Source organism: Mesoplodon densirostris, chromosome 6 (assembly GCF_025265405.1).
Source record: "Mesoplodon densirostris isolate mMesDen1 chromosome 6, mMesDen1 primary haplotype, whole genome shotgun sequence".
NCBI classification, from domain to species: Eukaryota; Metazoa; Chordata; class Mammalia; order Artiodactyla; family Ziphiidae; genus Mesoplodon; species Mesoplodon densirostris.
In genome coordinates this window covers 56,740,801-56,807,870 of record NC_082666.1, presented here as the reverse complement: position 1 = coordinate 56,807,870, position 67,070 = coordinate 56,740,801, and the positions used below count along the sequence as shown (strand labels likewise).

Here is a 67,070-nt window from a genome sequence, read left to right as displayed (position 1 = left end):
TCAGACTCCCTCCCTAACCTTCCTCTGCCTCAAACACACAAGCTCTCAATCAGAACGGAAGAACCTCTTCTTTTCTCTAACCCCAGTTCCCGGACTACTGCATCCTTCCCCCAAATGCAGCAGAGACAAAAGAAAACACTCTTTTTTAGAAGAAACAATTTACTTGTGAAGAATGAACTTTGCTGTTTTTGAGAGAGACCATTTTGTTTTCAGAAGATGCCTGACCCCAAGTCTTCCTTCCATATTCTGTTCCCAGTGGGACTCCCTCGTGTCAACCTCTTGCTGGACTAGGACCCTGGAATTCCACAGGGCCAGCTAGCAAGAGGGATGCCTGAGATGACAGAAGATATGAATCACCTTTCTGAAGAGAGGGTGGGGCTGGTGTCACATGAGTGCCTTTCAGGTGAGCTCTGCAAACCAAAAATAGGAGCCTGGGTGTGTCTAGCGAGAGTGGAAGCAAAGAGAGAGTGGAACACGCTGAGTAGACTGTTCCACTGGGAAGAGATTTTTTCAAGATTAATGCCCAGGGGGGCTTCCCTGGTGGCGCAGTGGTTGAGAGTCCGCCTGCCGATGCAGGGGACATGGGTTCGTGCCCCGGTCCGGGAGGATCCCACATGCTGCAGAGCGGCTGGGCCCGTGAGCCACGGCCGCTGAGCCTGCGCGTCCAGAGCCTGTGCTCCTCAACAGGAGAAGCCACAACAGTGAGAGGCCTGCGTACTGCAAAAAAAGAGAAAAAAGAAAAAAAAATTAATTCCCAGGAACTAGAATTCGAGGTCAGAGTTTCAATGACACTAATAGTAAGGTCCATGTGTGTAGAGCGGTGTCATTTTAAAGCTCTTTCACACACATTGCCCCAGGCAATCATCACGACAATCCTGGGACTCTCCCAGACACAGACTATGAAACTTACGGAACTTAAGTTGTCTGAGTCATTACCCCAAATTTTGCCACCAAAACAGTCATGGTTCCACCACGTCTCACACTGTCACTTGATGGGTAAGTGCCATGGCCCAGCTTTCACATGGACGAGCAGAGCGTGGTTTAGAAATGTCCCAGGTCCTGACTTCTTTGCTTTCTTGCTCTGAGTCTCTCATCTGGGGGGCCATTAGTTTCTGAGAGTACAGGCTCTAGGAGGTGACATTGCCAGCAATTATAGACCTGGGACTGTATGGAGAAGAGAACTAAGATCAAACCCGGGAGAGCCCAGGATTAGAGAGCAGAACCTTACCTTTCATAGCTCCTGCTTTTTTCTTCCTACTTCTGCGTTGCTGCCGACAGGCCAAAAAATGAAAGAGTTCAGAAGCTATTTTGTGCCTTTCTCATACTAAAGAAGCAACAAACATTATTAATGAAAAATGTTTGTGACTTTTTGCCTTATTTGAGGTCTCTGTTATTTCCATATTATTCATTTTGAAAGTAGATCCAAGTATTTTCTACTGATCCTTCTTTCTCAAAGAATTTTTACTAATTCCCGGAAAATCTTTCAGAAGTATAATACACAAGGACTTCCCTGGTGGCAGAGTGGTTAAGAATCTGCCTGCCAATGCAGGGGACACGGGTTCAAGCCCCGGTCCGGGAAGATCTCACATGCCGCGGAGCAACTAAGCCCATGTGCCACAACTACTGAGCCTGCACTCTAGAGCCCACGAGCCACAACTACTGAAGCCTGTGTCCCTAGAGTCCATGCTTCGTGACAAGAGAAGCCACTGCAATGAGAAGCCTGCACACCGCAAGGAAGAGTAGCCCCTGCTCGCCGCAACGAAGACCCAACGCAGCCAAAAAAAAAAAGTAAATAAATAAATAAATTTATTTTTTTTAAAAAGAAGTATAATACACAGAAATTGCAAGTATCTTCAACATACAGCACAGGGAAATTTCACACACTGAATACATTGTGAAGCTAGCACCCAAGTTAAAAGTAATAGATTTTGCCCAGGACCTAGCACGTTTCTTATGTTGCCTTCCAGTTGCTACCTCAGAGCAGCTCTCCTTCTCCTCCCTGACGGTAGCCACTCTGTGACTCTAACAGTCCTGATTATTTCTGACGGACTCACTTTTATGCCTCTTGTGTATATTTACTCATTGAATCCTGGGAATATCCTATGAAAAAATACTACTATTGTCCCCATATTAAAGATGAGGAAACTAGGGAGCTTAGTGTTTGTGTTATTTGTCAAGGTCACACCGCTATTAATAGCAGAGCTGGGATCCAGTGCCGTGAACCCTGGCTCCTTCTCAGAGGTTTTGAAAATCCTAGAACTCTCCTTTCACTTGTGCTCTCTTCCTGTGGCTTTCACTCTAACAGAAACCTTGAAGCTGGAAACCTGCACAGAACCAGAGCAGCTGTGTGGCTGGTCAGTGAGTTGGAGGGACTGAATGTATGCATAAGGGATGAATGGCTCAGTAAAGCAGGACCAGGGAGAAGGTGGGAGGAAGGTGCCAGGACCGGCCAGTCAACACCATATGTCACCAGCTTCCCTCGAGGAGCTGACTCCTTCCCACAGGTATTTGTACCGACCACTCTTCCTGGTGGTATAAATCAGTTACACCTATGACATCAGGACTAACCATTCTCCATAATTTCCAGGACTTCCCTCAGTTCCATGGAATTCCACCTTTTGACAAGCATTTCCTGAAAGGAAAGTGGTAGGACAGTTCCAGAGGACAAAATGGACAAATACTAGTCTGAAATAAATTTACATAAAAAAGTAAGAATGTAGGTTTCAGAACTTAAAAAACTCAAGAAGTTTTCTCTCATAAGAATTTAATAAATAAAACAAAATGCAAATTTAATGAAATGGAAAGGTGAATATTTTCTAAATTTTAATACAATGTAAGTATAAATATATTTATATGAAAAAATAAGATACAGAAATAAATAAATAAATAAACAGAATAAATAAATAACAGGGTAGTCATTACTTAGGGACTGATGCCCCTGAAGCTGAATAATATACTTGCTTATTACTACTGGCAAAGTATTAGCTGAATTAATACAATAAATTCTGTGATTAAAATTGAAATAAGAGCCTTCTGAAATGACTAAAGACATATGTGCAAGGGTGATAGGGCATCTGAGTCAATGAGAAACATTTCAAGGTGACCCCAGGTCTCCATCCATAATTCTTATCCTTTCTTGCAAGTTGGTTGATGAAAGCAAGGATCTCCTGATTTCCACTCTGACAATTTCCCAGGCACAGTCACTGTATTTCTTCTCTTGCAGGTAGAGATGGATTCCCTGGAAGTACCTCTTCACAGCCAATGTAGGGCCCGTCACTCCCAGGGAAGTTTCTTCATCTCCCATCGCCTGCACCAAGCAGGCATCCAGGTCATTCAGCTGCTGATGGAGTCCACTGCGGAGTTTGTCCATGAGGGAGGTGTCCCAGGCAGCAGAGGAGCGCTCTGTGTGGAAGAGGCGGAAGATCTGCTGGAGCATCTCGTGGAGGACAGAGGTGGCCTGGGCCTTCGGGAGCTGGCTGCCATCCACCGTGTCCTGGGGGAAACCGAAGTCTTTTCTGTCCTTCAGACAGAAGTGAGGGGAGATTCTCCTCATCTGGCCCAGAAGCCTGGAGTTGTTCCTGCTAATCTGCACGTGGTTCTGAGACAGGTCGCAGCCCAGAGATCCACCGGGGCCATAGCTGAACACCACCAGGGTGGTCAGTAGAGAGAGCACGAAGGCCATGGGGCAAATGAGGCTGTTGCTGGCCTGGCTGAGACGGGTGTCTGGGGGAACCTTGTGGGTAGGTTCTCGATGACATCCTTTCTAAGCAAGGCCATTAAATAGGGAGCACAGTAATTTTCATTTTCTAAACATTTCTATACACTTTTACTTCCTTTTTTGATTTTCACTTAGGTATTCTCAGTATGGTCTACGAAGATGTCATCATTCTAAGCTATTAATTTTGCAAGAAGTTTAATTTTTCCAGTAATTTCAGATGTGCCCATCCAAATGGATATTTATTAATCAAATGAGGAAGGTTTTTGTCTTCAAGTCAGAAGTGATGTAGGTCTGTAAATACATGCATTCTATATCTCTTTCATGCATAAATGTTGGTCTTCTCTGTTCCAGGAACACATTTTTAGCCCTGATCTTAGATTCCATTTTTACCTCTTACTTCACATAGGAAGGCAGGCTCTCTCAGACGTATGGTTTCTGTATTTGCTTAAGGATTTCCGAGATCACTCTGGCATAAGCTCTTTGAAACAAAACATGGGTTTTGTTTAGTGTTTGATTTAGAGAAGAGGCTGATTATTATGAGTCCATGAGCTTCTCCCATGTTGCCTTTCCTTCTAGAACATGTTCCTTCATGTCCATGTGGTCATGCTTCAGGTGACCACGAGGTGAGGACTATTACAGCTATTGTCCTTTCTTGCCACCATTTTCTTACTGGAGACCTATAGTCCTCCACAGGCTGGGCCAATACCCCCACCAGGAATCCTGGTTCTTTTGAGGAGAACATGGGTGTGGAGACCCTAAGTCCAAGAAAATTGTATTTCCCCAGCAGCACCTCACTCACAAGGGAGAGATCACATCTAGTCACACCCTCTCCTCTAGAGTGACAGAGTCCCCTTCCTAACCTGGACTCCCACCCTGAGGGCACGCTCACCACATCCCGAGGACTGTAAAATCTCTTTGCCGTGGAGGGGCTTGTTGATTTGTTGGGAAAATCATTCATCTTCCAGGACCCTCACCCTTGCCCTGGAGTGTCTGTGTGAAGGACCCTAGTCCTCAGTGGTGACTGCCTCCCCTCCTGACCCGTGTCCTCAGGTATCAGAAGTGCCAGCAGCCCTCAGATACTGAGAGCAAAAGTGTGTTTTCTCTAAGGTGGTGGAGGAGTTACCCAATTCTAATCATTTCACCCTGAGTAGACACATAATTTTTATTTGGCCAAATACCAATTTTATTATTCAACTCTTTTACTCAAGCTAGTCAACACTTGTTATGCTCAAAGTTTCTGAGCTGGGGGCAGAGAATTCAGCGTTGGTGTTGTCTCTCATTAAAGCTTATGTCACAGAAACCAGTGAGGTTCAGTTGTTCATTCAGTCAGTTGATGCCACTGGGCTTCTCCCTTCCTCTGTCTCTGTCTCCCTCTGAGAATGCAGGGCAGCGAGGCCCAGGATTAGGTCAGAGAGAAATCGCCTTCTTTCCTTTACTTGTGTGTAATTTTTCATTTAAAGTTTTTGTAACTTATATTCACTTAGTGACTTATTGGACAAGATTTGTCTCGCTGCTCCTGCATTAGTTCTAATTCATGAGGAGGTAAGAACAATAAAGGGAGGTAAAGAAAGGCAAAGGGGCTCCAGTCTCTATCATTTTCAAACTTTAGATTTTTTGTTTATCACTGCAACTGTCCTAGAAAGTAAAATTCGACAGCTGTCTTGTGGGCAAAAAGAAAACAAATGTGAGTCTGAGTGTCATGAATGTGAAAGAAGGGAAGTGATTTTCCCCTGACACAATGACAGATTCTAAGTTAGCAAACTTCAGTGCAGCACAGTTGGGGACGAGGCTATGTCAGAGGAGAAGGATGAGGCCATTGTGAAAAACAGAAAGACAGGAACGTGGTTGCTTCTGCCAGAAGCTCAGAAAAGACCAAGTCCTGGGTTAGTTGATGGCCTTCACCTTCACAAGACCAGCTTCCTCATTCTTCTTTCATTTAATCCATGTATGATCAGTTTTGAGGAGAAAAGGAAGAAGTCACACCCACCAGCTCACAAGTGACTAGCAACCAGAACCCCAGTTGCTAGAACACTAACCTTGTCTGGGAGGGTCAGCAAGATCAGTCTTGCTGAGCATCCGTCTAGGTGATAAATCCATTCAGGCAATGAGAAGGGTACTTTAAGAAAACTAGAATTAAAGGAAGGGAATTAGATGATTCCAAAAGATCCTGATCTTACCTGGTTAATAGTAATCATGATATTAAAAAGTAATAACTGGGGGCTTCCCTGGTGGCGCAGTGGTTGGGAGTCCGCCTGCCGATGCAGGGGACACGGTTTCCTGCCCCGGTCCGGGAAGATCCCACGTGACGCGGAGCGGCTGGGCCCATGGGCCATGGCCGCTGGGCCTGCGTGTCTGGAGCCTGTGCTCTGCAATGGGAGAGGCCACAGCAGTGAGAGGCCCACGTACTGCAAAAAAAAAAAAAAAAAGTAATAACTGAATTTTATTGCTTGCTACTAATGGACTAGCCACTTTCTAAGTTCTTTAAAATTTAGGGACTTCAGTAGTTAAGACACCGAGCTTCCACTTCAGGGGGCACGGGTTCAATCCCTGGTCGGGGAACTAAGATCTCGCATGCCCCATGGCTCAGCGAAAAAATAGAAAAAAAAATTAACCCTCTCAATAACCCTATTTGGATCAAACTCACTTATACAACTGGAGAGAAATATAAATCTGGACGAATGAACTGTTCCAAACGTACCAAAGATACAAGGGCAAACCTTAGGGTGTTTACAATGATTTGTCTGAAAGCGCCCTTTAAAGAAAGTGAAGGCTGCACATGAACATGATACTTAGGAACCAATGAAATAAGCAGACAGAGGACAGTGAGATGACAAAGGACCCTTATTCCACTTAAGATGCCAAAGGGTTACTGTCCATGGTTTTGTAGGGCTACATGGGGTGTGGTCTGAGTCAACTGAACTGACTTTAAGTTCTAATCAAAAGAGACAAAATCACTATTAAGTAGTTAGAAAGAAATAGATTTTTCTGCCTATTGAAAAAAAAAAAAAAAAAAAGGAAGTTTCCTACTGGCCTAGTGGTTACGATCCGGCACTCTCACTGCTGTGGCCCGGATTCAATACCCGGTGGGGGAACTGAGATCACACAAACCACGCAGCGCCAAGTCTAAGATTTCGTGAGTGATTTCTTCAATGAAATATAGTAAAATAACTTTATTAACCCTAGAAGAGCTGACCCCTGGAATCTATGTATTTTTAACACTTGAGTTTTCTTGTGAGTTTAAGAAAAAAAAAAAAAAGCACCTAACAATTTCTAGCCATGTGAGCTCTGACGTTTCTCCTTCAGGAGGACAACTAAAAAGTCACTCACCATCTGGTTCTACAAGAATAAAGTCATTAGCCACAGCAGTCCCTTACCCCAACACCCCTGACAGGACTTCAGGGTGGAGATCAGGAATGGGGCACTCTCTGCTCTGGGAAAACTGACAGAATAGGCCTGCAGATGGTTAGATAATTTCCTGAGAAAATTCTATGAATTCAATTTTTTGCAACTTCTCAGACTTAGAAAAGCACTAAAATCATTAATAGTGACAAATGCTCCTCATGACTAGCAGCAACCTTCTACCAAGATGTGTCCTTGATTGCACGTATCCCCTTCACCACAGTCACGTGTATACTGACCTCCCCCTTATGTCCTTGGGGCAGTTTGTCAGAGCTGAAAGGCTGTCCTCCGGGTTATGGTCCTCAGTAAGTCCTCCCAAAAAACTGAGGTCCCAGCTCTATGTTGTTGTTTGTTTCCAGTCAACAAGGACCTCACTGATTTCCCAGGAGACCTCCTCAGATCAGCCTGCTGTTCTCATTCTCAATGAAGACACCTCCATTTCTCACCTACAGTCCAGGCTGGACATCCATTTGTTTACTGAGAGAGTCTAAATAAGAATCTCTACTCTTTATTGTTCCAACTGTTGGTTAAGATGTGGGTACCCAAGAAGCCTTATGTGTGACCAAGACGGAAGAGCATACGTGCTTCTTAGACAGAAGGAGTGAAGGTTTCTAATGGGCTCCTTAGCAGGGAGAGTCTGGCTTGAACTTCAGAGTCACCCTCATGGCCTTGTAGAGTTGTCTTTATTTAAATTTTAGCCTCAGCCCATTAAAACATCATAATACTGAAGAATTGAAATAAAAATACTATTTAAAAAATCATTTGTTAATAAAATGATATTTTTAGCAGTAATATAGGAATGGTTTCTGCTTGTTTTAGGACCCTAATCCTTAGGAAGGTTTCCAAACCTCTAAATGTACTTTAAATGTCCTTCTGACTTTAAAAGTACCTACTCAGTGCTGTATGCACCAACTGGAAAGAACAGAGAGATGATCGATCCATCAGTGTCCTCTTTCCAAATTGCCTAAATTAAATAAATGAATTTCCACTTAGCTCTTTGTTGCTTTTAGAAACTGTGACCGTCTAGTGTGCATGTTACTGATACATGCCCTGCTGGAAAGGCTCTATCCCAGTTGTTGCTAAATATATTAAAATCCCTGCCTGTGTCCCTCCTATTCAAGCATGTTTTATTTTGTTTGCCTTTCAAAGGGGCAAAGACATCATGATGGAATGTAAGAAATTCCTTGGATTGCATTGTCCCCAGGAATATCCTTCCCTGCTCTGTGATAACTTGCTGGGTCCTAAGGACAAAACAGGTTTGCAGCTGGCACTGAGGTAACCCTCGTCCCTTCCAAGACTCCGCAGGCTGCTGTGGTATCAGTGCTGGGGACACTGCCAGTGGCCACGTCCTTCTGGGAGAACTCTGTGCTATCGCATGCACCTCAATCTTTTCTTCTCTGAAAAGGAATGTTCTGGAGAAACACTTGCCTCAATGCAGCTCATCTGTGTTCTTCCATGTCCTGAGGACCTGCCGCTGTTCCAGTGAATGCTTTAAACATCTCTGTTCTCCTTCCAAGTTCTCAAGCTGTTGCTGCCTTTCAACTCCATGTTTCCTGCGCTTTGGGCTTTTTGAGCAAATAAGAGTCCTGAACCAGGTGAGTTCCTCCTAGTGCAGTCAGCACGTGGAAGTGTGCAAACAGAGGCACAGGTGAGCTCCTGGGTTCTCCACCATTGTTCAGTGTTGGGCAGGGTGCCATCTATTTACTGTGTTTCTCTGGGAGTCTGGACAGTCTGGACCTGCAGTGCTTGGCAGGTGGAGAGGGTGGAGTCATATGAGAGTTTCTGCCAAACCTAGAACTTTCACTCATCTTCTGCTTTCCATTGGTGGCTTTGTAGTCTTAAGGGGAAATTGACAGCCAGAAACCCTAATGGAGAAGGAAAGAGCTGTATGAATGGGCAGTACAGCTTCATGCGGAGTGAATGGGGAAAGTACACTATGGATTTCTACCTTGGGAGGAACTGAATGATTGTGATATTTTAGTGAAAGAATGGGATCCAGGAAAACAGAGAGGAAGGGGATTTGTGCCATGTATCAGAATCAGCAGATGGATATATGGTATATTATATATGGTATATTTTATATGTAGCATATTTTATACTATGTATTCATATATATGTACCATATATGTATATTATTGTATATAAAATTACATACAATTGATGACACACTTTCTCCCAGTTCTGTTTTTTAGTCCGTCGTGGTTTTTCAGTCAGTGACAGAGAGAGGGGGAGGAGAATTCATTATTCCCATTTAGACCTATGTGAAAAATATAGGAAACAACACACTATCTGTTTAGCCCTCACTCTGTGGATGATACTCTGCTAAGTGTTCTTAAATATTCTGGTTGGTCTAATATCAATACAACTCGAGGAATATTTTCCCTACTTTATATTTGAGGAAACTGAGGCTCAGGGAAGTTAAGTGATTCCCCAGCATCACACATGTGTCCTGGCAGAATCTAGACTCAATGCAGAAACCCATATCACATATAAATAATTATTTAACTTCCATCCTCTGTAATTCTCAAGCCCTTTGTTTTCTTCTTTGGTGCTTTCTGAAGATCATTTTTCCCTGGTTGACTCCTAAGTGCACTGGCTACTCCACCTTTGTGCCCTCTTCAGACTCTCCTTCTCCTTCTCACTCTTAAAAGTTGAAGGTCCTCACGAGCTTTCGGTCATCATCTCGTTCCACACTCTACTCCTAAGGAACGACATCCACATATGCTGCTTCCAACGGGAAGTCTGTCTTTCGATGTGTCTTGGGCACTTTATAGAGTCCATCTGCTTTCTCTCCTTCTTGAGATGCCTCATTCCAGATTCTGGTGAGAGAATCCCCTTTTCCCTATCTCTCATTGTAATAGGAAACTTAATTGAAATAATTTAGCATGATTACTGTTTTTATATCTTTTATCTCTTCCAAACTGAACTCTCCAGAAGAATAGGTTTGGCATTTTCTTTTTTCACCTCTGTATTCTCAGAACTATCATATATCCAATATAGAAATATGAAGTTTTAAAATATAACCTGGGACTTCCCTGCTGGTGCAGTGGTTAAGAATCTGCCTGCCATTGCAGGGGACACGGGTTCGATCCCTGGTCCGGGAAGATCCCACATGCCATGGAGCAACTAAGCCCATGGGCCACAACTACTGAGCCTGCGCTCTAGAGCCCGCGAGCCACAACTACTGAGCCCGTGCGCCACAACTACTGAGCCCACGTGCCGCAGCTACTGAAACCCGTGAGCCTAGAGCACGTGCTCCACAACAAGAGAAGCCATCGCAATGAGAAGCCACAACAAAGAGTAGCCCCTGTTCGCCACAACTAGAGAAAGCCTGCGCACAGCAACAAAGACCCAGCATGGCAAAAAATAAATAAAAATTTAAAAAATAAAATAAAATATAAACCACTGAAATAAATGAATGATGAGTAGAATTTGTCATCCATGTTTCAGTATGCCTTGCAAATTAAAGCTACTTCTTTTTGTAAGAATAAAAAAATCCAAGATGTCGTCTGGGGGAGAGTTTCATAAATTAAACAAGAAAATAATTTGAAACAATATACAGGTAAGCATATTTTATTATACTGAATACACTATAAAGTTGAACATGATATTATATGAACAAAACTAGTTTAAATACCATACATAGTATGGCTGAGATACAGTAGAAGAATAAATAGATGACTATATTAAAGCCTTTTGCACTATAATTGCTATCATTTTGACTCCTGGTCTGATCATTTCTAAATCTCTACTGTATATGAGTCTAGTTCTGATACTTGCTCTGTCCCTTCAAACTGTGTTTTTCACCTTTTAGTATGGTAAGTTTCTGTTGAAAGTTGAACATGATGTATGGGGTAAAAGGACCTGAGGTAAATTGGCCTTTAGGGTGAGGATTTACATTTATCTTGCTAAGAGGTTGACTGTGCTTACTTCTAGTCCTGGACTCTGTTTCTGCCCTCTTTATTTTCCATATCAGCCAAGCTGGCTTATCCTTTGGGATTGGTCTCCTTGAAAATAGATTTATTAGACCTGTTTGACAAGTGACCACCATAGGTGACAGGTCTAATATCTTGTTCACCATTTTATGATTAGTACAGAGTTCATAATAATTATTCCACCTAATTATTAACAAAGAGTATTCTTAGATTTTCCATTAGACCTCCCATCAGAAGCTTCTCCTGACCTCGCATCAGAACCTTATATTGAAGTAATTATTAAGCATCATTAGATGACTCAGTACATTTCTACTGAGCCTCTTGGTTCATCATTCTCCATCTCACAGTGAAGACGTAGGGTGGTGAAAATGTAGGGCATAGGATGCTAGATAAAATTAGCCTTCTCTGCTTTCCTGGTGTCAGAGTCTTTGTAATGTTATACGTTCTTTTTCATTTAGTATTTTTCTGGGCAGGGTTGTCTTGCTACTACTGAATTACTTCCTTTATCCTCTTGAGTTGAGTAGCTTAAGAGGGAAGCAAAAATGGAAACATAAAGGGCCCATACCATGATTTTCCATAATGTTCAATACATCATTGATTTCCTTCTCCATTCAACTTTCTTGGAAAGCTGTCCTTGCATTTGATGTACTGAGGTAAAAGGAAAACAAATGCAAATCTGACTATGATGAGAGTGAAAGAAGTAAAGTGACTCCCCAGGTGAAATAATGACCATGGAAGTTCTTCTCTTGTTACCCTTCCACTTGCTCCAGTATGGGTTCTGCTGATTCATTTCAGCAAATCAGCTCTCACTATGGTCAGTTCTATCTGTTTCCCTTGTAGTGGATGGTTTCAAGCACAGAGCAGCTTACTGACACTCAACATCATATTCATCAAAATAATGATACATTATCACTGTAAGTGATTAAATGTCAGGATTTAAAGTAAATCAGATCTTGAACATTGATATGAGTTTTCAATACATCAAATCCATGAAATCTCCTCAGAAGCAAAAAATAGTTCAAAAAGGGAAAACAATGCAGAGAAAAAAATAATCCACATCCATTCTAGGTTCCACCCTATGTCTCTCCTCCAATTCAGATGGCAAACATCTCAAACCTATTTTCTGTATATATTGTCATTCCCTTCTCTTATTCATGCTTCCACCTTCTCCACTCTGGTTTCTGCAGATTAAGTCTACCAAACAAGCTCTCGCTAAGTGGCCAATGCCATCTCTTTTCCCAATGTAGGAGCACTTTCCATCTACGTTTTCATGAATGCATTGAATCTGCTAGGAGGTTTCAGTCTTTCAAACATGGTCTTCTCACCATTCTCTCGCGTCCTGTTAACATATGGTCTTTCCCCTTGCTTTCCTTTGTAGCGTTCCCTCCCTTTTAACGTTGAGGTCATAGGATTCAATTTTCAGTCCTTTTCTCATTTGATACTCTCCTCCTATTTGATCACTTCTTCTGTTCCATGCTTTACACTTCATGGAATTGCTTATAGATTGCCATCTCCAGTATCCAACGGACATTTGCACTGAAATGTCTACTAGTTAACTATAGGTAATATCTACTGCTTTAAGTTCTACATCCTCGCATGACATGATCCACCTTCTGCTGGGGAAATTCCATTTTCCCACCTTCTCACTGTAGCACTAAATTTTACTGATATTAATTTCTACTACAAATTAGTACTATTTTAAAAATAATTAAATTTAATTGTGAATTAACTGATTTTTAAAAAGTATTTCTGTATTTATTTGGCTGTGCCAGGTCTTAGTTGCGGCACACGGGATCTTCATTGCTGCGTCCAGGATCTTCATTGCGGCATTCGGGATCTTTGGTTGCAGCATTCAGGATCTTTTAGTTGCTTGCGGCATGTGGGCTCTTAGTTGCAGCATGCAGGATCTAGTTCCCTGACCAGGGATGGAATCCGGGCCCCCTGTATTGGCAGAGCAGAGTCTTAAACACTGGACCACCAAGGAAGTCCCTGTATTAACTGATTATTGTTTTTAGGTTACTTTCCTTTAAAAAAAAATCAAAGTTACCCAAAGCAGAATTGGATTAATTATGTTCACCTCTAGGTCCTGAGGGCAACACACAACCTGGCTAGAAGAAGTCTATTTTTATTTCTAACGTGAAAATCGTAATGATGGATCAAGGAATTGTAACATACATTCTTTAATCAGGTTGCACATTCAGGCTTGGTGTTTCTCTTTCAAAGAAAAAAACAAAACAGGAAGTTTTCTATAGTAAGAATTTAATGAACAAAGAAAACTCATAAACTGAGTTAATACAAAGTATATAGATTTTTCTCTTAACCACAATGTATACATGCACATAATATTATGTAAATAAAAATAATTTAAATCTTTATAAATAGTGAAATAAATATTAAAATAGATAAATAAATATTTAAGTAGATAAGTAAGTAGATAGATCAGCATGGGCTGATGTATCATGAGGGACTAGTGCCTGTAGAGTAGAACATCATGTTGCTTAATATTCCTGAAAACACTTGGCAAATTAATTCAGTTCAGGGCATGATGACAGTAGAAATGAGAGTCTTTGACATGGCAGCACAGGGGGAAGTGTGGTCTCGTTAGTGAGAATCACTTCCGTGTTGAAGCAGGTGTGTGTCATTCCTTCCTCCTGAGTCTTTCTTGCAAGTTTGTTGATGAAGAGAAGGATCTCATGAGTTCTGCTCTGACAATCTCCCAGGCACAAGGGCTGTATTTCTTCTCTTGCAGATAGACAGTGATTCTGTGGAAGTATTTCCTCACAGCCAGGATGGAGTCCTCCTTCAGCAGGGGAGTCCCTTCCAGCCCCGCCTCCTGCATCAGACAGGCTTGCAGGTCAGTGAGCTGCTGATAAAGTGCAGTGCAGAACCTGTCCAGGAGGGTCTCATCCCAATTGGCAGCTGAGCCCTCCGTTGTGAAGAGCTGGAAGGTCTGCTGGATCATCTCATGGACGACAGCGATGGCTTGAGCCTTCTGGAACTGGTTGCCTCCAAACGCCTCCTGGGGGAATCCAAAGTCATTTCTGTCCTTCAGGCAGGAGAAGGGGGAGATTCTCCTCATTTGTTGCAGGAGCATCAGGGCCCTCGTGTTAGCCAGGCTGTGGGTCTGAGGCAGGTCGCAGCCCAGAGAGCAGTTGGAGTTGCAGCTGAGCAGCACCAGGGCCAGGAGTAAGGACACAGTTGGGGCCATCGGGGACCTTGCAGATGCTGCTGGCCTGGCTGAGGTGGGTGATTCTGTGAACGCTGCTCTCTAGGTTCTCTGAAGACCTTCCTTCAGGCCTGGGTCTTAAATGGGAATGAATTGGTTTCCATTTTCTGAATGTTCCCTCTTACTTTCTACTTCTGTTTTTGCTTTTCATTTTGCACTCTCCAGATAGGTTAGGGCAGCGTTTCTCAACCACTGTTTTTCATCGTTGCCTCCCCTTCTCCTGCCCACAGAGCCTTTTTAGATATTTTCTTTCCATATGGCCCCCCTATGAAATTTTGATACACAGATATACTGTGTACATCGATATGTACTCCATGCATATCTCTACTTTATAAATAGAAAAAGAAAGTGAAAAGATTATTCTTTTTATTCGATGCAGGGGTGAGTATGACAAAAAGATTTAGGCTAAAAATTAACTGTAAAAGCTACTGCAAGTCATTTAACATTTTGGTTAAGTGTGCAGAATGACTTTTAATGTAATACATTTACTTAAAAAATAGGAATGCATCAAATTACATATTCAATAAAAATTTATACAAATACTTCATAAGAATACCAATGTATAGATATATTTAAAAATCTATCAAAACTGCTAAAAAAGTGCAATGACTATCTATATACTGAGATTCTTTGGAGACTCTTCACAAACATTGATGAACGATCATTTTCATCCTGTGTCTTCATTCCCTTCCAAGGGACGATGGGGTCCATTTCAGTTTGATTTCCAAATTTTGACACATAATAATTAAAGCATTACTGCAGGTTGAAAATGAAGAGTTTGGATTCTGAGTCCTCGGTCTGCTCTTTTGGCCTGATAAATGGCTCATTCTTCTTTATTTACATGAATATATTCTCTCTTCTGGATGCCAAGACATGTAGCCTTCAATGCCCTTTCTGGTCTGAATGTTTCTGTCCCCACAAAATTCTTATTTGGAAGGCCTAATCCCCAAAGTGATGGTATCAGGTGGTGGGCCCTTTGGGACTTGATTAGGGTGTGAAGATGGAGGCCTCACAAATGGAATTAGTGCTCTTATCAAAGAGGTCAGAGATAAATGCCTCCCTCTCCTGCTGTATGATGATACAAGGAGAACTCTGCAGTGTGAGACCTGAAGCAGGCTCTCACCAGAACTTGACCACGTGGACACCCAGATCTTGGATTTCCAGACTCTAGAACTGTGAGCAATACATTTCTGCTCTTTACAAACTACCCAGTCTATGCTCTTTTGTTGAAGAAGCCCAAATAGTAAGACCTGACCTGACCTATTATGTCCTCAGAATACCTCCCAGAAGTCTGTAAAATACCTAAAGCGAGAGGCACCATTTTACCCAACCCCGTTTCCTAGACAGCTAGTCCAGTCCCTATCATTTCTGGAGCTCAGTCCATACTCTTGAAGGGACCAGTGATGATAGTAATAGTAGAAGGAACTATACCAACATATATTAGATAGATGATATGAGAGGACGATAATCTACAGAGACTTTGGAAATTCTTCATGGTTCTACAAGGGAAGTGATAATGGAATATTGTGTGAGATATTTTTTTAAAGATCATTTGCAGGAATATTTTCTTCTTCAAGTTTGCATTTTCAATACTTAGAAGATCAGGATGCGAATCACGGGCCTGGACGCAAATGGAAGAGTCGCTCTCTATTTTTTCTTCAGTCATCCTCAAGTACTTGCAAGGAGCTGCCTGATCATAGTTTTCTCGTCTCCCTCAGGCAATTAGGAAACAACTTGTGTCTACATTTGTGGATATTTTCCTCCTAGGCTATGCCTTTGGGCATCAAGTTGAATGCTACTTTCCAACAGTCTATGATGCTGTGAACTCTGAGTGACATCCGTGTCATCTTCCCCAAGCTGAACTTGTGGAATAAGAATTTGGGTCTGATTGTGGGTTTGTTTTTTATAAAATTTTCTTTATTTCAGCAAATGAACAATAAAAATGCATGAAATCATAATACCACTGAGTCTGAGAATAAACATCCAAACTTGACTGTTTTCTTTCTTTTAAGGCAGAACTAGAGGATGAGATTTTTTTTAACTTTTTATTTTATACTGGAGTATATTTGATTAACAATGCTGTGATAGCCTCAGGTGTACAGCAAAGTGATTCAGCCACACTCATTCATGCATCCATTCTTTCTCAAACTCCCCTCCCATCTAGGTTGCCACATAATATTGAGCAGAGTTCCCTGTGCTACACAGTAGGTCCCTGTTGGCCATCCATCCCAAATATAGCAGTGTGTACATGGCAATCCCAAACTCCCCAACTATCCCTCCCCCACCCTTCTCCCTGGTAACCATAAGTTTCTTCTGTTAGTCTGTGGGTCCGTTTCTGTTTTGTAAATAAGTTCATTTGTATCATTTTTTTAAGATTCCACATATAAATGATATTTTTCTTTCTCTGTGGGTCTGATTGTTTTTTAATGAAGTGTGTGCAAGCAAGAACATTAGTTGTCCCCCTCCACCCCACCCAGAACTTCATTAGGACAACTAGTGTAAAGATGAAAAGTGGTCTTATGCACTGAACTTGTCTCCTCGTCCATTAACCATCCAATAATTTCCCAACTTCTTTGCAGTGAGATTTCCACGAGGATAAATCCAGGCCATGTAATGTGAGCAGAAGTGCTGTTGCCCTGTATAATCCTGGCCCTTGAAAACCTCCCATGTGATGCACCAGACTTTTTCCCTTTACCACTGAGTGGAATAGACTCAAATACTGCAGAAAAATTTGGAGTCACCTGTTGATGATGGAAAAATCCGCAAAACAGGGGCTACCCATGTCCCCGAATCACTCTTTGGAGAGCAACTTAGAACATCCATCTGATCATGTATGCCTGCCTTTTGTTCGTATACCAGGGAAAGATAAGATTCTATTATGATCAAATTCCTGACACCATTCTGTTTGCCTGTGACAGCAGTCAGCATTAAGTTAACTGACAAATGTCTCTAACACCACACTATCCAAAAAACCTTTCTATACTTCATATGTTGAAAATAGCAAATACCCCTCCCAACACTTAAAGTGATCTGTTAAATTACGTTATAAAATTATTTATACTAGAAAAGAGATTGTGTTCTGTGAAAACCTTTATTAAAATCATGATTTTCACGTCAGACATTTTTCAGCCTGTGAGAAAACGCAAGTGGAGATTGCTTTGGACTTGAACACTAATGTAATTGAATGAGAAGTGTCACGAGTATAAAAAATATTCTGTATTAGTTGACATTTCTTTGAGGATTCTTACATAAGGGAAAGGCACCTTTCAATTTCCACTCTGACAACCTCCCAGGCACAGGGGCTGTATTCCTTTGCCTTCAGGTAGGCATGGATTCCATGGAAATACTCCCGGGCAGCAAGTCCCAAATCTCGACAATCCAGATTGTCTTGTTTCATCTGCTCTAGTCGGTGCAGCCTCAGATGAAGGCTAGAGAGAAGTTTATGGAGGACGGTGTTGTTCCAGGCAGCATGGCTGTCCTCCGTGGTGAAGAGGTTGAAGATCTGCCGGAGCATCAGGTGGTGGTGACAGGTGCCTTGAGTCATCTGGATTGGGGTGATATTCTCTCTTTTCCAAGGAAATTTGAAGTCGGTTCTGTCCTTTAGGCACCACTGTGAGGGGATCCTTTGCATCTGTTGCAAATGTTGGAAGACGTCCTTGTTTTCCTGGCTATGGCTTCTAGGCAAGTTCCAGCCAAGAGAGCAAGCAGGGATGGAGCAGAGCATCAGTCCTGCCACTAGCAAATAGATCTGGGCCATTGAGAATGAGTGATTCACTAGATGGCCGCCAGGGGGCGCGCGGGCACCGCCAAACAATTAGGGGGAAGCTTCCTTCCCTGGAACTGTGGACAGAGTCCTTCCCTAGGCGGCCGATAGAGGGCGCAGGGTTTGTTTGGGAAACGCCCACTACTGAGTTTGCGGTCTGCCGCTGTCTCCTGAAGCTTGCGAGACAGAGCGAAACAGTCAACTGAGGCTGCTTTAATAGTCAACATAGTGCGCAAAAGACCTTCGTTTTCGCCGTGCTGAGTGTTGAAGAGGAAGCGTTGTCGCGGCCTCGCCAGAGACATTTTTGTCTGGCTGGGAGCCAGAACCTCGCATTTTCGGGGCTTCCCCTGAGTTTTGCGCTTTATTTTCTCACAGAAACTTGAGCGAGGCAATTTTTGAGAAAGAAGCCGTTTTCTGAGCGGCCTGAGGTGGGGAATCACAGCGATTCCCCGCCTCATAGAACGGGGAGCCGATTTTTCAGATTCGGGCTCGTTTCTGGCGCGAGACAGCGAAGGTTCAGAGAAGGGGGAACGCGGCGGCGACGATGGGACGACAGGACGGTGTTGGGGACGCCCTGGGAGGTGAGTCGGAGCGCGGCCACCACCGGGGCCGGGGACGCGGGAGGTGAGCGCCCCTGTAGATGCTCTGGGACTTCATGGTGTCTTTCAAGGATACAGCATTAAAGTGAGGGAGAAAGTATTGAATATCTGAAAAGTAGGAATATTAAAAAACTCACAGCATTTTATTTTTTACATTTTAAAATTAGTTTTATATTTAACTTAATTCATATCATTTGAAGTAAATATTTTAAATGTTTCATATTTTTATAAATTTATGTTAAAATATTTTCAATATTAAGCATAGAATATTAAAATATATTTTCATATTAAAATATAGCATTTTATTAAACTTTATTTAAACTGTATTGTCTTTATACTAAAGTAGTTAATATAATTAATTTTTTGTTTATTGATTTTAGGCTGGGTTTATTGATTTTAGGCTGGGTTCAGTCTTCGTTGCGGTGCGCAGGCTTCTCATTGTGGTGGCTTCTCTTGTTGAGGAGCACAGGCTCTAGGTGCGCAGGCTTCAGTAGTTGTGGCTCACGGGTTCCAGAGCACAGGCTCAGTAGTAGCAGCACATGGACTTAGTTGCTCCATGGCATGTGGGATCTTCCTAGACCAGCGCTCAAACCCGTGTCCCCTGAGTTGGCAGGTGGATTCTTAAACACTGCGCCACCAGGGAAGTCCCAAGTATTTAATACAGTTTTACTTTTCTATCTTTAACGGAAGCCAGCTCATTAATATTTTCAAGATTACTTTTTCACTTGTTTTTAATTGAGGGAATTACCGTGTTTGACAATTTCTAATGACCCCGTGATAGTCTTAACTGATTTTTAACTCATGTTCCTGAAATGTCTCTCCCAGGACCTCACCTTGACTATAAGGTTAGAAAGAAGAGTTGGTGTGTACAAGCAATTGAGGACATTTAGCAGGTCAGACTTTTTCATTTTTCTTTAGTAAGAATTTTATACACTGAGTGGAATTTGCCCAGATTTCATTTACATCATGAAGGCTTACTTTGTAAGACTGTCAGGGCCATGCAAATGGAGGTCAACTTCATTTCTTTACTTAAAATTTTTATATTTTGTTCCTCGTGCATATTTTGGTATTAATTTTCATTTTAAAATATTGCATTAAAACATCCTTTATCTTGATGACTTAGATTTGGTGCCTTCTTACCATTCGTGCTTAAGAGAAGTACTAGCTTAACGTCGCCCTAATGCTAACCCAGGAAATAGCTTTTGAATTAGAGTATTGTGCTGTTCCATGGCTGAAAACCTAGGAATGCTTTACTTCTCATCATCTCTCCCCCATATATATATTTCTAACCCTTTTTCCTGGTCTCTACAACATTATTTTAATGTCTTTTTTTTAAGGAAGAAAAAACCCTTTTGACTGCCTTCATCTGATTTTCTCAACTCACACCCCCTTGGCTATGGTAACCACAAATCGGATCTTTTTCTCTGAGGTTATGTGTTTGTTTTTAAAGTACAATTTAATCTGTGTCTTAAAAATTAACACCAGAGGTGGTCTGAAACAAAATAAGGTGAGGAAAAGGACCATTTCTCTCATTTGTACTAGTCACAGAGCTGCCTTTTTTTTTTTTTTTTTTTTTTTGTGGGGAGGAGGTCAAAACACTTTCTTAGATGCTGCAAAGAGCTTCAGATGCCGTAGGATTTCTCTCCTTAATGTACCGGGCACTGCTCTAAGGGTGGAGACTAGGTCTCTACTCCTTCGCAGGCCTACAGGCAATCCCTCTCCTAGAGTTTGCATTTGGGGGCCTCAACGTGCAGGCCCCTGAGTGTTAAGGGACCTGTAGTGAGAGCTTCTCTCGGCTGGGCTGAGGGTGGACTATACAGGTTACCATTTGTTATATTAATACAAAAGGCTGCCATCATTCACTCTGTTCAAATTCTCAGCCTGTACTTTGCAAACTTTATTTTATTTGATCTAGGCAATGTCCTGTGTGACCACAACTAAAGTTGTCTCCATTTTTTAAAAGGGGAAATGAAAATCTGATGTCATTTAAATTCAGGAGCCCCAGATTTTTGTCAGAGTGGAGGCTTCTGCTGCTCCCAGGCCCTCCTGTTCATCAGCTCTGAGCACTGGCCCTCAGCTGTACTGAGCACGTGGTGCTTCCTTCATCCTAATCCTGACTCTAGTGTCTGTCCTCCCTGCTCCCTGGAGGGCAGTCACCATCCCTGCCTTACTTTCCTGGAATCCACATTGCCAAGCGCATTGTCACATATATATGCAGTCAGAACATATCTGGTGACAGAATGAAGAGAACTGCATGAATTCACCCTTGCTGTTCATTTTTATGTCACCATTATGTGTAAGCTGTCAGAAAATGTGAGCTATGGTCCTGTAAAGAAATGTGGAAGAATTTAGATCTAATGTATGAGTCCCTTTAGAGGAAAATGCAGAGAGGTGAGGCTAATTGTATTTTGGTGCAATTTAAGAAGTGTCAAAATAGAGTACAGGGTCAAACCTCTAAGTATTCTTATTAGAATTGAAAAAGAGATATAATGAGACTCAGGTTTTATTTCAACCATGGGTCTCATTTAGATGAATACATCCTGTTGGATTGATACTCTTTCATGTTCCAGGAGTGTGTTTAATTTGCAGTGTAATGAAAGAATTGAAGTTGTGACGTTCTATGTTGCCCATAAATGGAAGACAAATTGCAAAAACATGGAAACAACACTAGGATAAGTAGAGAAATGACAATCCTGGCCTATTTAAGAATCTCATTTGCAGGCAGGTACTCAGAGCAGCTGGATACAGGCTCCCACAGCCAGACACCTGCATCACAGGCTCACCGGGGCCTGCCACCCTCCTGACTGAGGACACCCAGGGTGATGTTCTCCAGCCCTGTCTGCACCCTTAGCTGTGACCTGGCCCAGAACCACAGCCTGACAAAGCAGGAGACCCTCACAGTCCTGCCCCTAACAAGGAGAATCTTCTTTGTTTTCCTGCCTGAAGGACAAGAAGGTTGTCAGGTTCCATCAGCACCAGCTGGCTGACAGCCAGTTCCAAAACGCTCAGGCCGCCTCATTCTCCGTGAGACGATACCGCACTTCTCCATCGTCTTCAGCACAAACAGCTGAAATTCCTCAGTGGGCTTGATCAACAGTGGGAAGATCTGGAGACTAGTCTGGTGCAGGAGGTGGGGAGGAAAAGACCCTCCTGGTCAATGAGGACTCCCGCCTGACTTTGAAGAACTCCTTCCAAAGGACCAGGCTCGATCTGAAAAGAAAGTCCACAGCTGCTGTGCCCAGGAAAATATGAGAGTGGAAGTTAAGGCGTGAAAATCAGAGTGTGCTTTCCCTGTATGTTCAACCTCAGAGAACCCAGGAGTGGGAAAAGGAGACCTGGACCCAATCTTCTACAATGGAGTCTTCTCTGCTTAGAGGTGGCCTCGAGCGCGTCAATAGTCACTCAGTTCAATGACTTTTCTTCTGATTCAGTTGTAAATGCATCGAGTCATCTCAGCACGTTGTTTTTCAACAGTAAGTGGAAACAATACTTTTGAATGGAGAGAAAATTTATCTTTAATTTGTAATAATTAGAAGTTATTTCTCTACGATGATTGTTATATTTACCAAATTTATTCTTCATATTATGATATGGTCAGCTTTGTGTCTTGTTTTCCTTTGCTTTGGTGGTGCAAAAGGTATATTTTAAGTGGTAGGTTTACCTCACACTCTTAAAGAAAATCAAAGTGTCCTTAAACCTTTAATCTGCCTTAAAATCCAAAAGGAAGATAAATAGTTTTATTCATTTCATTGGTTCTTCAAATATTTTGAAGTATCTGCTTTCAGGGTTTTACTTGTGTTTTTTAATATATTGGTAGATAAAACAAAGATATTACTTTCTTAATGGAGCACTCTGTCAGAGGAGACAGGCCTTAAAGAGTAAAAAATTAGCTTGAAACCTTTTCTAGGTTGTGAAGGAGATGCACAAGGCATTATGACAGGTTATAGCAGCTGAAGCTATCCTCTTTTACTTGTTCTTTCTTGGAGAAAGCATGTCTAATGGTTGCTGATTCAGTTTCAGCAGTTGCATGATCAATAAACTGTGCAATATATTATAGAATCATGGAATTTAAACGTCAATAAAGAAGTGTGACTCTCCCTTGTATTTTTGGCACTGTGGTGGGTGCCAGGTACAATGAAAATAGTAGACACATTGCCCACTGTCACAGAGCTTGCAGTCTGATGGGGATATGGGTAACTAGGTGTTCAATGAAAGCAATGTTAATGCTGTGACAGGGAAAGGACAGGTTCTTGGGAGTATGTGGGCTTGCATGGATCAGGGAAAGGTTCTGCAAGAGCAGTTGGTAAGCTGGCATCCCAGGGGTCTGCGGGAGTTTGCCAGGTAATTGCATGATGGTCAAGTTTGGCCATGTATGGAGATCATCTAGGGTAGCAGGTAAATATGAGGGTTTGGAGCTAATGACATTTGTTTGGAGATGTGACCCTGGGGAAAGACATGCATATGGAAGTCAACAGTCATAGAGATGACGTTTGGAACTATTTGGGAGGTTGAGACTATATGTGCCGAGAGGATGAAGTGTGGGACTAGCACAGATCTTTGAGGAGCACCCATTCCCTAAGATGAGAGGGAGCAGTCAACAAAGGAAGGAGAGGAGGAGGAGCAGAAAAGCAGAGGATGGTGGTGACACAGAGACCAGATGAGGGTCAGACTTTAAAATGGCGGGTATAATAACAAGTATCTGATGCTTCGGACGTGTCAGCCAAGGCTGCTTCACATTGATCTCTAACTTCAGTAAGATGTAGCTTATTGGCAATATCTTATGACTTAGTAAGTATCTTAAGAAATTAATCTCCATTTTCAAGATATTTTTTTCCTCTCATTTGTTTTAAGCAAGGGTCTTAGAAGACCCTTAAGGCTTCATAGGTTAAGCGTTCAGCTTTATATATATAATCAGGGTTTTTCATTGGAGAGTTTTATTCACTTCTTCAAAATGTCATTTTATATGGATAAGTTGCATAAAAATGTGTAATCTGTTTGCATCAAAATGCTTTTAATTTCAGTATGATGTAAATGTAAACTTAATATATTACTTTCTACTTAAAATTGATAAATATCTTCTGTGCCAATGCACTGATTGCATTTTGTTTTGATGCCCACTAGAGATCCATAGGTATTTGTAATCTAGTGTTTGGTACATCTGTGAGAATATTTCATTTGCTAGTAGAATTGTAAAATTTGTGTGTATGCTTTGCACAGTACTTAAAAAGATGATCCTATTTTAATTCACAGAGGTAGAATTTTTGCATAACAAAATTATGAGCTCAGTAAGGCACAAATATGTCATTATATCAATATCTTTTGGGGGCTTCCCTGGGGGTCCAGTGGTTAAGACTTCACCTTCCAATGCAGGGGGTGTGGGTTCGATCCCTTTTTGGGGAGCTAAGATCCCACATGCCTCAGGGCCAAAAAACCAAAACATAAGGAAAACAGAAGCAATATTGTAACAAATTCAATAAAGACTTTAAAAATGGTCCACATCAAAAAAAATCTTAAAAAAATATGTATCTTTTGAGTGGACATGAAATAATGGCTTTTACTCCTTTGTGCATACCTGTCACAATAACAACTATCATTTCTATGTTTAATATATCCCTGGTGCTTAAAATAATCTGCTCACTTAAGATAACTTTATGACTTGTTATATTCTCATTATACAGAGCATATAACATGCGATGGTATGTTGAATGGAATATAGTAGTCTCATTATCCCTATTCTAAAGCTAAGAAAACTGTACTATAGGAAAAAGAAAACAATTGCCCTAAATCATGCATGAAGCCGAAGGAAGACTAAGGCAATGCCGAGCTAACAAATTTACTGGTCACCTGAGAAGACAAGAGTAACCCACAAGAGAAGATGCAGCAAGACTGTCATTTTCAAACAGTTTTACTGGCACAACTATGTTAAGCTTATTACATTTATCACTTTTATTAACAACTCTGGGGACCAATGATGTCCCTAACAGTGTGCAGGATACTGGGTGGGAATAAGAAGTGTAACTGGAAAGTGAGCTGAGTGCTACAGTACCTGATGTAGATGGAGATCTCGTTCCTAAGCCTGATAAGACTATGCTGTTCCACTCCCAGGTTTGCTAACACCCTATACTGCTCTGCCTCCCCCCACCTTTTTTTTTAAGTGTTTCTTATTTTTAATTTTTTAAATTTTTTTGCGGTACACGGGCCTCTCACTGCTGTGGCCTCTCCCGTTGCGGGCACAGGCTCCGGATGCGCAGGCCCAGCGGCCATGGCCACAGGCCCAGCCGCTCCGCGGTATGTGGGATCTTCCCGGACCGGGGCACGAACCCACGTCCCCTGCATCGGCAGGCGGACTCTCAACCACTGCGCCACCAGGGAAGGCCTCTGCCTCCCCTTTGGCCTCCTCTTGTCCCTGCTTGCTCAACCAGAAACATGGCCAGGAGTTCTGCGTCCCTGCTGCTCCAGAGCCTGTCCCATGAGAAAGGAAAGGCGAAAAGTCCTCAGCTGTACACTTTCATTAAGGCTAAATTGAGAACTGGGGAGCTGAGCTACTTTGCCCAGCCTTCCTGAGGATGCAAGAAGGCCTTGGAGTTAGATGAAAGTTATTCTCCATCAAAATATTTGGGGTCCTCTGGTTTGTTCCATTTCCTTCTGAACTTGAGACCTCAGGAATGCCAAATTCCAGTGCTGTTTGGGGGAATATGTGAAGTTTCTTGTCTCTGTTCCTAGAGGCTGATTGGGACATTTGGGAATCTATGTGCCTGTGTAACCCCAAACATTCCAACCCACAGCTGTTTACAGATCAGTATCATGATGGAGAAGGGGAAGGACTGGGAAGTCCAGTTCCTGAGACTCGTTCTTTAATGGATTTTCTCAGTTTTTAAAGCCCCTCAGCATTTGTCAAGTTCCTATGCTTTTGTGTTTGCTTTGTGAAGGGCTGTATTCATCATGACACAAATGAAGGCAGCTGAGATGGTAGAGGGTGTGCAAGGCCACTGTCAGACTCCCTCCCTAACCTTCCTCTGCCTCAAACACACAAGCTCTCAATCAGAACGGAAGAACCTCTTCTTTTCTCTAACCCCAGTTCCCGGACTACTGCATCCTTCCCCCAAATGCAGCAGAGACAAAAGAAAACACTCTTTTTTAGAAGAAACAATTTACTTGTGAAGAATGAACTTTGCTGTTTTTGAGAGAGACCATTTTGTTTTCAGAAGATGCCTGACCCCAAGTCTTCCTTCCATATTCTGTTCCCAGTGGGACTCCCTCGTGTCAACCTCTTGCTGGACTAGGACCCTGGAATTCCACAGGGCCAGCTAGCAAGAGGGATGCCTGAGATGACAGAAGATATGAATCACCTTTCTGAAGAGAGGGTGGGGCTGGTGTCACATGAGTGCCTTTCAGGTGAGCTCTGCAAACCAAAAATAGGAGCCTGGGTGTGTCTAGCGAGAGTGGAAGCAAAGAGAGAGTGGAACACGCTGAGTAGACTGTTCCACTGGGAAGAGATTTTTTCAAGATTAATGCCCAGGGGGGCTTCCCTGGTGGCGCAGTGGTTGAGAGTCCGCCTGCCGATGCAGGGGACATGGGTTCGTGCCCCGGTCCGGGAGGATCCCACATGCTGCAGAGCGGCTGGGCCCGTGAGCCACGGCCGCTGAGCCTGCGCGTCCAGAGCCTGTGCTCCTCAACAGGAGAAGCCACAACAGTGAGAGGCCTGCGTACTGCAAAAAAAGAGAAAAAAGAAAAAAAAATTAATTCCCAGGAACTAGAATTCGAGGTCAGAGTTTCAATGACACTAATAGTAAGGTCCATGTGTGTAGAGCGGTGTCATTTTAAAGCTCTTTCACACACATTGCCCCAGGCAATCATCACGACAATCCTGGGACTCTCCCAGACACAGACTATGAAACTTACGGAACTTAAGTTGTCTGAGTCATTACCCCAAATTTTGCCACCAAAACAGTCATGGTTCCACCACGTCTCACACTGTCACTTGATGGGTAAGTGCCATGGCCCAGCTTTCACATGGACGAGCAGAGCGTGGTTTAGAAATGTCCCAGGTCCTGACTTCTTTGCTTTCTTGCTCTGAGTCTCTCATCTGGGGGGCCATTAGTTTCTGAGAGTACAGGCTCTAGGAGGTGACATTGCCAGCAATTATAGACCTGGGACTGTATGGAGAAGAGAACTAAGATCAAACCCGGGAGAGCCCAGGATTAGAGAGCAGAACCTTACCTTTCATAGCTCCTGCTTTTTTCTTCCTACTTCTGCGTTGCTGCCGACAGGCCAAAAAATGAAAGAGTTCAGAAGCTATTTTGTGCCTTTCTCATACTAAAGAAGCAACAAACATTATTAATGAAAAATGTTTGTGACTTTTTGCCTTATTTGAGGTCTCTGTTATTTCCATATTATTCATTTTGAAAGTAGATCCAAGTATTTTCTACTGATCCTTCTTTCTCAAAGAATTTTTACTAATTCCCGGAAAATCTTTCAGAAGTATAATACACAAGGACTTCCCTGGTGGCAGAGTGGTTAAGAATCTGCCTGCCAATGCAGGGGACACGGGTTCAAGCCCCGGTCTGGGAAGATCTCACATGCCGTGGAGCAACTAAGCCCATGTGCCACAACTACTGAGCCTGCACTCTAGAGCCCACGAGCCACAACTACTGAAGCCTGTGTCCCTAGAGTCCATGCTTCGTGACAAGAGAAGCCACTGCAATGAGAAGCCTGCACACCGCAAGGAAGAGTAGCCCCTGCTCGCCGCAACGAAGACCCAACGCAGCCAAAAAAAAAATGTAAATAAATAAATAAATTTATTTTTTTTAAAAAGAAGTATAATACACAGAAATTGCAAGTATCTTCAACATACAGCACAGGGAAATTTCACACACTGAATACATTGTGAAGCTAGCACCCAAGTTAAAAGTAATAGATTTTGCCCAGGACCTAGCACGTTTCTTATGTTGCCTTCCAGTTGCTACCTCAGAGCAGCTCTCCTTCTCCTCCCTGACGGTAGCCACTCTGTGACTCTAACAGTCCTGATTATTTCTGACGGACTCACTTTTATGCCTCTTGTGTATATTTACTCATTGAATCCTGGGAATATCCTATGAAAAAATACTACTATTGTCCCCATATTAAAGATGAGGAAACTAGGGAGCTTAGTGTTTGTGTTATTTGTCAAGGTCACACCGCTATTAATAGCAGAGCTGGGATCCAGTGCCGTGAACCCTGGCTCCTTCTCAGAGGTTTTGAAAATCCTAGAACTCTCCTTTCACTTGTGCTCTCTTCCTGTGGCTTTCACTCTAACAGAAACCTTGAAGCTGGAAACCTGCACAGAACCAGAGCAGCTGTGTGGCTGGTCAGTGAGTTGGAGGGACTGAATGTATGCATAAGGGATGAATGGCTCAGTAAAGCAGGACCAGGGAGAAGGTGGGAGGAAGGTGCCAGGACCGGCCAGTCAACACCATATGTCACCAGCTTCCCTCGAGGAGCTGACTCCTTCCCACAGGTATTTGTACCGACCACTCTTCCTGGTGGTATAAATCAGTTACACCTATGACATCAGGACTAACCATTCTCCATAATTTCCAGGACTTCCCTCAGTTCCATGGAATTCCACCTTTTGACAAGCATTTCCTGAAAGGAAAGTGGTAGGACAGTTCCAGAGGACAAAATGGACAAATACTAGTCTGAAATAAATTTACATAAAAAAGTAAGAATGTAGGTTTCAGAACTTAAAAAACTCAAGAAGTTTTCTCTCATAAGAATTTAATAAATAAAACAAAATGCAAATTTAATGAAATGGAAAGGTGAATATTTTCTAAATTTTAATACAATGTAAGTATAAATATATTTATATGAAAAAATAAGATACAGAAATAAATAAATAAATAAACAGAATAAATAAATAACAGGGTAGTCATTACTTAGGGACTGATGCCCCTGAAGCTGAATAATATACTTGCTTATTACTACTGGCAAAGTATTAGCTGAATTAATACAATAAATTCTGTGATTAAAATTGAAATAAGAGCCTTCTGAAATGACTAAAGACATATGTGCAAGGGTGATAGGGCATCTGAGTCAATGAGAAACATTTCAAGGTGACCCCAGGTCTCCATCCATAATTCTTATCCTTTCTTGCAAGTTGGTTGATGAAAGCAAGGATCTCCTGATTTCCACTCTGACAATTTCCCAGGCACAGTCACTGTATTTCTTCTCTTGCAGGTAGAGATGGATTCCCTGGAAGTACCTCTTCACAGCCAATGTAGGGCCCGTCACTCCCAGGGAAGTTTCTTCATCTCCCATCGCCTGCACCAAGCAGGCATCCAGGTCATTCAGCTGCTGATGGAGTCCACTGCGGAGTTTGTCCATGAGGGAGGTGTCCCAGGCAGCAGAGGAGCGCTCTGTGTGGAAGAGGCGGAAGATCTGCTGGAGCATCTCGTGGAGGACAGAGGTGGCCTGGGCCTTCGGGAGCTGGCTGCCATCCACCGTGTCCTGGGGGAAACCGAAGTCTTTTCTGTCCTTCAGACAGAAGTGAGGGGAGATTCTCCTCATCTGGCCCAGAAGCCTGGAGTTGTTCCTGCTAATCTGCACGTGGTTCTGAGACAGGTCGCAGCCCAGAGATCCACCGGGGCCATAGCTGAACACCACCAGGGTGGTCAGTAGAGAGAGCACGAAGGCCATGGGGCAAATGAGGCTGTTGCTGGCCTGGCTGAGACGGGTGTCTGGGGGAACCTTGTGGGTAGGTTCTCGATGACATCCTTTCTAAGCAAGGCCATTAAATAGGGAGCACAGTAATTTTCATTTTCTAAACATTTCTATACACTTTTACTTCCTTTTTTGATTTTCACTTAGGTATTCTCAGTATGGTCTACGAAGATGTCATCATTCTAAGCTATTAATTTTGCAAGAAGTTTAATTTTTCCAGTAATTTCAGATGTGCCCATCCAAATGGATATTTATCAATCAAATGAGGAAGGTTTTTGTCTTCAAGTCAGAAGTGATGTAGGTCTGTAAATACATGCATTCTATATCTCTTTCATGCATAAATGTTGGTCTTCTCTGTTCCAGGAACACATTTTTAGCCCTGATCTTAGATTCCATTTTTACCTCTTACTTCACATAGGAAGGCAGGCTCTCTCAGACGTATGGTTTCTGTATTTGCTTAAGGATTTCCGAGATCACTCTGGCATAAGCTCTTTGAAACAAAACATGGGTTTTGTTTAGTGTTTGATTTAGAGAAGAGGCTGATTATTATGAGTCCATGAGCTTCTCCCATGTTTCCTTTCCTTCTAGAACATGTTCCTTCATGTCCATGTGGTCATGCTTCAGGTGACCACGAGGTGAGGACTATTACAGCTATTGTCCTTTCTTGCCACCATTTTCTTACTGGAGACCTATAGTCCTCCACAGGCTGGGCCAATACCCCCACCAGGAATCCTGGTTCTTTTGAGGAGAACATGGGTGTGGAGACCCTAAGTCCAAGAAAATTGTATTTCCCCAGCAGCACCTCACTCACAAGGGAGAGATCACATCTAGTCACACCCTCTCCTCTAGAGTGACAGAGTCCCCTTCCTAACCTGGACTCCCACCCTGAGGGCACGCTCACCACATCCCGAGGACTGTAAAATCTCTTTGCCGTGGAGGGGCTTGTTGATTTGTTGGGAAAATCATTCATCTTCCAGGACCCTCACCCTTGCCCTGGAGTGTCTGTGTGAAGGACCCTAGTCCTCAGTGGTGACCGCCTCCCCTCCTGACCCGTGTCCTCAGGTATCAGAAGTGCCAGCAGCCCTCAGATACTGAGAGCAAAAGTGTGTTTTCTCTAAGGTGGTGGAGGAGTTACCCAATTCTAATCATTTCACCCTGAGTAGACACATAATTTTTATTTGGCCAAATACCAATTTTATTATTCAACTCTTTTACTCAAGCTAGTCAACACTTGTTATGCTCAAAGTTTCTGAGCTGGGGGCAGAGAATTCAGCATTGGTGTTGTCTCTCATTAAAGCTTATGTCACAGAAACCAGTGAGGTTCAGTTGTTCATTCAGTCAGTTGATGCCACTGGGCTTCTCCCTTCCTCTGTCTCTGTCTCCCTCTGAGAATGCAGGGCAGCGAGGCCCAGGATTAGGTCAGAGAGAAATCGCCTTCTTTCCTTTACTTGTGTGTAATTTTTCATTTAAAGTTTTTGTAACTTATATTCACTTAGTGACTTATTGGACAAGATTTGTCTCGCTGCTCCTGCATTAGTTCTAATTCATGAGGAGGTAAGAACAATAAAGGGAGGTAAAGAAAGGCAAAGGGGCTCCAGTCTCTATCATTTTCAAACTTTAGATTTTTTGTTTATCACTGCAACTGTCCTAGAAAGTAAAATTCGACAGCTGTCTTGTGGGCAAAAAGAAAACAAATGTGAGTCTGAGTGTCATGAATGTGAAAGAAGGGAAGTGATTTTCCCCTGACACAATGACAGATTCTAAGTTAGCAAACTTCAGTGCAGCACAGTTGGGGACGAGGCTATGTCAGAGGAGAAGGATGAGGCCACTGTGAAAAACAGAAAGACAGGAACGTGGTTGCTTCTGCCAGAAGCTCAAAAAAGACCAAGTCCTGGAAGGATGAGGCCAAGGTGAAAAACAGAAAGGCAGGAACATGGTTGCTTCTGCCAGAAGCTCAGAAAAGACCAAGTCCTGGGTCAGTTGATGGCCTTCAGCTTCACACGACCAGCTTCCTCATTCTTCTTTCATTTAATCCATGTATGATCAGTTTTGAGGAGAAAAGGAAGAAGTCACACCCACCAGCTCACAAGTGACTAGCAACCAGAACCCCAGTTGCTAGAACACTAACCCTGTCTGGGAGGGTCAGCAAGATCAGTCTTGCTGAGCATCCGTCTAGGTGATAAATCCATTCAGGCAATGAGAAGGGTACTTTAAGAAAACTAGAATTAAAGGAAGGGAATTAGATGATTCCAAAAGATCCTGATCTTACCTGGTTAATAGTAATCATGATATTAAAAAGTAATAACTGGGGGCTTCCCTGGTGGCGCAGTGGTTGGGAGTCCGCCTGCCGATGCAGGGGACACGGTTTCCTGCCCCGGTCCGGGAAGATCCCACGTGACGCGGAGCGGCTGGGCCCATGGGCCATGGCTGCTGGGCCTGCGTGTCTGGAGCCTGTGCTCTGCAATGGGAGAGGCCACAGCAGTGAGAGGCCCACGTACCGCAAAAAAAAAAAAAAAAAAAAAGTAATAACTGAATTTTATTGCTTGCTACTAATGGACTAGCCACTTTCTAAGTTCTTTAAAATTTAGGGACTTCCCTGGCAGTCCAGTAGTTAAGACACCGAGCTTCCACTTCAGGGGGCACGGGTTCGATCCCTGGTCGGGGAACTAAGATCTCGCATGCCCCATGGCTCAGCCAAAAAATAGAAAAAAAAAATTAACCCTCTCAATAACCCTATTTGGATCAAACTCACTTATACAACTGGAGAGAAATATAAATCTGGACGAATGAACTGTTCCAAACGTACCAAAGATACAAGGGCAAACCTTAGGGTGTTTACAGTGATTTGTCTGAAAGCGCCCTTTAAAGAAAGTGAAGGCTGCACATGAACATGATATTTAGGAACCAATGAAATAAGCAGACAGAGGACAGTGAGATGACAAAGGACCCTTATTCCACTTAAGATGCCAAAGGGTTACTGTCCATGGTTTTGTAGGGCTACATGGGGTGTGGTCTGAGTCAACTGAACTGACTTTAAGTTCTAATCAAAAGAGACAAAATCACTATTAAGTAGTTAGAAAGGAATAGATTTTTCTGCCTATTGAAAAAAAAAAAAAAAAAAAAAGGAAGTTTCCTACTGGCCTAGTGGTTACGATCCGGCACTCTCACTGCTGTGGCCCGGATTCAATACCCGGTGGGGGAACTGAGATCACACAAGCCACGCAGCGCCAAGTCTAAGATTTCGTGAGTGATTTCTTCAATGAAATATAGTAAAATAACTTTATTAACCCTAGAAGAGCTGACCCCTGGAATCTATATATTTTTAACACTTGAGTTTTCTTGTGAGTTTAAGAAAAAAAAAAAAAAAAGCACCTAACAATTTCTAGCCATGTGAGCTCTGACGTTTCTCCTTCAGGAGGACAACTAAAAAGTCACTCACCATCTGGTTCTACAAGAATAAAGTCATTAGCCACAGCAGTCCCTTACCCCAACACCCCTGACAGGACTTCAGGGTGGAGATCAGGAATGGGGCACTCTCTGCTCTGGGAAAACTGACAGAATAGGCCTGCAGATGGTTAGATAATTTCCTGAGAAAATTCTATGAATTCAATTTTTTGCAACTTCTCAGACTTAGAAAAGCACTAAAATCATTAATAGTGACAAATGCTCCTCATGACTAGCAGCAACCTTCTACCAAGATGTGTCCTTGATTGCACGTATCCCCTTCACCACAGTCACGTATATACTGACCTCCCCCTTATGTCCTTGGGGCAGTTTGTCAGAGCTGAAAGGCTGTCCTCTGGGTTATGGTCCTCAGTAAGTCCTCCCAAAAAACTGAGGTCCCAGCTCTATGTTGTTGTTTGTTTCCAGTCAACAAGGACCTCACTGATTTCCCAGGAGACCTCCTCAGATCAGCCTGCTGTTCTCATTCTCAATGAAGACACCTCCATTTCTCACCTACAGTCCAGGCTGGACATCCATTTGTTTACTGAGAGAGTCTAAATAAGAATCTCTACTCTTTATTGTTCCAACTGTTGGTTAAGATGTGGGTACCCAAGAAGCCTTATGTGTGACCAAGACGGAAGAGCATACGTGCTTCTTAGACAGAAGGAGTGAAGGTTTCTAATGGGCTCCTTAGCAGGGAGAGTCTGGCTTGAACTTCAGAGTCACCCTCATGGCCTTGTAGAGTTGTCTTTATTTAAATTTTAGCCTCAGCCCATTAAAACATCATAATACTGAAGAATTGAAATAAAAATACTATTTAAAAAATCATTTGTTAATAAAATGATATTTTTAGCAGTAATATAGGAATGGTTTCTGCTTGTTTTAGGACCCTAATCCTTAGGAAGGTTTCCAAACCTCTAAATGTACTTTAAATGTCCTTCTGACTTTAAAAGTACCTACTCAGTGCTGTATGCACCAACTGGAAAGAACAGAGAGATGATCGATCCATCAGTGTCCTCTTTCCAAATTGCCTAAATTAAATAAATGAATTTCCACTTAGCTCTTTGTTGCTTTTAGAAACTGTGACCTTCTAGTGTGCATGTTACTGATACATGCCCTGCTGGAAAGGCTCTATCCCAGTTGTTGCTAAATATATTAAAATCCCTGCCTGTGTCCCTCCTATTCAAGCATGTTTTATTTTGTTTGCCTTTCAAAGGGGCAAAGACATCATGATGGAATGTAAGAAATTCCTTGGATTGCATTGTCCCCAGGAATATCCTTCCCTGCTCTGTGATAACTTGCTGGGTCCTAAGGACAAAACAGGTTTGCAGCTGGCACTGAGGTAACCCTCGTCCCTTCCAAGACTCCGCAGGCTGCTGTGGTATCAGTGCTGGGGACACTGCCAGTGGCCACGTCCTTCTGGGAGAACTCTGTGCTATCGCATGCACCTCAATCTTTTTTTCTCTGAAAAGGAATGTTCTGGAGAAACACTTGCCTCAATGCAGCTCATCTGTGTTCTTCCATGTCCTGAGGACCTGCCGCTGTTCCAGTGAATGCTTTAAACATCTCTGTTCTCCTTCCAAGTTCTCAAGCTGTTGCTGCCTTTCAACTCCATGTTTCCTGCGCTTTGGGCTTTTTGAGCAAATAAGAGTCCTGAACCAGGTGAGTTCCTCCTAGTGCAGTCAGCACGTGGAAGTGTGCAAATAGAGGCACAGGTGAGCTCCTGGGTTCTCCACCATTGTTCAGTGTTGGGCAGGGTGCCATCTATTTACTGTGTTTCTCTGGGAGTCTGGACAGTCTGGACCTGCAGTGCTTGGCAGGTGGAGAGGGTGGAGTCATATGAGAGTTTCTGCCAAACCTAGAACTTTCACTCATCTTCTGCTTTCCATTGGTGGCTTTGTAGTCTTAAGGGGAAATTGACAGCCAGAAACCCTAATGGAGAAGGAAAGAGCTGTATGAATGGGCAGTACAGCTTCATGCGGAGTGAATGGGGAAAGTACACTATGGATTTCTACCTTGGGAGGAACTGAATGATTGTGATATTTTAGTGAAAGAATGGGATCCAGGAAAACAGAGAGGAAGGGGATTTGTGCCATGTATCAGAATCAGCAGATGGATATATGGTATATTATATATGGTATATTTTATATGTAGCATATTTTATACTATGTATTCATATATATGTACCATATATGTATATTATTGTATATAAAATTACATACAATTGATGACACACTTTCTCCCAGTTCTGTTTTTTAGTCCGTCGTGGTTTTTCAGTCAGTGACAGAGAGAGGGGGAGGAGAATTCATTATTCCCATTTAGACCTATGTGAAAAATATAGGAAACAACACACTATCTGTTTAGCCCTCACTCTGTGGATGATACTCTGCTAAGTGTTCTTAAATATTCTGGTTGGTCTAATATCAATACAACTCGAGGAATATTTTCCCTACTTTATATTTGAGGAAACTGAGGCTCAGGGAAGTTAAGTGATTCCCCAGCATCACACATGTGTCCTGGCAGAATCTAGACTCAATGCAGAAACCCATATCACATATAAATAATTATTTAACTTCCATCCTCTGTAATTCTCAAGCCCTTTGTTTTCTTCTTTGGTGCTTTCTGAAGATCATTTTTCCCTGGTTGACTCCTAAGTGCACTGGCTACTCCACCTTTGTGCCCTCTTCAGACTCTCCTTCTCCTTCTCACTCTTAAAAGTTGAAGGTCCTCACGAGCTTTCGGTCATCATCTCGTTCCACACTCTACTCCTAAGGAACGACATCCACATATGCTGCTTCCAACGGGAAGTCTGTCTTTCGATGTGTCTTGGGCACTTTATAGAGTCCATCTGCTTTCTCTCCTTCTTGAGATGCCTCATTCCAGATTCTGGTGAGAGAATCCCCTTTTCCCTATCTCTCATTGTAATAGGAAACTTAATTGAAATAATTTAGCATGATTACTGTTTTTATATCTTTTATCTCTTCCAAACTGAACTCTCCAGAAGAATAGGTTTGGCATTTTCTTTTTTCACCTCTGTATTCTCAGAACTATCATATATCCAATATAGAAATATGAAGTTTTAAAATATAACCTGGGACTTCCCTGCTGGTGCAGTGGTTAAGAATCTGCCTGCCATTGCAGGGGACACGGGTTCGATCCCTGGTCCGGGAAGATCCCACATGCCACGGAGCAACTAAGCCCATGGGCCACAACTACTGAGCCTGTGCTCTAGAGCCCGCGAGCCACAACTACTGAGCCCGTGCGCCACAACTACTGAGCCCACGTGCCGCAGCTACTGAAACCCGTGAGCCTAGAGCCCGTGCTCCACAACAAGAGAAGCCATCGCAATGAGAAGCCACAACAAAGAGTAGCCCCTGCTCGCCACAACTAGAGAAAGCCTGCGCACAGCAACGAAGACCCAGCATGGCAAAAAATAAATAAAATTTAAAAAAATAAAATAAAATATAAACCACTGAAATAAATGAATGATGAGTAGAATTTGTCATCCATGTTTCAGTATGCCTTGCAAATTAAAGCTACTTCTTTTTGTAAGAATAAAAACATCCAAGATGTCATCTGGGGGAGAGTTTCATAAATTAAACAAGAAAATAATTTGAAACAATATACAGGTAAGCGTATTTTATTATACTGAATACACTATAAAGTTGAACATGATATTATATGAACAAAACTAGTTTAAATACCATACATAGTATGACTGAGATAAAGTAGAAGAATAAATAGATGACTATATTAAAGCCTTTTGCACTATAATTGCTATCATTTTGACTCCTGGTCTGATCATTTCTAAATCTCTACTGTATATGAGTCTAGTTCTGATACTTGCTCTGTCCCTTCAAACTGTGTTTTTCACCTTTTAGTATGGTAAGTTTCTGTTGAAAGTTGAACATGATGTATGGGGTAAAAGGACCTGAGGTAAATTGGCCTTTAGGGTGAGGATTTACATTTATCTTGCTAAGAGGTTGACTGTGCTTACTTCTAGTCCTGGACTCTGTTTCTGCCCTCTTTATTTTCCATATCAGCCAAGCTGGCTTATCCTTTGGGATTGGTCTCCTTGAAAATAGATTTATTAGACCTGTTTGACAAGTGACCACCATAGGTGACAGGTCTAATATCTTGTTCACCATTTTATGATTAGTACAGAGTTCATAATAATTATTCCACCTAATTATTAACAAAGAGTATTCTTAGATTTTCCATTAGACCTCCCATCAGAAGCTTCTCCTGACCTCGCATCAGAACCTTATATTGAAGTAATTATTAAGCATCATTAGATGACTCAGTACATTTCTACTGAGCCTCTTGGTTCATCATTCTCCATCTCACAGTGAAGACGTAGGGTGGTGAAAATGTAGGGCATAGGATGCTAGATAAAATTAGCCTTCTCTGCTTTCCTGGTGTCAGAGTCTTTGTAATGTTATACGTTCTTTTTCATTTAGTATTTTTCTGGGCAGGGTTGTCTTGCTACTACTGAATTACTTCCTTTATCCTCTTGAGTTGAGTAGCTTAAGAGGGAAGCAAAAATGGAAACATAAAGGGCCCATACCATGATTTTCCATAATGTTCAATACATCATTGATTTCCTTCTCCATTCAACTTTCTTGGAAAGCTGTCCTTGCATTTGATGTACTGAGGTAAAAGGAAAACAAATGCAAATCTGACTATGATGAGAGTGAAAGAAGTAAAGTGACTCCCCAGGTGAAATAATGACCATGGAAGTTCTTCTCTTGTTACCCTTCCACTTGCTCCAGTATGGGTTCTGCTGATTCATTTCAGCAAATCAGCTCTCACTATGGTCAGTTCTATCTGTTTCCCTTGTAGTGGATGGTTTCAAGCACAGAGCAGCTTACTGACACTCAACATCATGTTCATCAAAATAATGATACATTATCACTGTAAGTGATTAAATGTCAGGATTTAAAGTAAATCAGATCTTGAACATTGATATGAGTTTTCAATACATCAAATCCATGAAATCTCCTCAGAAGCAAAAAATAGTTCAAAAAGGGAAAACAATGCAGAGAAAAAAATAATCCACATCCATTCTAGGTTCCACCCTATGTCTCTCCTCCAATTCAGATGGCAAACATCTCAAACCTATTTTCTGTATATATTGTCATTCCCTTCTCTTATTCATGCTTCCACCTTCTCCACTATGGTTTCTGCAGATTAAGTCTACCAAACAAGCTCTCGCTAAGTGGCCAATGCCATCTCTTTTCCCAATGTAGGAGCACTTTCCATCTACGTTTTCATGAATGCATTGAATCTGCTAGGCAGTTTCAGTCTTTCAAACATGGTCTTCTCACCATTCTCTCTTGTCCTGTTAACATATGGCCTTTCCCCTTGCTTTCCTTTGTAGCGTTCCCTCCCTTTTAACGTTGAGGTCATAGGATTCAATTTTCAGTCCTTTTCTCATTTGATACTCTCCTCCTATTTGATCACTTCTTCTGTTCCATGCTTTACACTTCATGGAATTGCTTATAGATTGCCATCTCCAGTATCCAACGGACATTTGCACTGAAATGTCTACTAGTTAACTATAGATAATATCTACTGCTTTAAGTTCTACATCCTCGCATGACATGATCCACCTTCTGCTGGGGGAATTCCATTTTCCCACCTTCTCACTGTAGCACTAAATTTAACTGATATTAATTTCTACTACAAATTAGTACTATTTTAAAAATAATTAAATTTAATTGTGAATTAACTGATTTTTAAAAAGTATTTCTGTATTTATTTGGCTGTGCCAGGTCTTAGTTGCGGCACACGGGATCTTCATTGCTGCGTCCAGGATCTTCATTGCGGCATTCGGGATCTTTGGTTGCAGCATTCAGGATCTTTTAGTTGCTTGCGGCATGTGGGCTCTTAGTTGCAGCATGCAGGATCTAGTTCCCTGACCAGGGATGGAATCCGGGCCCCCTGTATTGGCAGAGCAGAGTCTTAAACACTGGACCACGAAGGAAGTCCCTGTATTAACTGATTATTGTTTTTAGGTTACTTTCCTTTAAAAAAAAATCAAAGTTACCCAAAGCAGAATTGGATTAATTATGTTCACCTCTAGGTCCTGAGGGCAACACACAACCTGGCTAGAAGAAGTCTATTTTTATTTCTAACGTGAAAATCGTAATGATGGATCAAGGAATTGTAACATACATTCTTTAATCAGGTTGCACATTCAGGCTTGGTGTTTCTTTTTCAAAGAAAAAAACAAAACAGGAAGTTTTCTATAGTAAGAATTTAATGAACAAAGAAAACTCATAAACTGAGTTAATACAAAGTATATATATTTTTCTCTTAACCACAATGTATACATGCACATAATATTATGTAAATAAAAATAATTTAAATCTTTATAAATAGTGAAATAAATATTAAAATAGATAAATAAATATTTAAGTAGATAAGTAAGTAGATAGATCAGCATGGACTGATGTATCATGAGGGACTAGTGCCTGTAGAGTAGAACATCATGTTGCTTAATATTCCTGAAAACACTTGGCAAATTAATTCAGTTCAGGGCATGATGACAGTAGAAATGAGAGTCTTTGACATGGCAGCACAGGGGGAAGTGTGGTCTCGTTAGTGAGAATCACTTCCGTGTTGAAGCAGGTGTGTGTCATTCCTTCCTCCTGAGTCTTTCTTGCAAGTTTGTTGATGAAGAGAAGGATCTCATGAGTTCTGCTCTGACAATCTCCCAGGCACAAGGGCTGTATTTCTTCTCTTGCAGATAGACAGTGATTCTGTGGAAGTATTTCCTCACAGCCAGGATGGAGTCCTCCTTCAGCAGGGGAGTCCCTTCCAGCCCCGCCTCCTGCATCAGACATGCTTGCAGGTCAGTGAGCTGCTGATAAAGTGCAGTGCAGAACCTGTCCAGGAGGGTCTCATCCCAAGCGGCAGCCGAGCCCTCCGTGCTGAAGAGCTGGAAGGTCTGCTGGATCATCTCATGGACGACAGCAATGGCTTGAGCCTTCTGGAACTGGTTGCCTCCAAACGCCTCCTGGGGGAATCCAAAGTCATTTCTGTCCTTCAGGCAGGAGAAGGGGGAGATTCTCCTCATTTGTTGCAGGAGCATCAGGGCCCTCGTGTTAGCCAGGCTGTGGGTCTGAGGCAGGTCGCAGCCCAGAGAGCAGTTGGAGTTGCAGCTGAGCAGCACCAGGACCAGGAGTAAGGACACAGTTGGGGCCATCGGGGACCTTGCAGATGCTGCCGGCCTGGCTGAGGTGGGTGATTCTGTGAACCCTACTCTCTAGGTTCTCTGAAGACCTTCCTTCAGGCCTGGGTCTTAAATGGGAATGAATTGGTTTCCATTTTCTGAATGTTCCCTCTTACTTTCTACTTCTGTTTTTGCTTTTCATTTTGCACTCTCCAGATAGGTTAGGGCAGCGTTTCTCAACCACTGTTTTTCTTCCTTGCCTCCCCTTCTCCTGCCCCCAGAGGCTTTCTAGATATTTTCTTTCCATATGGCTCCCCTATGAAATTTTGATACACAGATATACTGTGTACATCGATATGTACTCCATGCATATCTCTACTTTATAAATAGAAAAAGAAAGTGAAAAGATTATTCTTTTTATTCGATGCAGGGGTGAGTATGACAAAAAAGTTTAGGCTAAAAATTAACTGTAAAAGCTACTGCAGTTAATTTAACATTTTGGTTAAGTGTGCAGAATGACTTTTAATGTAATACATTTACTTAATAGGAATGTACCAAATTACATATTCAAGAAAAATTTATACAAATTCTATTGGGTTAGGGCAGTGTTTCACAAATATTTTTTTCCATTATTACCTCTGCCCCTGCCCACAGAGCCTTCTTAGATAGTTTTTCCTAATTGCCCCATCCCAACATGAAATTTTGATAACACATATGTCCTGTGTATGTATTTATGTGCTCTATGGATATCTCTACTCTGTACATATAAAAAGTGCAAAGCTTACTTCTTGTATTCACTGCAGGGTTAAGAATGACAAAAAGTTTTAAAGCTATTGAATTTTTTTTAAAGCTATTGAATTAAAAAAAATTTTATTGGAGTAGAGTTGGTTTAAAGTGTTGTGTTAGTTTCAGGTGTACAGCAAAGTGAATCAGTTAGACATATACGTATATCCACTCTTTTTTAGATTCCTTTCCCATATAGGTCATTATAGAGTATTGAGTAGAGTTCCCTGTGCTACAAAGTAGATCCTTATTATTTATCTGTTTTGTATTTAGTAGTGTGTATATGTCAATCCCAATCTCCCAGTTTATCCCTCCCCCGGCTTACCCCCTGGTAACCATAAGTTTGTTTTCTACATCTGTCACTCTGTTTCTGTTTTGTAGATAAGTTCACTTGTACCCTTTTTTTAGATTCCACGTAAAAGCGATATCATATGATATTTGTCTTTCTCTCTCTGACTTATTTCACTCAGTATGACCATGTCTGGGTCCATCCATGTTACTGCAAATGGCATTATTTCATTCTTTTTTATGGCTAAATAATATTCCATTATATATATGTACTACATCTTCTTTATCCATTCCTCTGTCAATGGACATTTAGGTTGCTTCCATGTCCTGGCTATTGTAAATAGTGCTGCAATGAACATTGTGGTGCATGTATCTTTTCTTCCCTTTTTTCTCTATTTTTTAAATTACTTTTTATTGGAGTATAGTTGCTTTACCATGTTGTGTTAGTTTCTGCTGTACAGCAAAGTGAATCAGTTATATGTATACATATATCCCCTCTTTTTTGGGTATCCTTCCCATTTAGGTCACCACAGATCATTGAATAGAGTTCCCTGTGCTCTACAGTAGGTTCTCATTAGTTATCTATTTTACACATAGAAGCGTATATATATCCATCCCAATCTCCCAATTCATCCTACTCCCCTTTTCCCCCCTTGGTATCGATAAGTTTGTTCTCTGCATCTGTGTCTCTATTTCTGCTTTACAAATAAGTTCGTCTGTACCATTTTTCTAGATCCACATATGAGCGATATTATACGATATTTGTTTTTTTCTTTCTGACTTACTTCACTCTGTATGACAGTCTCTAGGTCCATCCACATCTCTGCCAATGGCACAATTTTGTTCCTTTTTATGGCTAATATTCCACTGTATATATGTACCACATCTTCTTTATCCATTCATCTGTTGATGGACATTTAGGTTGCTTCCATGTCCTGGCTATTGTAAATAGTGCTTCTGTGAACATTGGGGTGCATGTATCTTTTTGAATTATGGTTTTCTTCGGGTATATGCCCAGGAGTGGGATTGCTGGGTCATATGGTAGTTCTATTTTTAGGGTTTTTAAAAACTATTTATTTGGCTGAGCTGGGTCTTAGTTGCAGCATGCAGGATCTTTTTGTTGGGGCATGCAGGCTCTTAGTTGTGGCATGCAGGATCTAGTTACCTGACCAGGGATTGAACCCGGGCTGCCTGCATTGGGAGCGTGGAGTTGTAACTGCTGGACCACCAGGGAAGTCCCTATTTTTAGTTTTTTAAGGAACCTCCATACTGTTCTCCATAGTGGCTGTATCAATTTACATTCCCACCAACAGTGCAAGAGGGTTCCCTTTTCTCCACACCCTCTCCAGCATTTATTGTAGGTTTTTTGATGATGGCCATTCTGACCAGTGTGAAGTGATACTTCATTGTAGTTTTGATTTGCATTTCTCTAATAATTAGTGATGCTGAGCATCATGTACTCTTTGGCCATCTGCATATCTTCTTTAGAGAAATGTCTATTTAGATATTCTGCTCATTTTTTTAAAGCTTATTTAAAATATAAATTTATTTAATTAATTATTTTTTGGCTGTGTTGGGTCTTTGTTGCTGTGCGCTGGCTTTCTCTAGTTGCAGTGAGCGGGGGCTATTCTTCGTTGCGGTGCACAGGCTTCTCATTGCAGTGGTTTCTCTTGTTGTGGAGCATGGGATCTAGGTGCACAGGCTTCTGTAGTTGTGGCACACAGGCTCAGTAGTTGTGGCTCATGGGCTTAGTTGCTCTGCAAAATGTGGGATCTTCCCAGACCAGAGATTGAACCCGTGTCCCCTGCATTGGCAGGCAGATTCTTAGCCACTGCGCCACCAGGGAAGTTCCTTCCACCCGTTTTTAGATTGGGTTGTTTGTTTTTTTGATATTGAGCTACATGAGCTGTTTGTATATTTTGGAAATTAATCCCTTGTCAGTTGCCTCGTTCGCAAATATTTTCTCTCCCACTCTGAGGATGGTCTTTTCATTTCGTTTATGATTTCCTTTGCTGTGTAAAAGCTTTTAAGTTTAATTAGGTCCCATTTGTTTATTTCTGTTTTTATTTCCATTTCTCTAGGAGGTGGGTCAAAAAGGATCTTGCTGTGATTTATGTCATAGAGTGTTCTGCCTCTGTTTTCCTCTAAGAGTTTTATAGTGTCCGGTCTTACATTTAGGTCTCTAATCCATTTTGAGTTTATTTTTGTGTATGGTGTTAGGGAGTGTTCTAATTTCATTCTTTTACATGTAGCTGTCCAATTTCCCCAGCACCACTTATTAAAGAGACTATCTTTTCTCCATTATATATTCTTGCCTCCTTTGTCATAGATTAGGTGACCATAGGTGCATGGGTTTAACTCTGGACTTTCTATCCTGTTCTATTGATCTATATTTCTGTTTTGGGGCCAGTACCATACGGTTTTGATTACTATAGCTTTGTAGTGCAGTCTGAAGTCAGGGAACCTGATTCCTCCAGCTCCGTTTTTCTTTCTCAGTATTGCTTAGCTTTTCATGGTCTTTTGTGTTTCCATATAAATTGTAAAATTTTTTGTTCTAACTCCATGATAAATGCCATTGGTAATTTGATAGGGATTGCATTGAATCTGTAGATTGCTTTGGGTAGTATAGTCATTATCACAATATTGATTCTTCCAATCCAAGAACATGGTATCAATACATCTCTCCATCTGTTTGTGTCTTTCTTATTTATTTATTTATTTATTTATGGCTGCATTGGGTCTTTGTTGCTGCACGCGGGCTTTCTGTAGTTGAGGCGAGCGGGGGCTACTCTTCGGTGTAGTGTGCGGGCTTCTTATTGTGGTGGCTTCTCTCACTGTGGAGCATGGGCTCTAGGCACACGGGCTTCAGTAGTTGTGGCGCATGGGCTTAGTTGCTCCACGGCACGTGGGATCTTCCCGGACCAGGGCTCGAACCTGTGTCCCCTGCATTGGTAGGCGGATTCTTAACCAATGCACCACCAAGGAAGTCCTGTTTGTGTCATCTTTGATTTCTTTCATCAGTGTCTTATAGTTTTCTGAGTACAAATCTTCTGCCTCCTTAGGTAGGTTTATTCCTAGTGTTTTATTGTTTTTGATCTGGTGGTAAATGTGATTGTTTTCTTGATTTCTCTTTCCAATATTTCATTGTTAGTGTATAGGAATGCAAGAGATTTCTGTGTATTAAGTTTGTATCCTGCAACTTTACCAAATTCATTGATGAGCTCTAGTAGTTTTCTAGTAGCATCTTTAGGATTTTCTCTGTATAGTATCATGTCATCTGCAAACAGTGACAGTTTTACTTCTTTTCCAATTTTGATTCCTTTTATTTTTCTTCTCTGATTGCTGTGGCTAGGAGTTCCAAGGTTATGTTGAATAATAGTGGACATCCTTGTCTTGTTCCTGATCTTAGAGGAAATGCTTTCAGTTTTTCACCATTGAGAATGATGTTTGCTGTGGGTTTGTTGTATATGGTCTTTATTATGTTGAGGTAGGTTCCCTCTATGCCCACTTTCTTGAGAGTTTTCTTCATAAATGGGTGTTGAATTTTGTCAGAAGATTTTTCTGTATCTATTGAGATGATCATATGGTTTTTATTCTTCAATTTATTGATGTGATGTATCACACTGATTGATAAGCTATTGAATTTTAATTTAACTTTACAACTAAGTTTTAAGAGTGACTTTTAATTACTATATTTACTTATATAAACAGGAATGTAGCAAACTACATATTCAAATAAAATTTATAAACTTTATAGTACTACCAAGTTATAGATATACTTAAAAATCATTCAAAACTGCTCTAAATCATTGAAATTTTTAAATTATTTTCTTAATATTTATTTTTAGGTACTTAACTTTTAATTTTGCTTCATATCATAAAATAAGTTTTTTCAGAAAATAATTTTTAATTTCACTGCCTCTAGATATTCATCTAGATATTGTAAACATTTTTTTCTGTTAAGCACTTGCCATAATTATGGATGTGTTGAACAACTTCAGTAGAATTATATGATAAAATATAACCTTTTTTTTTTTTTTTTTTTTTTGCAGTACGCGGGCCTTTCACTGTTGTGACCTCTTCCGTTGTGGAGCACAGGCTCCTGACACGCAGGCTCAGTGGCCATGGCGCATTGGCCCAGCTTCCACGGCATGTGGGATCCTCCCGGACCGGGGCACGAACCTGTGTCCCCTGCATCGGCAGGCAGACTCTCAACCACTGTGCCACCAGGGAAGCCCCTAACCTTTTTTGTATTTAATATACAAATACAATTTTCTATTTGTATTTAATTCCCATAGTGTAAATCATACTGAGACTCAAACATAAACAAAATCTACAAGACAGCCAATGGGAGCTCAGAAGTAAGTAAAGGCCACCTCTCACAATATTACTTTGAGATCAAGCAAATAATGGAGAGAAAGTCCTCCAGTGAGCCATCAAGTCACCATAGTGTGGAGCACTGATCGTGTATGCAGTTTGTTTATCTTCCATGAACTCAGTGTCAATGCTTCTTGTATGTATGATACACAAGAAAACCCAAAGACAAAAATGAATACTAAGGAATAAGATTTTGTTGTATAGGGTTAAGCTTTGGAGTGCCACAGCATTGTAATAGCAAAATTTGTCATACCCCTAAAAACTAATGTTTGCACCCATGGAAGCAGTTATCATCCCCAATGAGAATGCATGATTTAGCAGTCATAATCAATTTGAATCTTTCTATTTTTGCATTAAATTTCAAATTTCCCTAAGGACTTTCAGAGGTGCCAATCCAAGTCTATCCTTTTCAAACAAAAGGAAACCATCTTTATAATTAATTTAGAACTGAATAAATATTGATTATGTTGTGGAAAGAATTAACTTTCAGCTCCAATCTTTAATACTTTTTATTTTGCAGTGGAAGTTATGTTGCTTCAGGCCTCTACATTCCCATCTTCCAACAGTAGGTATGTGACCATCTTTGACAAATCAGCTCTGTAGTAACTGGACTCTGTCTTATTGTCTGCGGTATCATCGGCACCAGGCCCAGTGTAATCACTCAACAAGTAGTTTTAACTAAAGCAATTTCTTAGATTTTCTCCTCCTACTGGAAGGCATTTGCAAATGACCAAGGTATTTTGCTTCATCAGGGCCATATTTGCTGGGATTATAATCAAAATGGCTAATATTTCCACTCTTCCCTTACTGGTATCAGTCATGCCTACTGAGTTTATTGCTAAAACCACTAGGATTATGTTTCCTTTAAGGTGCATATGGCTCTGGGGATTCAAGTTGCAGCACAATTTTCAGCCTTTGCCTGGCACTATATTAAACTCATGAGGATGGCCTCATCTCTAATTTGCCCTCTACTAGGTTATAATAGAAAAGAAGTAGCCTGGTGTCATATACAGAGCCACCTATCTGAACTCAGACTCTCCCTGAATCTCACAGCTCGCAGTAACCAGACACATATTACTCCTTAGTAGATCTTTATTGATGTGGCAATTACTACGTTTCTCCTGAGAATCCTTGGAGACTCTTCACAAAGAATGATGAATGATCTGTTGCATCCTGTATCTTCGTTCCGTTCCATGGGAGAGTGGGCTCCTTTCAGTTTGATCTCCGAAATTTGGCTGGTAATAATTAAAGCATGACTTCAGGTCCAAAACCATGAGTTTGGATTCTGAGTCCTTGGTCTGCTCTTTTTTCCTGCTAACCTGCCCTTTCATCTTTATTTACTCAGCATGAATATATTCTTACTTCTAAATGACAGGCGTGTAGCCTTTAAAGACTTTTATGTTCTTTTTTTTTTTTTTGCAGTACGTGGGCCTCTCACTGTTGTGGCCTCTCCCGTTGCGGAGCACAGGCTCTGGACGCACAGGCTCAACGGCCATGGCTCACGGGCTTAGCCGCTCCACGGCACGTGGGATCTTCCCAGACCGGGGCACGAACCCGTGTCCCCTGCATCGGCAGGCGGACTCTCAACCACTGCATCACCAGGGAAGCCCCAAGACTTTTATGTTCTTATGTTTGGTACCCCACAAGATTCATTAAAGTCCTAATCCCCAAAGTGATGGTGTTAGGTGGTGGGCCCTTTGGGAGGTGATTAGGTCATGAGGATGGAGGCCTCACAATTGGAATTAGTGCCCTTTTAAAAGAGGTCTCAGATAAATCCCCCAGTCTCTGCCAAGGAGAAGTGGACAGTGTGTGACCTGGAAGCAGGCTTTCAGCAGAACTGGACCACGCTGACACCCAGATCTTGGATTTCCAGACTATGGAACTGTGAGTAATTTTTGCTCTTTACAAACTACCCAGTCTATGCTATTTTGTTGAAGATGCCCAAATAGTAAGACATGTCCTGACCTATTGTATCCTCGGAATACCTTCCAGGAGTGTGTAAAATACCTAAAGGGAGAGACACCATCTTACCCAACCCCGTTTCCTAGACAGCTAGTCCAGTCCCTATCATTTCAGGAGCTCAATCATATATTTGATAGATATATTTGATAGATATGATGTGAGAGGACAATAATCTACAGATACTTTAAAATTCTTTGTGGTTCTACAAGGGAAGTTACAATGGAATATTGTGTGAGGTATTTTTTGAAAGACTTTGCAGCACTATTTTCTTCAAGTTCGCATTTTCAGTATTTAGAAGATAAGGATGAGAATCACGGGCCTGGACGTAAATGGAAGACCCACTCTCCACTTTTAGTTCAGTCATCCTCAAGTACTTGCAAGGAGCTACGTGGCCCTACTTTTCTTGTCTCCCTCAGGCAAAAAGGAAACAACTTGTGTCTACACTTGCGGATATTTTCCTTGTTAGTCTATGCCTTTGGGAATCAACTTGAATGCTTCTTTCAAAGAGTCAGTCATGCTGTGAACTCTAATGAGTGACATCCATGTCATCATACTTAAGTTGAAATTGTGGAATCAGACCCCAAGTCAAATTTTTTTATAATGTGAGTGTAAGCAAGAACATTGTTTTAGTTTCTTTTCTCTAGAATGTCATTAGTACAAATAGTATAAAAATGAAAAGTAGTCTTATTCATTGAACTTATCTCCTCTTCCATTAGTCACCCAATAACTTCCCAACTTCTTTGCACTTAGATTCCCATGATAATAAATTCAGGCCAACTAATGTGAGCAGAGGTGATATTGCCCTATACTGTCTTGGCCCTTGAAAACATCCCATGTAATCCCCATACTTTTTCCTTTACCACTGAGTGGAACAGACTCAAACACCACAAATTGGAAATCTCATGTTGAATAGAGCAACACCACACAATAGAGGGCACCCATGTCCCTACATCACTGTTTAGCGGAAGCCAACTAGAAAATTCATCTGATTAGGAATGCCTGCATTTTTCTCTTAAGGATGGAAAGATAAATTTCTATTATAACCCAATTACTGACATCTTTCTGTTTCTCTGTTACAGCCGCTGGCATGAAATTAACTGATAAATGTCTTGAACAGCATACTGTGCTAACAACCTTTCCATTTTAGAATAAACGTCATAGTTAGGAATCCAAATACCCTCCAAGAAGTTAAACACATTTTAGAAAGCACATTGTAAAATTGCTTGTTTAAGAAAATAGATTGTGTTCTTCTTTGTAAATATATTTTTGTAAACTTGTGATACTTCAGATATTTTTCAGCATGTGCAGAAATATGAGTGGATATACCTTTAGAGGACTAAACAAACAATAATCATTTGATTAGAAGTGTCACAGGTGTACCTTTCTTCTTTATTTGTTGACAGTAATTGGAAAATTATTACATGAGAGAAAGGAACACTTTAATTTCTCCTCTGGTAACCTCCCAGGCACAGGGGCTGTATTCCATTTCCTTCAGATAGAGATGGATTCTTCGGAAATATTTCGGGACAATTCCCAAATATGGACAATCCAGATTGCCATTTTCCACTTGCTTATGCAGTAGTTCCAAGGTGTGATGAAGGCTAGAGAGTAGTTTATGGAGTAGGGTGTTGTTCCGAGAAGCTTGGCTTTCCTCCTTGTTGAAGAAGTTACCATCTGCTGGAGCGTCAGATGGTGGTAGCCGGTGCCTTGAGTCGTCAGGATTTCTGTGATATTCCCTCTTTTCCAAGGAAATTTGAAGTCGATTCTGTCCTCTAGGCATGACTGAAACTGGATCTTCTTCATCTGTCTCAAAAGTATGAAGAGTTCTCGGTTCTGTAGGCTATGGATGCAAGGCAAGTTCCAGCCAAGAGGGCGAGCAGGGATGGAGCGGAGTATCACTCCTGCCACTAGCAAATATATCTGGGCCGTTGAGAATTTCAGTGATTCACCAGCTGGCCGCGAGGGGGCGCGCGGGCACCACTAAACAATTAGCGGGAAACTTCCTTCCCTGGAAACCGGGACAGCGCGCTTCTCTAGGCGGCGGCTAGAGAGCAGCGGATGTATTTTGATCGGTTCGGCTAGGGAAACGCTGACTACTGAGAGTTTGCAGTTTCCGCGGTTTGGGCAGCGCGAGAGAAATTTGGGTTGCATCCACACGGAGCAATTTTATACTGATTTAATAGTGCGAAAAAAACTTGTCTTCGCGATGCTGAGTTCTCAAGTGGGAGCCTTGTCGCGGCCGCGCCAGCGACATTTTTGTCTGGTTGGAAGCTGGAACCTTGCATTTTCGGGCTTTCCCCTGAGTTTTGTGCTTTATTTTCGCACAGAAAGTTGAGCGAGGCCATTTTTGGGAAAGAAGCCGTTTTCTGAGGGGTTTGAAGCTGGGAAGCGAGTTGGGGCCGGTTTTACAGATTCGGGCTCGTTTCTGGCGCTGTGCTGCGACGGCTCAGAGAGAGGAGAACGCGGCGGCTATGGGACGCCCTGGGGGTGAGTCGGAGCGCGGCCACCACCGGGCCGAGGAGGCGGGAGCTGAGCGCCCCTGTAGATGCTCTGGGACTTCATGGTGTCTTTCAAGGATACAGCGTTAAAGTGGGGGAGGAAGTACTGAATAACTGAAAAGTAGGAACATTAAAAAAACTCACAGGGGTCTTCCCTGGGGGCTTCCCTGGTGGCACAGTGGTTGAGAGGCCGCCTGCCGATGCAGGGGACACGGGTTCGTGCCCCGGTCCGGGAAGATCCCATATGCCGCGGAGCGGCTGGGCCCGTGAACCATGGCCGCTGAGCCTGCGTGTCCGGAGCCTGTGCTCCGCAACGGGAGAGGCCACAGCAGTGAGAGGCCCGCGTACCGAAAAAAAAAAAAAAAAAAAAGAAAAGAAAAACTCACAGCATTTTATTTTTTATATTTTTAAATTAAATTTATATTGCTTGATTTAAATTAAATATTTTAGAATTTTTTATATTTTAAAATATTTTCTGAAAATATTTAAATATTGAAGGTAGGATATTAAAATATATGGGTATTAAAACAGCATTTTATTAAACTATTTTAACTATAGTTTCTTTATACTAAAACGAGAATTTAATATAATTTTACTTTCCTAGCTTTAATGGAAGCAATCTCATTAATATTTTCAAGACTACTTCTTTACTTGTTTGAGAGAACTGCAGTGTTTGACAATTTCTCGTGACTCTGTGGCAGCCTTAAATAATTTTTATTTAACTCGAGTTTCTGAAACACCTTTCTCAGGACTCCAGCTTGACTGTAGGGTAGAAAGAAGAGTTATTAGTGTCCTGTACAAGCAGCTGAGGACATTGACCAGGTCTGATCTTCTCATTTTCTTTGGTAAGAATTTTATAGACTAAACAGAAATTACCCAAATTTCACTGGCAACGTGAAGCCTTCCTCTGTAAGACTGTCAGCGTCATCCAAATGCAGGGTCATTTCTGTCTTTATTTAAAATTTTGACATTTTCTTTAGCATGTATATTGTGGTGTTTTCATTTTCATATATTGCCTTAAAATATTATTTATCTTGATCACTTAGATTTGGTGCCTTCTTACATTCCATGCTTGAGGGAAGCCCTCCCTTTCTTTACCCAAATAGCCAGGAAATAGCTTTCAAAGTAATGTTGTGATCTTCCATAGCTAAAAATAAAGGAATGTCCCATTTCTTGTCACCCTCTGCCCCATCTACATTTTATAACCCATTTCCTGGTCCCCATAACATTTAAAAACACCTTTGTCTTAAAATAATATCACCAGAGGTGGTCTGAGACTGAGGATGAGGGAAGGGACTGTTTATCTCATTTATACTATTCACAGAGCAGCCATTTTTCCTTAGATGCTGGTTTTCTGCAAATGTTTCAAGTGCTGTAGGATTTCTCTCCTTAATGTACCAGGCACTGCTCTAGGCCTGGAAACTTGGGCTTTGCTCCTTCACAGTCCTGCAGGCAACCTCTCTCCTAGAGTTTGCATTTGGGGGCCTCAATACGCAGACCCCTGACAGTGTTAAAGGAGCGGCAGTCAAAGCCTCTCTTGGCGGGGCTGATCATGGACTCTACAAGTTACTATATGTCACATTAATGCTAAAGGCAGCTATGTTCACTAAATTCAGATTGTCAGCCTATAATTTGCAAACTTCATTTAATCTTTACAGTTCCCTGTGTGACAACTACTTGAGTTGTCTCAGTTTTTTAGAAGAGGAAATCAAAGTCTGATGTCAATTAAATTCAGGAGCCCCAGATTTTTGTCAGAGTGGAGCCTTCTGCTGCTCCCAGGCCCTCCTCTTCATCAGCTCTGAGCACTGGCCCTCAGCTGCACTGAGCACGTGGTGCTTCCTTCATCCTAATCCTGCCTCTAAAGTCTGTCCTCCCTGCTCCCTGGAGGGCAGTCACCATCCCTGCCTTATTTTCCTGGAATCCATATTGCCAAGCACACTGTCACATATATATGTGGTGAGGACAGTTTTGGCACAGAAGGAAGAGAATGGTATGAATTAGCCCTTGGTGTTAACATTTATGCCACTCTTATCCATAGACTATGTCTGGAAACATGAGCTATGACTCCTATAAAATCATGTGGAAGAATTCAAATCTAATGTCTTAACCCCTTAAAGGGGAAATGGAGAGAGGCGAGGCTAGTTGTATTTTGGTGCATTACAAAGTGTGAAAATAGAGTAAAATATCAAATGTCTAAGTACTGTTATTAGAATTTAAAAAGACGCAGATTGAGTCTCATATTTTTATTTCAACCTTGGGTCTCATTTGGATGAATACATCCTATTGGATTTATACTCTGTCCTTTTCCATGAATGTGTTTAATTTCCAGTGTAATAACCAAAAGAAGCATTGAAGTTGCGACATTATCTGTTGCCGATAAATTGAAGAGAAATTGGAAAAACTTGGAAACAACATTGGCATAAGTACAGAATTGACAACCTTGTACTATTTAAGAATCTCATTTGCAGGCAGGTACTCAGAGCAGCTGGATACAGGCTCCCACAGTCAGACACCTGCATCACCAGGCTCACCGGGGCCTGCCACCCTCCTCACTGAGGACACCCAGGATGATGTTCTCCAGCCCTGTCTGCACCCTTGGCTGTGACCAGCCCCGAACCACGGCCTGCCAAAGCAGGAGACCCTCAAAAGTTCTGCACCTAATGGAAGAATCTTTCTTGTTTTCCTGCCTGAAGGACAAGAAGGTTTTCAGGTTCCTCCAGGAGCAGCCAGTTCCAAATAGCTCAGGCCACCTCTTTCTCCATGCGGTAATCTAGCAGATCTTCAACTTTTTCAGCAGAAAGGGATGATAATCCTCAATGGACTGATCAGCAGCTAGAATTTTTGGAGAACTGTTTGGTGCAGAAAATGGAGATGCAAAGACTTTCTGAGCAATGAGGACTCCAGGCAGACTTTGAAGAACTCCTTCCAAAGCACCAGGCTCAGGGAATTCCCTGGTGGTCCAGTGGTTTGGACTCGGCACCTTCACTGCTGTGACTCAGATTCAGTCCCTGATCCCACAAGCTGCTGGACATGACCAAAAACAACAAAAACAAAAAAGACAAAAAAAACACACCCCAAAATAAACACAAAGTACTAGGGTCGATCTGAGAAGGAAAGTACACAACTGCTGTGCCTGGGACATTGTCATACTGGAAGTTAAGACATTAAAATCAGTAAATGCTTTCTTTGTATTAATAAGCTCATCAGAAAACTCAGGAAGTTGAAAAGGAGACTTAAGCTTCCACAGTATGTCTCATCTATAGTCCTCCCTCAGTCCCCGAGGGGGAGAGGTTCCAGGACCTCCACGGATACTGTGGATCTTCAAGTTCCTTATATAAGATGGTATAGTATTTGCATATAACCTACATACATCTCCCATATACTTTAAATCACCTCTAGATTACTTATAATACCTAATACAATGTAAATGCTATAAGTAGTTGCTGGCACATGGCAAATTCAAGCTTTGCTTTTTGGAACTTTCTGGAATTTTTTTTTTCAAATATTTTCAACCTGTAGTGGTTGAACCCATGTATTTGGAGGGCTGACTGCACTTATTGGTGGCCTCAATCTTGTAAATATTTACTCAGTTCAAAGACTTTTTTGTTGCTTCCGTTAAAAAATATATTGAGTCATTTTGGCAGATTTTTATCAATAATAAGAAACTATAGTTTTGGATAGAAAGGAATTTCATTTTAATTTGTAATAATTAGTATTTATGATAATTGCTATATTTGCAAATTTTACTACTTATGTTATAATATGGCAAGCTTTGCCTTTTATATTTTGCTTTGTGGGGGTAGTTTAATCTATATTTTAAGTGCTGAGTCTTAACTTTTATTTTTTTTTTGCACACGCACGACACGTGGGATCTTAGTTCCCTGAGCAGGGATCAAACCCATGCCTGCTGCACTGGAACCACAGTCTTAACAGCTGGACTGCCAGAGAAGTCCTCTGAATCTTACTTTTGCTTTTTTTTTTAATTTTTTTATTGGAGTATAATTGCTTTAAAATGTTGTGTTAGTTTCTGCTGTACAACGAAGTGAATCAGCTATATGTATACATATATCCCCTCCCTCTTGGAACTCCCTCCCACCCCCTCCCCCATCCCACCCACCTAGGTCACCACAGAGTACCGAGCTGAGCTCCCTATGCCAAACAGCAGGTTCCTCCTAGCCATCTGTTTTACACATGGTAGTGTATATACATCAATCCTAATCTCCCAATTTATCCCACCCTTCCCTTCCCCCTCCACCAGGACTCAGGACCCCTTGGCTTTGTTCTCTAGCTTGCAAGGCCTGTTTTGCCCAAGACCGTTGTCTGCTCTTTTTTTCAAAGTGGCTGTACTCTTTCTTGTCTTCCTTTCTCACCATAGACATCGATAGCGACCAAGGAATCCCACTTTCTTGGCCACGCAGTTCAGGAATGGGCTGGTAAAGATAAGCGCTGGTATTTCGACCTGCTTTACAACCCTGCTGCTGCCGTGCTAATTGAAAGGCTCCAGTATTTGGTGCCGGCTGTGGGGACTGAGGGTGGACAGGCGGTATGGTACTGCAGGCCAGGACAGAAACCACAGGTAGGGGTGGTGTTATCTCAGAATGCTGTTAAGGCTTGTATTTTACTTACTGGTCAGATCTCCCTGTATTGTATTGCTAGACTTCCTCTCTAGCCTGAGGGCAGGGAATCGGCTTGCGGACTGGGCCACCGTGGTGGCCAGGCTGCAAAATGAGTCTGATGGCTGCGTGTGCAGTGAGGTGCCATGGCAAATCCACCTGGCTCATGCCGCCATAAGGGGGGCAACTGAAGACTCTTGCCTTCTTCCTGCCCTGTGTGCCAAGGGCCTAGCTTACTCTTGACACTTCTTAGCAGCTGTTGTGTGTACTGCATTTGTAGTATCTGGTTTTGGTTCACCGCTACGTACCTGACCCTGGGGGTGTCTCGGAAGAGGGGCGGACGGAGATTGTATGGGTCGTGCAGGGTGTGTAGGGGTGGGATGTGTGGTCAGGACACTCAAGACGGCTCTTCTCTTGCTCTTTGTGCACCCCCTGCTTTCCTCACACCCCACACCCACCAGCCCCCGCTTCCCTCACACTCCACGCCCACCAGGTTGCTCGCCCCGGCCCGCCGAGTGATTGTTCTAATGCTTAGGCCAAAACGGCTGCACCTGCTAGCTCATAAAAGGGAAACATCAGTATCTGCTCTGATGTTGGTCATTAACCTGAGGGGTTGTGATGGAAGGGCCCCTGCTACTGGTTTCCTTGGTAACTGATGAGCCAATCTGATGAAACTTCTCTGTATAATAGTAGCTTCCCTCAAATAGGTAAGATTGCTGCCACGTCTTGCTTGCTGTCTACGGGGTGTCGCTGCAGGACCTTTTTCTTAAGATTCCCTGTCCAGTAAGCCATTGATGTTTCAGCTGTCTCTGGGCTCTTTCTTAGGTCTTCATGCTGGGCAGCCACGGGGCTTGGAGGCCTTCGGGGTGCAGCCCGATAGAAGCCTTCCCATAGTAAAGAGGGATGAAGTAGATCAACCTCAAGTTGGTGAGAAATGGCATAGTTTTCAAGGCACACATGGGGTGGGAGACAGCATTGTTGCTGTCCTTGGAAGACAAAATCTGTCAGAGTCTCGCTCTATTTCTCTTGCTGTGTGGTTTTAAGTTGTGTGTTCTGCTCTTAGAACGAAGAGTATGAAATATGTTTTTATCTTCCAGGAAGTCTTCAAAATCAGTGCTTTTGATAATCTTCTTTCAAGGGACTTGGGTATAAGATGTGTTCACGTTGCTGAGTTTTCTATTTACTGTTTTGTTATGCTTTGATGCCAGTATTTTTTTTAAACATCTTTATTGGAGTATAATTGCTTTACAATGTTGTGTTAGTTTCTGCTGTACAACGAAGTGAATCAGCTATATGTCTACATATAAACCCTCCCTCTTGGACCTCCCCCACCCCCTCCCCCATCCCACCCACCCATGTCATCACAGAGCACAGAGCTGAGCTACCTGTGCTATACAGCAGGTTCCCCCTTGCTATCTGTTTTACACATGGTAGTGTATATACATCAATTCTAATCTCCCAATTCGTCCCACCCTGCCCTTCCCCCTCCACCATGTCCACACATCTGTTTTCTGTGTCTACGTCTCTATTCCTGCCCTGCAAATAGGTTCACCTGTACCATTTTTCTAGATTCCACATATATGCGTTAATATACGATATTTGTTTTTCTCTTTCTGGCTTACTTCACTCTTTTGCTTTTAATGAGGTGCAAAGTGCCCTAAAACCTTCGGTCACCCGGAAACTCCAAAAGGCACATAAATAGTTTCGTTAATTCTGTTTATGTTTTTGCCGATATTCCAGTAAGAACAGAAAGGAAATGCTATTTTTGATGCCATTTCTTTCCTTGAAACTTGAACTTGCCACCATGGGAAACCACTACTGTAACCAGCAAACATGGAATCGCCACACAGAGCCTATATCTTCTCATTTTTCACTTCTGGATCAAAATGTCACACAGGTGCTTCAGATTGGCAAAGTCTTATTCAAGTGCCTTCATTCTATCTGCAAAAGAGGCTAGACATTTGCATTGGGTCTCCTACATTGGTAAATTAGTGTTCTATTGATGCATAATTAATAACCTAAAAATTTAGTGGCGTTAACCACTAGTCTATTACCTAGCAGTTTCTATGAATCAAGAATTGGAGAGCGCTTTCAGTGGGCTCAGGACCTATCATGAGGTGGCGGTCAAGATGTCAGCTGGCCTGCAGTCACCTGGAGGCTTGACTTGGGTTGGAGGATCTGCTTCAAACATAGGTCATTCACGTGACCACTGGCAGGAAGCCTCAGTTCCGCATCACAGTCATCTGAGCCCCTCCACTAAGCTCCGTGATGTGTCCTCACAACATCTGGCTTCTACCAAACTGAGTGATGAAAACTAGAAGTGGAGAAGGCAGTAAGTTGTTTTATGACATAGTCTTATAAGTAACACACCATCACTTCAACCTGTGTTGTGTATTCATTAGAAGGAAGTTGCTACGTCAAGCACATAGTCAAGGGAAGGGACAGGAAAGAGTATGAGACAGTTTGTGAAAATATTTTAAAACAACTGCAATGAAAGAGATAGGATTCATAAGGTAGGCATATCCTTTCACGTAGAAAGGCTGTTGTACAGATGATGAGTGTCCATGAGTATGATGTCAAAAGAACAATCTGTGATGATTTATTGGCTATGGGCTTTGAGGAAGTGGGGAACACAATGATAATGTCCATGTCTCTGTCTTGGGCTTCAGAATGATTGGGACCCATTCACACATGGAACATAGAAGGGCAAGAAAGTTTGAAGAATATGTATTCAATTTTGAACATGTTAAGTGGAGATATTCTCGATATTCTAGCATGTAGAAATATGGATCTAATGTTTGGAGATGTGACCCTGGGGAAAGACATGCATATGCAGGTCACAATCATAGAGATGACATTTGGAAGTATCTGGGAGGTTGAGACTATATGTGCCGAGTGGATGAAGTGTGGGCCTAGCACAGAATTTTGAGGAGCACCAATTCCCTAAGATGAGAGGGAGCAGTCAACAAAGGAAGGAGAGGAGGAGGAGCAGAAAAGCAGAGGATGGTGGTGGCACAGAGACCAGATGAGGGTCAGACTTTAAGATGGAGGGCGTGGTCAGAAGTGTCAGATGCTTCTGAGATGTCACCCATAGCTGACTGGCTGACCTCTGACCTCAGTAAGTTGTTTATTGTAAACCTTGGCTGAGTGGTTTCAAGAGAACAAGGGAAGCTGAAGCCACATTATAGTGAGTGGAGAAATTAGCTGCATGTGAAGACATAGGGACAGCTAATCCAGAGAACGTTGAAGAAGTTTGGGTGTGAAGAGAATAACAGAAGCAAAATAATACTAACAAGTGGTCATAGGGCTGAGGAATAGTCATGTTTAGGATAAAATGAAAATTAAGCACATTTAATGTTGATCAAAACTAGCCAGTAGGGCTTCCCTAGTGGTGCAGTGGTTGAGGGTCCGCCTGCCAATGCAGGGGACACAGGTTCGTACCCCGGTCTGGGAGGATCCCACGTGCCACGGAGCGGCTGGGCCCGTGAGCCATGGCCGCTGGGCCTGCGCATTCCGAGCCTGTGCTCCGCAATGGGAGAGGCCGCAACGGTGAGAAGCCTGCGTACCGCAAAAACAAACAAACAAAGAAAAAAAACTAGCCAGTAAAAAGAAAGATGTTGATACAGGAGAGAGAGGATGTAACTGATAAAGCATAAACATCTTATTAAAGTCCCCTCTGCTTTTCTATCAAAGGAATCATTCTGAAGAACGAAGCCTTCTGGAATTGTCCCTCTGGTGTCACAGAGGTTTTGCACCCTGAGGCAGTACGCCAGGCTGAGGCTTGGAATGGGTAAGAAGGACTTTATTTTACAAAGTGATGTAAAGTCTAAATGTGAGAATGGCGATGGGCCAAACTTCCATCTCTCTTCTCTGGCTGATCAGTTTCATCAAGGATGTTTATCGATGCTGAGGATGTAAAAAATGTGTTCTTAAAATCTATGTGCTTGCATGCCCCTGGATGATAATCATGTACCCTCAGGGATACCAATATCTAGGTTTGGACATTGATATATATATATGTATATATTTTAATATTTGTTTATTTATTTTGGCTGCACTGGGTCTTAATTGTGGCATGTGGGATCTTTTAGTTGCTGCATGCGGCCTTCTTAGTAATGGCATATGGATTCTTAGTTGTGGCATAGATGCAGGATCGAGCTCCCCGACCAGGGATCAAACCCAAGCCCCCTGAATTGGGAGCACAGAGTCCTACCCACTGGACCACCAGGGAAGTCCCTGAACACTGATATATTAATGGATACCGGTATTCAGTGGCTTCACTGGTCTTTACTTACTTACCTGGAATCTCTTTCCTTTGGAGCACAAACAAATAGAATCAAATTTGTAGTTTTGGAAGAAATTGAGACCTTGTTTCCCCTCTAGAGGTCAGTCCAAAATAGTTTTTTTTTTTTTTTTTTTTTTTTTTTGCTGTACGTGGGCCTCTCACTGCTGTGGCTTCTCCCGTTGCGGAGCACAGGCTCCGGACACACAGGCTCCGTGACCATGGCTCGCGGGCCCAGCCGCTCCGCGGCATGTGGGATCCTCCGGGACCGGGGCACGAACCCGTGTCCCCTGCATCGGCAGGTGGACTCTCAACCACTGCGCCACGAGGGAAGCCCCTAAAATAGTTTTTTAAAACAATTTTTATTCTTTATTTTTTAAAATATTTATATATTTATTTATTTATTTTGGCTGCACGGGTCTTAGTTGTAGCATGTAGGATCTTTTAGTTGCTGCATGCGGACTTCTTAGTTGCGTCATGGCATGTGGGATCTAGTTCCCTGACCAGGGATCGAACCCAGGTCCCCTGCATTGGGGCTGTGGACTTTTACCCACTGGACCACCAGGGAAGTCCCACTTATTCTTTATTATTATTATTTTTTAACTTGAAGGCCATTGAACCAACGGTACCCTAACCATGGACTGGTCTAAGTATTTGCATCAACAATTCCTTTAATCAATAACCAGTCTTAAGGGGGGCAGTGAACATAACCACTTGCTGAACTTCGTGACCAGTGAAAGTCTGTGAAGTTCTGTATCTCAAGAGACAAAATATTTTTTCCTTAATCCCTGAGTTTTCCTGTCAACTTGTTAATGAAGAAAAAGTCCCCACTTGATTCAAAGGTCTAAGTTATATATTATTTATTTTCCTGTTATCCTTGAAAAGGTCAGAAGGAAGATATTTCTTTTAAATGTAATCTGCTCGGACTTCCCTGGTGGCGCAGTGGCTAAGAGTGATGCCCAGAGTGATAGCACTTCTCGTGTGATGGCTCGGTCAGCAAGGCAGAAGCAGCATTACCTTTTATGACCAAGCCTCAGAAATCACAGTATCATTTTTACATATTGTAGACGTCACAGACCCATTCAGATTCAAGGAGAGAGGAAGTAGACAATATATCTCTTATTGGAGGATTTTCAACATTCTAGAAAAATATGTGAAATGAGGGAAATGTTGCTGCCATCTTTTAAAAATACCATCTGCTACAGTCCATAAAACGTCACATCCTTTCACATGTAAAATACATTCATCACTTCTCAAAACCTTCCAAAGTCTCATGTTATTATGGCAAAAATCCAGGTCCAGAGTTTCACCATCTCCATCAGATCAAGGTGTGGGTGGGGTTCCTCAGGCACAGTTCCTCCAGCACTGCTCCTTGAGTGCCATTCTTCTCCATGTGAAGCCCTGTAGTCTAAATAGAGAGGTTATTTGTTCCTTTACTCCCAACGTACAGTGGTGAGGCAGGCGTAAGATATTATAATAGTCCCATTCAAAATGGGGTAAAGCAGAAAGCACACAGCAGTCACCGGCCTATTGCAACTCGGCTACCTATTAGGGCAGGTGGTGTGAATTTTCAGATTAGGGCTCAGTTCTAAGGCTCTGGGAGTTATTCTCCAAGGCTGATTTTTCCTCCTTTCTGGCTTCTTGGCTCTGCCTTTTAAGTTATCCTTCCTTTCCCACAAGAAGTGCTTATGTTTTACATCGTGTAGACTTCTCATCCTGCTTCCTTTCTGGAAAAGTTTGGGGATCTGACGCCCTCTTTATTGTGTATGCTATTACTTTCAGTCTAAACTGATATAATTACTGTAAACATTTACTGGGTTTGCCGTATATCCGTTTATAATGAATGCCATTGGATAAGAGGCAGACCCACTAATCTCTTCAGATATATACCCTTTTTCACTTTGGGCTACCCATGAGTCTCCAGTGAGACAGCAAGTTGATGTTTTAGAGCCCTGTCACTTAATGGAGAGAATCTGTGAGGCATTCCCTAGGATCCTCAGAAGGCCTTTTGTTTGTTTGAAAGACTCTCTGAGACACCGCCTAGATCTTTCTGAAGTCTTAAAAGATTTTACACTCATACTCAATCTGATGTGATAAATAGGGCTTGTTTGTTTATTGTTGTAGACCTCCACTCACAATACAAACAAACATAATGTCCCCAGGACTATAGCTTTGAAACAAATTACTCCAAAATCTGTCACCCAAAATAATAAATGTCTCATCTCACAGATTCTGTGAGCCAGGGATTCCCACAGGGCACAGAAGGAATGGCTTGTCTCTGCCTCACCATCTCTATGGCCTCAGGAGCACACTGCACTGGGTGGCTGGGATTGACCTGGCATGTGGTAGGCACTTTCACTTCCCTGTCTGATGCTAATAAGTCTCAACTGGGACCTCAGCTGGTACTGGGTACAGAAGCACCTCACAATGACTCTCCTTGTGGTCTGGTTTTTCTGTGAGCGTGGTAGACTCAGTGTAGTTGAACTTTTTAAAAGGGGCCTTGGGCTCAAAAGTGAGTGGCCCAGTGAGCAAGCTATTATGACCTAATCCATTGGTTCTCAGTGAGGGCAGTTTTTTCCCTGAGGGGATGTTTGGCAATGTCTGGAGACATTTTCAGTTGTTACAATGGGTGATGAGGGCTGATACTGGCATCTAATGGATAGAGGCCAGGGATGCTGCTAAATACCCTACAGTACCCACAGGACAGCAGCCACAACAAAGAATGATCTGGCCTCAAATGTGTGCACTGCCAAGCTTGATAAACCCTAACCTACCTTTGGAAGTCATAGAATATTATTTCCAACAAATTTTTTTGAAAAAAATTAACACTCTGTATGGTTAGTCAATTCAAGATGGCTGTTCTCTTGCTCTTTGTGCATCCCGTGCTAGACCAGTCCCTGCTTCACTCACACCCCACTCACACCAACATGCTTGCCCCCTGCCCCACCAAGTGATTGTTCTAAAGCTTCGGCCAAAACAGCTCGACCTGCTAGTTCATAAAAGGGAAATATCTGTGGTGGTGATGGTCATTAAGCTGAGGGGTTGTGAGACCTGCCCCAGCTGCTGGTGTCCTTGTAAGTGATGAGCGAACCTGAGGTCAGTTCTCTCTATAAATTGTAGTCTCCTGTGTCCCGGAGGAGTAGCAAACATGGCTATCAGATCCTGCCGGCAGATGGCTTTTCACGGCTGGGTGTTCTTTGAGGAACTTTTAATACAGACACGTAAGACCCCTGTCCCGTAAACCACTGATGTCTCTGCCACCGTCTCTGGGCTCTTTCTTGGGTCTGGAGATTGGGCAGCTATAAGGCTTGCAGGCCTGCAGGGTGCAGCTCAACAGTTGTCGAGCCAGCCAGGAAGCCCAGAGGCCGAGGATACTGCGGTGAGTGCTGAGATGTCCAGAAATAATGATGGATAACGGGGTGGGGTGGGGTGGGGGGATAATCCTAAGGTGGGACCTGTGGCAGCTGTCTACCATGAGGCATGTCTTTCTCGACCTTTATACTGATGATATCCTGTTAACCTCAGAGGCTCTTTCCCGTTTCAAAGTAGCAGCCCTGTGCTTGTGGGCGATCTGACTGCCCGGGATTGGCTAGTGAAGGCAAAACGCGAGGACCTGGGTTTCCTATCAGATACTTTGGGAGTTACCTGTTTGGGTAATGGAGCGTACCCCCAACCCAAAACACCAAAACAGTTAAAAGCCGCAGGCTTTAGGGATATTAACCGAGGACAGGCTTGTGAACTGGGTGTGGCCACTTCCCCGGCAGGGTGTGGTTTGGGCCTGTGGTGATGGCAAGATACTAACACCTTGGCACTTGTGGGCCCAGCTGTGGCAGGGGGCAGAGCCACGATGCAGTGCGTTGGAACAACAGCTCTATGCAGTCTGCAGTGTCTTACAACAGGTGGCAGCCGTTACAGAAGGCTTCCATGATGCGTAGAGCAATGCAAAAGACCACTCTTCAGGACCTAGAACAGCTGTGGGAGAGAAACAGGACTCCCATTGTTACCGGGCCCCTTTCAGATTCTTGGGCAGCAATACCATAGAAATGATACCACTTCCACAAGACTCTTAGGCAAGCAAAGATTTTTATTAAAACAGAGCTTGTGCACAAGGGAGAAGGCTGGGGTGAGGGGTGGAGGACAAAAAGCAGCTTCCTGAGTAGAAGGGGCGAGTTGCTTTTATAACAAAAGGAAGGGTTTGTCTCATGATTACTGACAATTTCCAGAGGTCATCACACTTCTTAGTTCAGCAGCAGGAGGCTCCATGGTGGCTCTCAGGCATAGGGAGCGCTTCTGGGAGGGGAAGGAGTGCGTGGGGAGTTTCTGCAAGACAGCCCCGGAACAGGTAAGGTTGAAACCTGCCGTTGAGCTTCTTCCCTTGCGGCAACTAGGTATACTCCTTAATGTAACAGAGATAATCTCTTATTCCTGGGAGGCTGTTACCCCCCTCTCTGACCCCACCCCCAAGACTCAGGACCCCTTGGCCTTTGTTCTCTAGCTTGCAAGGCCTGTTTTGCCCAAGTCCGTTGTCTGCTCTTTTTTTCAAAGTGGCTGTACTCTTGTCTTCCTTTCTCAACATAGACATCCATAGCGACCAAGGAATCCCACTTTCTTGGCCACGCAATTCAGGAATGGGCTGGTAAAGATAAGCGCTGGTATTTCGACCTGCTGGTATTTACAACCCTGCTGCTGCCGTGCTAATTGAAAGGCTCCAGTATTTGGCGCCGGCTGTGGGGACTGAGGGTGGACAGGCGGTATGGTACTGCAGGCCAGGACAGAAACCACAGGTAGGGGTGGTGTTATCTCAGAATGCTGTTAAGGCTTGTATTTTGCTTACTGGTCAGACCTCCCTGTATTGTATTGCTAGACTTCCTCGCTAGCCTGAGGGCAGGGAATCGGCTTGCGGACTGGGCCACCGTGGTGGCCAGGCTGCAAAATGAGTCTGATGGCTGCGTGTGCAGCGAGGTGCCATGGCAAATCCACCTGGCCCATGCCGCCATAAGGGGGGCAACTGAAGACTCTTGCCTTCTTCCTGCCCTGTGTGCCAAGGGCCTAGCTTACGATTGACACTTCTTAGCAGCTGTTGTGTGTACTGCATTTGTGGTATCTGGTTGCGGTGCGCTGCTACGTACCTGACCCCGGGGGTGTCTCGGAAGAGGGGTGGACGGAGATTGTATGGGTCGTGCAGGGTGTGTAGGGGTGGGGTGTGTGGTCAGGACACTCAGGACGGCTCTTCTCTTGCTCTTCGTGCACCCCCTGCTTTCCTCACACCCCACACCCACCAGCCCCCGCTTCCCTCACACTCCACGCCCACCAGGTTGCTCGCCCCGGCCCGCCGAGTGATTGTTCTAATGCTTAGGCCAAAACGGCTGCACCTGCTAGCTCATAAAAGGGAAACATCAGTATCTGCTCTGATGTTGGTCATTAACCTGAGGGGTTGTGATGGAAGGGCCCCTGCTACTGGTTTCCTTGGTAACTGATGAGCCAATCTGATGAAACTTCCCTGTATAATAGTAGCTTCCCTCAAATAGGTAAGATTGCTGCCACGTCTTGCTTGCTGTCTACGGGGTGTCGCTGCAGGACCTTTTTCTTAAGATTCCCTGTCCAGTAAGCCATTGATGTTTCAGCTGTCTCTGGGCTCTTTCTTAGGTCTTCATGCTGGGCAGCCACGGGGCTTGGAGGCCTTCGGGGTGCAGCCCGATAGAAGCCTTCCCATATGTAAAGACGGATGAAGTAGATCAACCTCAAGTTGGTGAGAAATGGCATAGTTTTCAAGGCACACATGGGGTGGGAGACAGCATTGTTGCTGTCCTTGGAAGACAAAATCTGTCAGAGTCTCGCTCTATTTCCCTTGCTGTGTGGTTTTAAGTTGTGTGTTCTGCTCTTAGAGCGAAGAGTATGAAATATGTTTTTATCTTCCAGGAAGTCTTCAAAATCAGTGCTTTTGATAATCTTCTTTCAAGGGACTTGGGTACAAGATGTGTTCACGTTGCTGAGGTTTTTTTTTTATTTACTTTTTTTTATGCTTTGATGCCAGTAATTCTTTTTTTTTAACATCTTTATGGGAGTATAATTGCTGCACAATGTTGTGTTAGTTTCTGCTGTACAACGAAGTGAATATGTCTACATATATCCCCTCCCTCTTGGACCTCCCCCCACCCCTCCCCCATCCCACCCACCTTGGTCATCACAGAGCACCAAGCTGAGCTCCCTGTGCCAAAGAGCAGGTTCCCCCTAGCTATCTGTTTTACACATGGTAGTGTATATACATCAATTCTAATCTCCCAATTTATCTCACCCTTCCCTTCCTCCTCTGCCATGTCCACACATCTGTTTTCTATGTCTACGTCTCTATTCCTGCCCTGCAAATAGGTTCACCTGTACCATTTTTCTAGATACCACATATATGCGTTAATATACGATATTTGTTTTCCTCTTTCTGGCTTACTTCACTCTTTTGCTTTTAAAGAGGTGCAATGTGCCCTTAAACCTTCGGTCACTCTTAAAATCCAGAAGGCACATAAATAGTTTCGTTAATTCTCTTTATGTTTTTCCAATATTCCAGTAAGAACTGAAAGGAAATGCCATTTTTGATGCCATTTCTTTCCTGGAAACTTGAACTTGCCACCATGGGAAACCACTACTTCAGCCAGCAAACATGGAATCGCCACACAGAGTCTATATCTTCTCATGTTTCACTTCTGGATCAAAATGTCACACAGGTGCTTCAGATTGGCAAAGTCTTATTCAAGTGCCTGCATTCTATCTGCAAAGGAGGCTAGAAATTTGCATTGGGTCTCCTACATTGGTAAATTAGTGTTCTATTGATGCATAATTAATAACCTAAAAGTTTAGTGGCGTTAACCACTAGTCTATTACCTAGCAGTTTCTATGAATCAAGAATTGGAGAGCACTTTCAGTGGGCTCAGGATCTCTCATGAGGTGGCGGTCAAGATGTCAGCTGGCTTGCAGTCACCTGAAGGCTTGACTTGGGTTGGAGGATCTGCTTCTAACATGGATCATTCACGTGACCACTGGCAGGAAACCTCAGTTCCTCATCACAGTCACCTGAGCCCCTCCGCTAAGCTCTGTGATGTGTCCTCACAACATCTGGCTTCTACCAAACTGAGTGATGAAAACTAGAAGTGGAGAAGGCAGTAAGTTGTTTTATGACATAGTCTTATAAGTAACACACCATCACTTCAACCTGTGTTGTGTATTCATTAGAGGGAAGTTGCTATGTCAAGCACATAGTCAAGGGAAGGGACAGGAAAGAGTATGAGACAGTTTGTGAAAATATTTTAAAACAACTGCAATGAAAGAGATAGGATTCATAAGGTAGGCATATCCTTTCACGTAGAAAGGCTGTTGTACAGATGATGAGTGTCCATGAGTATGATGTCAAAAGAACAATCTGTGATGATTTATTGGCTATGGGCTTTGAGGAAGTGGGGAACACAATGATAATGTCCATGTCTCTGTCTTGGGCTTCAGAATGATTGGGACCCATTCACACAAGGAACATAGAAGGGCAAGAAAGTTTGAAAAATATGTATTCAATTTTGAACATGTTAAGTGGAGATATTCTCGATATTCTAGCATGTAGAAATATGGATCTAATGTTTGGAGATGTGACCCTGGGGAAAGACATGCATATGCAGGTCACAATCATAGAGATGACATTTGGAAGTATTTGGGAGGTTGAGACTATATGTGCCGAGTGGATGAAGTGTGGGCCTAGCACAGAATTTTGAGGAGCACCAATTCCCTAAGATGAGAGGGAGCAGTCAACAAAGGAAGGAGAGGAGGAGGAGCAGAAAAGCAGAGGATGGTGGTGGCACAGAGACCAGATGAGGGTCAGACTTTAAGATGGAGGGTGTGCTCAGAAGTGTCCGATGCTTCTGAGATGTCACCCATAGCTGACTGGCTGATCTCTGACCTCAGTAAGTTGTTTATTGTAAACCTTGGCTGAGAGGTTTCAAGAGAACAAGGGAAGCTGAAGCCACATTATAGTGAGTGGAGAAATTAGCTGCATGTGAAGATATAGGGACAGCTAATCCAGAGAACGTTGAAGAAGTTTGGGTGTGAAGAGAATAACAGAAGCAAAATAATACTAACAAGTGGTCATAGGGCTGAGGAATAGTAATGTTTAGGATAAAATGAAAATTAAGCACATTTAATGTTGATCAAAACTAGCCCATAAAAAGAAAGATGTTGATACATGAGAGAGGGGATGTAACTGATAAAGCATAAACATCTTATTAAAGTCCCCTCTGCTTTTCTATCAAAGGAATCATTCTGAAGAACGAAG

General features: G+C 42.6%; 3 protein-coding genes and 3 pseudogenes across 3 annotated transcripts; all 6 read right to left on the bottom strand.

Moving 5' to 3' along the window:
- Positions 1-3,094: 3,094 nt before the first annotated feature.
- On the bottom strand, positions 3,095-3,777 carry LOC132491773 (interferon omega-1-like; annotated as a pseudogene).
- A 9,913-nt stretch (positions 3,778-13,690) lies between these two features.
- LOC132491772 (interferon alpha-1-like) lies at positions 13,691-14,260 on the bottom strand. Its single transcript, XM_060100669.1, has one exon. The coding sequence runs from the start codon at positions 14,258-14,260 to the stop codon at positions 13,691-13,693; it is 570 nt and encodes a 189-aa protein (XP_059956652.1).
- A 3,262-nt stretch (positions 14,261-17,522) lies between these two features.
- On the bottom strand, positions 17,523-18,035 carry LOC132492361 (interferon alpha-13-like). Its single transcript, XM_060101818.1, has one exon. It carries the CDS (start codon positions 18,033-18,035, stop codon positions 17,523-17,525), a length of 513 nt encoding a protein of 170 aa, XP_059957801.1.
- A 10,691-nt stretch (positions 18,036-28,726) lies between these two features.
- Positions 28,727-29,409, bottom strand: LOC132491771 (interferon omega-1-like; annotated as a pseudogene).
- Positions 29,410-39,422: 10,013 nt separating this feature from the next.
- LOC132491770 (interferon alpha-1-like) lies at positions 39,423-39,992 on the bottom strand. Its single transcript, XM_060100668.1, has one exon. It carries the CDS (start codon positions 39,990-39,992, stop codon positions 39,423-39,425), a length of 570 nt encoding a protein of 189 aa, XP_059956651.1.
- An 8,794-nt stretch (positions 39,993-48,786) lies between these two features.
- Positions 48,787-49,520, bottom strand: LOC132491641 (interferon alpha-8-like; annotated as a pseudogene).
- Positions 49,521-67,070: the final 17,550 nt, after the last annotated feature.

What these genes read in the sequence shown, in the direction of transcription:
- LOC132492361 (XM_060101818.1), bottom strand. Translation starts at nt 18,035, where the DNA reads ATGGCCCAGATCTATTTGCTAGTGGCAGGACTGATGCTCTGCTCCATC.
- LOC132491770 (XM_060100668.1), bottom strand. Translation starts at nt 39,992, where the DNA reads ATGGCCCCAACTGTGTCCTTACTCCTGGTCCTGGTGCTGCTCAGCTGC.
- LOC132491772 (XM_060100669.1), bottom strand. Translation starts at nt 14,260, where the DNA reads ATGGCCCCAACTGTGTCCTTACTCCTGGCCCTGGTGCTGCTCAGCTGC.